This window comes from Monodon monoceros, unplaced genomic scaffold, assembly GCF_005190385.1.
Source record: "Monodon monoceros isolate NGI ecotype Baffin Bay Population unplaced genomic scaffold, NGI_Narwhal_1 Super_Scaffold_11, whole genome shotgun sequence".
Classification (NCBI taxonomy): Eukaryota; Metazoa; Chordata; class Mammalia; order Artiodactyla; family Monodontidae; genus Monodon; species Monodon monoceros.
In genome coordinates this window covers 107,908,285-107,980,373 of record NW_021703767.1, presented here as the reverse complement: position 1 = coordinate 107,980,373, position 72,089 = coordinate 107,908,285, and the positions used below count along the sequence as shown (strand labels likewise).

Here is a 72,089-nt window from a genome sequence, read left to right as displayed (position 1 = left end):
TTTCCACCTCATTTTTTTCATCCTGGGTGTGGAATTCCACTGACAGCCAGACAAAATGAGTGGAAGCACTGAAAGCACCTACTTTGTTATTCAAAGCTGTTCTTAATTATGCTATAAAATTTTGTAATTGGGAAAACAAGGTTCTTATATAGCACTGAATGAAAAAAACAAAATACAAAATTATATTTACCCTGTCCTCATGCCTGGATAAAAATGTGGATGCTTGTAGACCAGATCTGGAAGGGAATACAAAACTGAACCATGTGGTGTGTTAGGGATGTGGGTTCGTAAGTGATTGTATTGTACAAATTTGTTTTCCTTTGTGATTATAATTTTTCATTAATTTATGCAAAGCATATACAATATAATCAGAAAATGAAAATAAGCGGGAGAAGGAACTGGAACAGAAGAGAAGGGAGATAAGGAGAACTGCTGAGTAAAGTCTGGTAACTGCTGCATCTCTACAGACCCAAGAGGCCTGGTAAGTGAGCATGAAGCAGGAGGAGTGCAGGGCCGGCCACCACAAGATAGGGATCTGGGCCCTGCTGCGCGAGAAAGAAAAAAGCAGCCCCTGACAGCCGTGAGCTGGAGCTGGCCTGGCACTCACGGATAGGCTGTGGTGTTCTGTTGAATGTTAACTGTTTCATAAAACCAGTACCTCCCAAGGTCATTCTGTGTCTGAGATGGAGGGAGACAAAACCAGACCACTCTGTAATCATGTCTGAGCACAGACAAAAAAGAACATGGTGCAAAATGCAAGAATACCTAACATCCTCTCACGTGGCTCACACCAGTGACCGTTGCTTATCTACCAATTATAGCATTCTCCCCACCGTTCCTTCTGCCTGCTAGATACAAATTATCAAGATGTCCCAGTATACAATTGCCCCTGCTACCTGGGAACACTCAATCCAGAACAAAACCATGCTTATCGAATCTTCCCCCAAACATCTACCACAAGTCCAAAATCATATAATAAGCTTTTCCTAAGAAACTTAACCGAGAGGGCCCACGGCTTTCCGTGCAGATATTCCATCAAACCTAGCTTTTGGATTATAGATGTGTTCCTACATTTAACTTCCTCTGGGTTTTTGGGCAAGGAATTCAAACTTACCATAACTAACTTGCTTTTATTTATTCAATGGAGAAGGTAATCTCTGGAAGAAAAATTGAGAAATTGCATGTGAAAGTACGTTATAAACTATACAATGTTATATATACCCTTTACTTCCTTTGAAAACATGACATTCTCTCACTTCCATGGCTTTACATATGCTTCTCCCTCTGCCTCAAAAGACCTTCTCCCAGTTGCCTTCAAACTCTTAATTCATGGTTTGGCTCCAGGTGCTGAGGATATTGGTGTATTCATTTTCCATTGTTGCTATAACAATTTACTACAAATTTAGTGACTTTAAACAGCATAGATTAATTTTTGTTTTTTATAGTTCTGGAGGTCAGAAACCCAAAATGGGTTTCACTGAGCAAAAACGAAGTTACTGCAGGGCTGTGTTCTTGTTGAGGCCCTGGGGGAGAACCCATTCTCTTGCCTATTCTAGCTTCTAGAGGCCTGCATTCCTTGGCTTGTAGCCCCTTCCTCTACTTTCTACACCAGCAATAGCCAGTTGAATCTTTCTTACATCACAGGACTCTGACCTCTGCTTCTGTCATCACAACTCCTCTCCGATTTTCCTGCCTCCCTCTTTCACTTACAAGGAAATCAGTGATTACACTGGATTACATTAATCCAGAATAATTACACTGGATTACGTTAATCCACCCTTTCTGGGGGAAGCCTTATTCTGCCTACCTTAATCAGCAGTGAAGAAAACAAAGGTCCTACATTTCAGTAGTGAGAGACTGGCAATAAACAAATGAGAAACTTAATAGTGACAGTCTTTCTATGAAGAAAAACAAAGCAGGGCGAGGGGCTAGAAAGTTGCTGAGGGTATGCTAGTTTTTTATAGGGTGGGCAGACAACGCCTGTCTGATTGGGTGATGGGTGAGCCAGGACCTGAGTGAAGTGAGGGCAGGGAGCCACACATATCTTGGGAGGAACGGTTCCAGATGAGGAGGGAGGGGAGAGCTCCAGGAGGAAGGTCAGAGAAGTAGCCGAGGCCTGGTTAATGTAGGACCTTGTTGGCGTAGGCAAGTCAAATGCTCATTCCTGAGTGCTTTCCAGCAAGCTGACTAGAGGTCAGTCTTTCAGGATCAGTTTCCTTGATGCATTCTAATAGCAAAGCAAAACCTACCTGAAATCTGTCCCTCTGATTCCTAACCAGACTAAGCCCGCAGAAGCAGGGACTGCTGTGTTCACTGTTCCATCCCTAAAGAGCAGCATGGCGCCTAGGCAGTCAGTAAACGTCCATTATACAATGGGGGGCTACACTGGTTCAGTTTAGGCTAATCAAGCTTGAGGCAGAAGTGGAACTGCTCTGCCCAGGTTTGGATTTGAGATAGACATGTACCTCCTGGTGTTTGGGGGACCAACTTTGTCTGGGAAGGAGAAGGGCCATTTGAAACGGGTAGGGCTGGGAGATGCTGTGGCCAGAAGCAGTGCTAGGTACCTACCAGTGCCACTGGCACCCAGCATGGTGGCACAATAGCAGCGATATTGATTGAGAGAAGCAGCAAGACGAAGGCTGCAGCTGGGGAAAATGGGGCCCGCCTGGCCCTGGGGAGGCCATCCTGTCAGCCAGGTGGCAGAGTTGACAGCCAGAAGCATCATCCCTGACTCCAATGCTCAGAGTCAGAGGTGGCCACGGTTAGAGAGGGCCGAAGTAAGGAATGGTGAGATTCCCCCATTAGGGAAAGGAAGAGGCTGGGGTGGGATCCAGCATTCAGGCCTAGCAGGGGTCAGCCAAAAGCTATGGATTTTGTCATATTTTAGTTACATCCCAAGACTGCCATTTCTCAGGGTGGTGATGAGAGAGTCTACTATGTGAATCAGGCATCAGAATCACTCCTCAGTGGGGTCCTCCCTGTGACAGCTGCAGATTCCTCAGGCATTGCTGCTAGGAGAGGTAGCACCTGACTTCCTGTCTTCATTCATTCACTCACTCCTTGGCTGAACTTAGTGGTGTGTCTAAGCTGGCTCTCACCCACTTTATATTCAGTGATACCATGTTGGCAGCTTGAAACTGGCCATAGTGGGACTATTTACACCATGGGACTGGGCAAATACTATAAATCAGCCCCCTATCCCCACCCCCAAGAACTGGTTGTTAACCATTTACCAGCACACCACTGGGGGTAGTAGAGGTGTAAGGGTAGTAGAAATGCAATGCAGAATATAGACCCCAGAACCAGGCTGCCTCTGTTTGAATCCTGGTTTCACTACTGTTAGCTTTGGTATGTCAGGTGAGTTACTTAATCCTTCTGTGCCTCAATTTCTCCATCAGTTTAATAGGGATAGTAATGATATCTGCCTCAGGGGGAGTTTTGATGAGAAAATTAGTTAAGATGGGTAAAGTGTTTGGAACAGGGTGTAGCACGTGAAAAGCATAAATACCATTTTAGGTACTGTAGGCACTGATCTGCTGCTAATTGTCATGTCATATTTTCACCTTAGAGTGAACACTCAGAATCTCAGCCGCTGGAAGCCTAGTCCCCAGAATAGCTAGAGAGTAAGTGTTCTGCTGGAGTATGTATCTTTCTTCGTCTGGTCCTTCCATGACCTATTTCTCTGCACAACCCTGAGGACAGAGGACAGCGCATGTCGGGCGTTTTCAAGCCCTGTCACTGGTCTGTGCATCCTGTAATTGCCTTGGCACCCTGAGGCAGTGACTTGGCCTTCAGAACTCTTACAACAGAAAGGGCCAGATAGCTGCCAACGTCCACATGAACATTTGTCAAACGTTTGCTTCCTACTTTCCATACAACAGGCAAAGGTATACTTAGAGCTAGCTGTTCTAGCTGTTAGGAGGGGGTCTAAACGCTGTTCGAAAGGGCAAGTTCAGCGTCCAGATTAGCCCTTATCTAATTGTGGAACCCAGTTATTTTATTATTATAAAGTTACAGGGAGTGAATGATACACAGGGAAAAGCACTGTACTAAAAGTCAAGAGTTTAATACTTAAGTCCTTGTTATATCATTTCTAGTTCTTGACTAGAATTTAAATATTTGGTAGTTGAATTAACCCAGATTATCTTAAAGGGCTCTTTCTCCTAGGACATGTTTTTAAGAAAATTGTGAAAGTGAATATTCTAGTTTCCTCAGCCAGACCTACTCATTTGAATTCAAGGTACAGGGCAATTTATAACAAAAATAAATAGGAAATATTTCTTGTAAGAAAACCTTAGGTGGCAGTCCATTATCTATGCAGCCAGTAAAGTTGTGAAGATTTGAAATTATTGTGCAGGGGTAAAGGCTGGCTGGGCTTCTGAGTCTGTAGGGAAAGTACACGCTTGTTGGAAGCATTGGACTCAATGTTTTGGGCAAAGCCTTGTGACAGTGGTGAGAAGGTGGTTTGATAAAGGAACTGAGCTGAGACCTTCCTCCCATAAAGAAATTCTGAGAGGAAAGAGAAGTAACAACTTAATCTTTAAATACGATTCACCCAGTAAATGGATGCCAATAGGGGGGGTGAGTTGTTTTTTTTTTTTTTTTTTTTTTTTTGCGGTACACAGGCCTCTCACCGTTGTGGCCTCTCCCGTTGCGGAGCACAGGCTCCGGACGCGCAGGCTCAGCGGCCATGGCTCACAGGCCTAGCCCCTCCGCGGCATGTGGGATCTTCCCGGCACGAACCCATGTCCCCTGCATCGGCAGGCGAACTCTCAACCACTGCGCCACCAGGGAAGCCCGGGGGCGAGTTTTTATACAGAGATTGATTGTGATCCATGGTGAGGAGCCCTCGGAAGCCTGAAAGAGGAAGTGGGCAGGATTCTGTGTGGTTTTTATTTCCTCTTGTTAATGCAAACCGCTCCCTTCTCAGCTTTTCCTCTTTCACCTTGAAAGTCCCAATCATTGTTTCTGTATTCCTTCCCCTTTCCCTTCTCTCTCCAATCTGTCCCTCTCCTCTTTCTGCCTGAAGTGACTCATTTATGTTCATATTTTATAGTCTCTTTGAGTTATTTGGTGACCTGGAGTTAATAAAGATTGGTCTTTATACAGTTAGCATCCTTATTAGTTTGCTAGGGCTGCTGTAACAAAGTACCATAATTTGAGTGGCTTAAATGACAGAAGGTTATTGTCTCTCAGTTCTGGAGGCTGGAATTCCAAGATCAAGGTGCTGGTAGGGGGGATTCCTTCTGAGGACTGTTATAGAGAATCTGTTTCATGCCTTTTCCCTAGCTTCTGGTGTTATGTTAGCAATCTTTGGCATTCCTTAGCTTGTGGATACATCATCCTGATCTCTGCCTTCATGTTCACATGGCACTCTCCCTGTGTTTGTGTCTGTATCTGTGTCCAGATTTCCTCTTGTTGTAAAGATACCAACCATATTGGATTAGGGCTTACCCCTAAAATGACCTCATTTTAATTGGATTGCCTTTGTAAATACCCTCTTTCCAAAATCGGGTCACATTCTGAGAGTTAGGACTTTAACATCTTTGGGGGGGTGGGCAGGGGTGAGGTGGACAGAGTTCAACCCATAACAGCATCTAAGGGAACAGCAATCAGGTGTCTAAATGGTTCAGTAAAGTAATTAAAGATGTTATGGAGCATTTCCTATGGGCTGGGCACTTTATACATGTTACCTTACTTCTTAAAAGAGTGAGATACGTATTATTTTGATCCCCATTTTACAGATGAAGAAAGCGAGGCTTGGAATAAGTGACCTACCCACAGTCACATGGATAGTATGTAGCAACACTAGGTTTGAAGCTCAGGACTAACTCTAGCGTCTGAATTTGTAACCGCTATGCATTCTACCTCTGGGATAGACCACCTGGCCTAGAATAAAAGATTTTTCATAGAAAGAAAAGCTCTATGCTCTTTATTTCATTTTTATTAAGTAAAATCTACTCACCTTTTACTCCATTTCTGACAGGAGAATTGAGCCCTATAGGCCAGTTCCCCCTCTTATTGTTTAAGATATTATTCTGTTGAATTTTGGTAATTGCACAGTCATGTAACACCACCACAATCTAGATTAGAATAGATCCTTCACCCTAAGAAGGTTCATCCTGGCCCTTTACAAGTGATCCCCGTCCCTGTCCCCCACCCCCAGGACTAAGCATCCATTGATCTGTTCTGTGTCATTACAGTTTTGTATAGGCCCGGTTTTGGTTTATAAGCGCTAAGATCCTAAAAGAACCAAGTCTTCATTATTAACCAAAGAAGGCTGAACAAGGAAAGCAGAGAAGGTCCCTGCCTCCTGCAGTTACAGAGGGAGAGAAATAACTTTTTGTTAAACTTGTTAAAATAGTTTGATTTGTTAAGAGTTAATTTGATAGCATTCACAAGATTATTAGGTTTCCTACTCTGTTATTTTAAAATTCATCTATTTTGCAATTTGAATTGACCTTTGACCCATGTATAATTTTATAACATCATGCATTGGTCATTTGGAGAATATTGGCTTGCTGTTATACAGTTCTTCTGAATGTGGCACGTTGCCGTATACAATAAAAAAAATCATATTTGTTAATATCACCACTGATCTCATCAGAAAAGCCTTTGAGGGTTGGGAAGCTGTCAAGTTCGTGGTGGCCATCATAAGTTTCCAAAGATTTTAATGTCATCTTTAAAACTTGAATTTTATTATTAGCGACAAACACTGTAAGGTGTTTTCTTTGAAGTGACAGGCTCGCTTTGTTCATTTTTGAGAAAATGTCTACCAAACCCAAATATGAATAACCTAGTTTATCTGTGAGCTATCCTTTCAAGTAAAAATGGTGTTCCATGCAAAAAGCAGTTCAGCTTGCAAATGAAACAGCTGCACAAGTGCTTTCTCTGAGACAACTATCAGACGTGGGTGTGAGGCAGAAGGACTCTATGTGTATTCTCCATTTCATGCCACAAAATATGTAAGAGACATCTGCTCAAGTAAGATAAAATGTAATTGTTTTTACTGCTTCATCAAGGACATTCACAAGTGACCTGGCTCCTTCCCCTATGCCCCAGTCCCTGCAAGTGCGTGGAGGTGAAGAATGCAATAGCTACTAGCATAGTTGGTGCCACTGTCCTGATTCATGCTAAAAAGCCAACGTTTTACCCACTATTGCTTTTGCACCATCAGTGCAAATGTCAACACCCTTTAAAAATGCAAAAAATGTTAGTGTTATTGTGAAAGTAGTTTTGACCTCATGAAATTCTTGAAAGGATCTTGGTCCTCCCAGGGATCTGCAAACCACATTTTAAGAACTATTCTTCTAGCGGAGAAAGCAAAAACCAGAGTGAGCCTCTATCAAACAATATGTTTTCAAATCAGTAACACACAAATGATGGGCTACAGTTCTATGTAAGGTAGATATATTGAAATCTTCTGAACACACAAAATGGAAAAAGTCTACAAAAGTCACCTTATAGCCATGAAAATATCAACTGAAGTAGAATTTTTAAAGAAAAAATCAGAACTTCTTGCCTTATCAGTAGATTGCAACACATTCAGCAATCAAAATTACAGATGGCACATGACATGTCTTATATAGGACGTGTTTTAGAGTTAAGGCTCTCAAGACATGTTGAGTCTTAAACATGTAGTAAAAGACTAAGGAGCTGTCCTGTTTCATGAGGATATGTCAGAACTCAACTTCAGCCTGAATTTTCCTGGGTCCAGGCTACTGCCAACCAAAAATCAGGTTAGTATTTAAAATTTTTTTAAATTATTTAATATTTTATTTATATACAAATGTATACAACACAGATGTAAGTTATAAGGCGTAATAATGAAATGAACACTGATGAATTCACAACCTAATTTAAGAGTTAGAGCTTTGCCAATGCCATTTAACCCGTCGGTTCTCCTCCTCTTTTCTATCCCTTGCCTACCAGAGGTAGATGTTATCCTACATTTCATTTTTTTAAGTAAATAGTTTTATCACATATATCACTAAATCATATTTTATTTTTGTGCTTTATAAAGTTGTTTTTAAACTGCATGTAGTCTTTTAAAACATGGCTTTTTTTCAGTCAGCTTTATATTTCTAAGATTCATTCATGTTGCATGTAACTGTGATCCATTAATTTTTATCTCTGTATAGCTTTCCATCGTATGAATACACCATAATTTTCTCATCCATTCTCTTGTCAGTGGTCCTTTGGGTGTTCCAAGTGCTTTTCTATCTTGAACAATGCTTGTGTAAAAATAGTTGTACATGTCTCCTGGTTCATATGTGTAAGAGTTTCTCATGGGTGTATAACAAGGGGTGGGATTGCTGAGTTGTAAGAGTCACACATACTTACCTTTACATGATAATGTCAAATTATTTTCTAAAGTTTCTGTACCAGTTTATAGTTCCATATAGGGTTTAGGAGTGTGGGTATGTGTGAATATATATATATATATATATCTCCACTGATCTACTCCTTTCCAATACTTGCTATTGTCAGACAATGTAGTGAGTATACAATGGTGTCTTATTTATTTTCTATTTCCTTGAGAAGATTGAACATCTTTCTATATTTATATTTACCATTCTTGCTTCCTTGTCCTTGAAGTACCTGCTGATGTCTTTTGCACATTTTTCTATTGTATCCTTTTTTATTGATTTGTAGGAGTTCTTATGTTCTTGGTATTGATTCTTTGTTAGATATATGTGTTGCTAATATCTTCTCTCAGGTTGTGGCTTGTCTTTTCAGTTTCAAAGTTATCAATGTTTTGTTTTACGGGTAGCACTTTTTTGTATTGCTTACATCCCTATCCTGAAGTCATAGAGTGTTCTCCTGTTAATCCATCTGGCTGAGGCCTTTAATTCAGAGTTGAATTGAAACAACTATTGAGGAGTGTCTTAGTCTGCTGGGGCTGCCATAACAAAATACCACAGACTGGGTGGCTTAAACAACAGAAATTTATTTTCTTACAGTTCTGGAGGCTGGAATTCTCAGGTAGAGATGCCAGCAGGTTTGTTTTCTGATGAGGCCTCTTTTCCTGGCTTTCAGATGGCCATCTTCTTGCTGTGTCCTCACATGGTCTCTTCTCTGTGCATGATGATGTTTATAAGAACAGCATCAGTTCTGTCAGATTAGGGCCCTAACCTTATAGCATCACTTAACTTTTATTACATCCTTACAGGCCTTATCCCCAAATGCAGTCACATTGGGGGTTAGGGCTTCAACATATGAATTCTGGGGGGGATGTAATTCATAACAGAGGGTTTCTTAATCTTTTTCTTAACTTTAAAGGGAATACTTTTATCATTGAGAATTATGTTTGCTCTTGTTCTTCAGTCTTTATGTGTATTTTATCAAGGTAAGCAAGGTTCCTTTTTTTTTAAGAGGTTTGGTTTTTTTTTGGCCACACTGTGTGGCTTGTGGGATGTTCCCTGACCAGGGATTGAACTTGGGCCACCACAGTGAAAGCCTGGAATCCTAACCACTGGGCCACTAGGGAACTCAGCAAGGTTCCTTTGAGTCCTAGTTTGGTAAGAGGGTTTTGTTGTTGTTAAATCATGATTACATATTGAATCTTATAAAATGTTTTTTATGCATCTATTGAAATGATTATATGTATGGTTTTTCTTTTTTAATCTATTAACATGATAAATGCATTTACAGATTTTATACAGTTTAACTATCCTTGCATTTCTGGTATTAACCCAACTTGGTCAAGATGTACAGTTGACCCTTGAACAACATGGGTTTGAACTGCACAGGTCCACTTATAAACAGATTTTTTTCAGTAAATATATTAGAGTACTACACAATCCAAGGTTGGTTGAAATCACAGATGTATAATGGTAGATACATAGGGCTGACTATAAAGTTATACACAGAATTTTTATTTCTGAGGAGGCGGGCAACGTCCCAACCCCCAAATTGTTCAAAGGTCAACTATATTATCATTTTTATGGGTATGTTATGTTAATGCTTTGTTTAAGATTTTTGCATTTATGTTCATGAGTGGGTAATAATACTTTCCCATGTGCTACTTGTCTGATTTGATCTTGAGTTTATACTTACTTCATAGAATGGATTGGAGAAGTGCATCCTCTTTTTCTGTTCTCTAGAAGAGGCACTGTAGTGTAGTGGTAAAGGACATGGATTCCTCAGTTGCCAGACTATGTGTGGATGAGTTACGTAGCTGTCATTGCCAGGTACTGTGAGAATAACTTGGTGATGAGGCCAGTGGGACTGTTAATACCCAAACTCAAATTCCTTTTCAGAAATCCCCAAATGATAAGGTCTATTAAGTTAAAAGCTAGAAAAAATAATATGCTTATAAGCCTTAAAAAAAAAAAGCAGGTGCTACTTACTGTTGAGTGATGTCACTGGCTATCATCCTAAAGTCCTACATTTTCTCAGTGTTTCCACTTTAATCACAAGTTTAGAATATTATAAATGTTAGAAATGTCAGTGTCAAACTGTAGACATGATTCAGTATCCTTATAAAATGGCTATGGAATGTTAAAATACTTACTGTAGCAACTGGATGCCCACAGGGTACTCTTTCTTTCCAGGAAGCCAGGTGGAGTGTAAAGAAGAATTTTCAGAGATACAAATAAAAGAAAGAAACCCATAGATATTCACGTGGATTTCCCTTGTGTGTGCTCTGTATTTCTCTAGCTGTCTAAGAGAAACCAAACCTTTGTTTGTTGGCGAGACTGTCTTCAGAGCTTTAGGACAAAACAGATGCTAGGGAGAATATTGTAAGATAAGTTACTAGTGTTCTAGTGCTTTGTTTTCACTATGCCGCTGGTCCTCTATTTCAGCTCAGAAGGTGACAAATGCAACAGCAAGGGGAAACCTCACTTCTCTGCTGGCAGGAACAGATGTTGGAGTGTTCAGAGCTGTAATTGGCAGTTGTTTTTTCAGATTCTTCCATCTCATAATTTTGAATGCTGCTCAAAGGGAAGCTGCCCTATAAAGATGACATTTGGAAACTCAAGGATTCCAAATGGAGAGTTTTCTGTTTTTAAAATTTACATTATTTATATTTAAAGCCTCCAATAATAGAACTCTTGCCATACTTCAAGCACGGAGATTCTTTCCTCAGCTGTGCTCAGCCTACTACTAATAAGCCCATCGGAGGCATTCTTTATTCTGTTACAGTGGTTTTGATCTCTAGCATTTCTTTTGGATTCTCTTAGAATTTCCATCTCTCTGCTTACTTTACCCATCTGTTCTTGCATGTCGTCTGTTTTTCCCATTAAGGTCCTTAGCATATTCATCACAGACGTTTCAAATTCATGGTCTGGCAATTCTAACATCCCTGCCATATCTGAGTCTGGTTTTGATGCTCGCTCTGTCTCTTCAAACTGAGTTTTTTGCCTTTTGGTGCATCTTGTAATTTTGTTGAAAGCCAGACAGGATGCACTGAGTGAAAGGAACTCCAACAGATGAGGCTTTGGCGGTGTGCTGGTGAAGAACCTAGGGAAGTGCTCCTAGTCTGTGATTGACTAGGTCTCCGTCTGTTAGTGAGCCTGTGGCCCAGGCCTGTGACATTCACAAGTGCCGCTCAGCCCACCAACTCCCCACCCCCTTAGGTGGGATGGGATGGCTATCTGTGAGCTGGAGTTGCTATTTCCCTTCCCCCAGGCTAGTTAGCCTCTGATAAAACCCCAGTAGAGAATGGACTTGAGGATATGGGGAGGGGGAAGGGTAAGCTGGGACAAAGTGAGAGAGTGGCATGGACATATATACACTACCAAACGTAAAATAGATAGCTAGTGGGAAGCAGCTGGGAGTGGGAGATCAGCTGGGTGCTTTGTGACCACCTAGAGGGGTGGGATAGGGAGGGTGGGAGGGAGGGAGATGCAAGAGGGAGGGGATATGGGGATATATGTATACATATAGCTGATTCACTTTGTGATAGAGCAGAAACTAACATACCATTGTAAAGCAATTATACTCCAATAAAGATGTTAAAATAAAATAAAATAAATTAAAAAAAAAAACCTAGTAGATAAGGCTGTGGTAAAATTGTTTCTCTGGAGGGCTGGCCTTGTTGCAAAGAATAGAATGTTCGGCTGTATTTCCAAATGGTTGCATCTCTCTTCCCCCTGCTGGAATCATAAGAGGGTTTTCCTCTGATATGCGCTGTGAGAACCTGTTTTAGCGCCAGGAGGTGAAACTCACAAAAGCGTGGGGAACCCCCTCACCCCCTGGGGTTTTAACTCTCAGAGTTGTCCACACGGAGCCTCCAGCTGTGCATCAGTTACAGTTCCGGTTCTTCCCACCTTGGCACTGGTTCCTGCGGAGGTGTCTGCTCTCCTGCTTCTGCTCTGGTAAATTGTGATTCTCTGTATCTGCCTATCTCTACAATTTGGGGGGTAGCAGTTTACCCTGTGACCTCTCTTTTCTGATGGCTCTAAGAAAAATTGTTCAGTTTTCCATTTGTTCAGCGTTTTTTGTTTTAAAGTTTAACTGATTTTATTAAGATCAGTCTTTTTTAAAAAAATATTTAATCAATTAATTTATTTTTTATTTTATTTATTTTTGGCCACATTGGGTCTTAGTTGTGGCACGCAGGATCTTTCGTTGCAGCGTGCAGGCTTCTCTCTCTCTAGTTGTGGTGCAGGGGCACCAGAGCACGTGGGCTCTGTAGTTTGTGGCACAGCAGACTCTCTAGTTGAGGTGCGTGGGCTTAGTTGCCCCATGGCATGTGGCATGTGGGATCTTAGTTCCCCGACCAGGGATCGAACCTGTGTCCCCTGCATTGGAAGGCGGATTCTTTACCACTGGACCACCAAGGAAGTTTAGTTCAGCTTTTTATTTGTTAGCACAAAGTGATGACTTCTAAGCACCTTACATGCCACACTGGAAAGTAGAAGCTGGTACATGAGAGAACTCTTTAAAATTAAAACTTTTAATTTAACTTACTCCTAAATTCTCAAAGCGCTTTTCAGGGACATTAAGTGGTATGTTTAGTAGGCTGGGGAAAAGATTACTTGGTGTTAGGAGACAGAGGTAACATAATAGTAATTGTATTTATTAAAAGATAATTTCAAAACAACAAAACAAAAAATCACTGACTGTTTTTAAGACAATTAGTGAGAAAATATAAAGCATTCTGAATTGTTTGGAAGAAAAATGTCTAAAATGCAAGTATCATGAATTTGTTGTAGTAAATTTTATCTGTCACCTTAGGCTCAGTTATGCTGTGGCAGCAAGCAGCCCCAAGATCCCAGTGGCTTATGACAAAGACCTGTTTTTCACTCATGCTGCATTTCCATTGCTGAGGCTTTGCTCCATGTCATTTTTACTGTGTGACTGAGGTTGAAGGAGCAGGCTCTTCCTGTGACATGCTAGTCAAAGGGAAAGAGAGGATTTTGTTCAAAAGAGGCACACAGCACCTCTCTTCACACATCTTTGCCAAAGCAAGTCATGTGACTACTCCTGCATTCAAAAAGGTGGGCTCCAGGAAAGGGTACTACAAGTCACATGGCCACGTATGATATCAGCGCAGTGGAAGGTGTAATCTTCCTACAGAAAGGGTGTCAGATATTTTGAATATTAATGCAATTTACCCTAGTTTCTACCAAGTTCTTCTCTAGTTTATTGTGAGTTAGCCAACTAGAATTCCCTTATCCAAGTTGTTCCAGGACTGTGCTTTTTGCTACTGTGCAAAATTTCAATTGGCCATCTCCATAGCTACTTTGAAGTTGAGTTGTTTGGTTTTTTTTTTTTACATTCACTTGCTAGAGGATGAGGAGACAAAGGAATCCTCAGTTAAACACTTCTGTGAGGAGCTCCTGGGCATTGAGTGGGAGTGAAGACACAGCACTTGTTTTCAAGTGCTGTTATTTACAAAACAGTTCTCTCCAGCCAGTCCTTGGTGTAGGCACATATGTTCCTGGAATCTGCGTTGTGAGACAGATGGTAGAAAACTCCTCTTTTATGCCACATCAGAGTTTGGTTCTTGAGAAGCATGTGGCTACTCCTGTTGCCATCATGTTGCATTTGTGTACTGATAAGGAAATAAGTTGAGTGATGGTTGGTTATTTCTTCTATACAGAGATGGGGATAAAAACTACTAAATTGGGAGAATTAGGAACAGGTTAGGAATAGGTAAGCTCTGTTAAATAAATGGGTAGAGAAAATGCAAAGCAGCGAAAACAAAAATTGCTTGTTCTGACAATAACTAGAGTACAAAGCTACAAAGGTCAGGTCAAAGTATTAAAGAGAAAATCTGTGACTCAAAGGTCACAAACTGGCAGCTCACAAGGATGAGTCTGGGCTCCTATATATGTTTGGGGGAGGCCACAGTATGTTTTAAATATCAGGCAATATTACATAGAAAGAATACAGATTTATGGCATCTCTTGAAAGTGAAGATATTTTCCATTTTTGTTGATATTCCTGGATTTGGTAAAGTTGGCTAGAGCTGCATTGCTATCATCCCCTTGGGAGCTAGCATGAATCTCCAGTTCTCCACATGGAATCTAGGTGGATTAAAGACCTTAATATGAAAAGTAAAATTTTAAGGTGTAGGAAAGAAAATGCAAGAGAATATTTTTGTCATGTTGTTTGAGAACAGATTCCATAAATAAGACTCCAGATAGTCTACAGTATACATTAAAAATTATTTTTTATCAAAATTAAGAATTCCTATTCAACAATGGCCATCATAGACAAGCAACCTGTGGGAAAAGAGATTGGAAAAGCTATTTTCAATGTATAATACCAACAAAGAATTAATATCTAGAATATTCAAGGAATTCTTGAACATAATTTTAACTCATAGCAAGTAAAGTCAGAAAACAAAGACTGCTAATAAGTAATTAATAGAGAAGGAAACGTATAATCATTAAATATCTTAAGTGAATATAATCAGAAAAATGCAATTTAAAATAAAATAACTCTATTTTCCAACAATGCAGTTGGCAAGAATTATGAAATCAGGTATCATCAAATACTGACCAAAGATGTGGGGACATGAGAATCCTCCTATGTTGCTGGTGGAAATATAAACAGCTGTTCCAGTGAGCTATCATGGCAGTGCAGAGTGAAATTAAGGATATGTATATACTGTGCTTAGGAATTCCATGCCTAGAGAAACTTCAGCATCCAGAGAACCACTTGCATGGCTTTACAAAAAAGATGTCCTCAGAAAAACATATGAGAATGTTCATGGCAGTATTACGTGTTCTAACAAAGGTCAGAAATCACATAGGTGTCTATCTACGTCTAAATGTCTAAATGAAATGTGATACATGAATTTAATGGATACCATGCAACAGGCAAAGACTTGATATAAACAAGATTTACATATCATAATATAGGTATACATATATCTAAATAAATATGTATGAAAGATAGCTCGAAAGACCAAACTTTAAATGTACCAGAGTGGTTGTTTATACTACCTGGGAAGAGATTGGGACTGGGAATGGGAAATAAAGAGATTTAAAATAAAACAAACTGAAATAGAATATAATAGCCTTGTGGGTGCCACTGATGATAGCATACTGTGAATTGAGGAATATGCTCCATTCAATTCTGTAAAACCTGAAGTTATAAAAGACATCAACAAAAAAGAGTTACTATTCCTTTATGTTTCAGTCAAAGATAATTCTTTTATTATTTTTTTTGAATTTGTAAAGGTGGAATAAATTCTATGGTTTGCCCTGACTTGAGCAGCTCCACTGCCAAACATTAATCTAGTTGTTGCAGTTTCTTATTATCCAGGCATACATTTGTGATCTTCCTATTTTGCTGTTTTCTGTGTGTTTGTTCATTTACTTGCACTCAATAAAGCCCTCCATGGGACTTCCCTGGTGGCTCAGTGGTTAAGAATCTGCCTGCCAATGCAGGGGACCCAGGTTTGAGCCTTGGTCCGGGAAGATCCCACATGCCACAGAGCAGCTAAGCCTGTGCACAACTACTGAGCCTGTGCCCTAGAGCCCGCAAGACATAAGTACTGAGCCTGGGTGCCACAACTACTGAAGTCCTCAGGCCTAGAGCCCGTGCTCTGCAACAAAGAGAAGCCACTGCAATGAAGAGTAGCCCCTGCTCGCCGCAACTAGAAAAAGCCCCCGCGCAGCAACGAAGACCCCACGCAGCCAAAATTAAATAAATAATTTATATTAAAAAAAAAATAACAAAGTCCTCCTGTGTATAACTGCCAGGTGACCTACTCCACCTTTGCCTAAGCAGTGTTTTTCTAGAAACCAGAAGGAAAATTTCTGCAAATTAAAATACCTTAGTGCTGCTGGATTTGAAGTGGCAGATGGTGGTTGGATTTTACAAGTCCCCTTTGCCCTCTTCCTTCATTTTCTGCCTGCTTTTATATTAATCCTCCCTGTGTAGATCTGGCTAAGTGTATGAAGCACACCCCAAGGAACTCTGTTAATGATTAAGCCCAAAGCTAGGTCTCCAAAAAGTCATACGGCCTTTCATTTGCAGGGTCTGGGAAGCCCCTTCCGGCCTTTACCGTATTAAATTTTGCAGCAACTGTGATATTTAGAGAGAACACACATGCAGGATGGGGTTGGAGGGTATGCCCGTCTTCTCAGCACAGGGCCTCCCAGCAGGCTGGATTTATTGGATTTCTCACTTTCTTTCACCATTTGGATTTCCAAATACTTTTTATTAGTTCAGTCTTTAAAGTTGAGAAATTAAGCCAAATTGTAATGAAACACTGTAGCCTTAGTCCCCTGGGGCCTAAGAACAACTGATGAACTCTTCCAACTTGGCTGCACAGCAACTTCTGCTTAAGTCTCCTGTGCTTGCCTCCTCAACCAAAGGGACATCACACTTGCCGTGCCGGGATTTATGATTTATGAATCTTATACATCAGTTTTTTCAAAATCCTATGCTTCAAGTTAATGTTTCTAGTTTAGGAGTAACTGAAGTGATTTCACAGTGCTTACCAGAGCAAGATTTGTTCCTTATTTTTGAGTCCTTCATTCATTCAATGCGTATTTTCCGAGTATATGTGTAAAGTATATGGCTCTAACACTCACCAGGTAATGGTTAGGTTGTCCTTTTCCTTTGGTGATGAGCTGTTGTATTATTTTTTTTGGACTACTCTGATCATACTTCTGTGAGATGAATAAATGCTGGAAATTAAGTTTCCATTCTCTTGTTAATTTGCTACATGGGTCTTCAAATTATTAAATAAGGAGTTGAAGTTCTTGGAAGTAGAAGGAAGAAATGGGGTGCCTTACATCTCTGACTTAAATTCTCACTCAGCAGTAATCTTTACTGTTAGGTTTTAGTAAACATCAGCTACTTTTCACACTGTGCTGGAGTGAGACATAGTATGGTATGGTATAGTATTTTATAGTATAGTACATTACAGTACAGTATTGTGGGTAGACCTCAGATTCACATAATATCTCAAGCATCAACTTTGCTATTATCTAGTCTTGTGATCTTGGGTAAGTGTCTTAAATTTCTGTGCCTCACTTTACTTAAAATTATAGGAGTGTTTGTGCTTGGAGTTATTGAAAAAAATTAGGTGAGGAACTGTAGGCTCACAGCACATAGTAGATGCTCATTAAACGTCAGCCTCTCCTACAGCCATCTAAGAGGAACATAAAGGAGGTAGAAAGCCCAGGCCTTGTCCTCAGGGACTAAGAGTCTAGTCAGGAAGATGAGACGTAGACTCTATGTAAAACCACCAGGGAAAATGCCTCTCAGAAGAAACCTAAAGAGCTTAAGTTAATTAACTCTGTCCCCTCATTACCACCAATTCTGGAAATGAAAGACAGACTTTTCTCATCAAAGCATGTTTACACTTGATGTGTATAATTGTTGTCCAGAAAGCTTTCTATAAACTAACAACCCTTCTTCTTGGGGCAAATGAAGCACTTGGGATTTAAATTTGGCTCAAACACACACTCACACTCACACACTCACATGAACATTATAGTGACTTAGGGTTCCATCAGGACTTTCATCTGAAAGTTGTGCAAATGTTTCATCCATCTGGTGACTGCTCATAGAACATGTTATTTCTAGTGTTTGCAAATAATTATCTAAATAGATGTCTGCTTGAAAAGGTTCTATTCAATGCGTATATTCTGAAAAATAATTTCCTTTGCCATTTTATGTATTAAAAGAATTGAAAACCTTCCTTACATTTACATGTCCTCATGCTGTTTGAGGTGCAGGTCATGGCCGTAGAGTTTGAATGTGTCATTTGATAGTGCTAGGTCCATGTGTGTGTGTCTCTATCAGGGGCCTCTTTCTGAAGTGGTTGTTTAAAATCCTCAGTGGTCTTATGCCAGCAGGTCCCATGGGAAAAGCAAGGGCCTTGAAGCTAGTGAGACTTAGGTTCTATCCCACATCCCTTGGAATGAGGTATTCAAAATTTGCAGGGATGGTGGTAGCCACATTTGTATAGGAGGTATATGGAACCTTCTGGAATCAAGAATTGATGCGTTTCCTTTTCATGTTAACTGCTATTAAAAGATCTCTGATGATTAGAATCGTTCCAAGTGGTGAGCAGTGTAAAAAAGGCCACGCGGGATCTCCCCAAGGGGCACTTCCTAGGAAGGTGAACCCCAGCCCCATGCCAGTGCCTCAGTTATCTTGGGGAAGGAGATGGTTCTGGACATAGTTTGTGTCTGAAGTTGGAACTTGAATGCTTACTCTTTGGCAGTGAGCTTAGCAACACTTTGGAGGAACTCTTAATAACCTGCTGCATGCCTGCTGACTTTACATCTCACAAAGTTGCTGGTGTCACATGCAGGGGCAGTGTAGCTGCAGGTTCTTCAGTGATCAGTTTCTGGAGGTGACTGTGCTATTCTGAAGCCTCGAGGTGGCGCCTGTGAGCTTCAGTCATTAGTGAACTTGTAGGATGGGGGGTGTCGTGGAGGTACAAGGGTGGAGGGTTGGGAATAAAGTAACTCTGGGTGTGGTGACAGCCAGGGAAGGGGACTGACTGATTCCTGTAGGGTTAGGGACTGGGCGCACCAAATCACCCCTCCGCTTGGAGAAGTAACTAACGAATTAAGAGCAGAGCTGGGACTTGAATGCAGGTCTTGTTCGGCCTCCGGTCCTCATTGTCTCTCCAGTCTGGCCATCCTTAATGAAATGATGTAGGGATCTAGAGGAGACAGGAGTAGCTTATTTGGCTAAACCTTTTCCTTGATGCAGGAGTGCCCAGGGCTCAGGCGTCAGTGGCCACTATTCCTGAACCCATGCACAACTCAATTGGGGGTGCTTCTACATCCCCCAGTGCATTTTTTTTTTTTGCGGTACGCTGGCCTCTCATTCTTGTGGCCTCTCCCGTTGCGGAGCGCAGGCTCCGGACGCGCAGGCTCAGCGGCCATGGCTCACGGGCCCAGCCACTCTGCGGCATGTGGGATCCTCCCGGACCGGGGCACGAACCCGTGTTCCCTGCATCGGCAGGCGGACTCTCAACCACTGCGCCACCAGGGAAGCCCCCCCCCACCAGTGCATTTTTTTGACGGGGTAAATTTAAGCTTCTGGCTCTTTCCTTGACTACTTTTCCTGTGTTATTCTCAGGAGTGAAGAATTCAGAGCTCTACATAGCATTGTTCACAACTCCTTGAATGAACTTGCACAAGTCTCAACCTCAGTGAGTGTTGGGGACAAAAACACTTATCTTACTTGCTTTACATGTTTGATGCTAGATTAAAGAAAAAATGTGTATGAAGTGCATTGCAACAAGACTCTATTAGAAATGAAAGAATACAAAGCATGCAGCAAGAAGCATTTTTAAAGGTTCCTAGAAGATCAGAATGAAATTTAATATTCCCTTAAAGTAAATAAGTTTTTCCCTGTTGAAGCCCCTCAACAAAAGATCATTAGGAACACACTTATTACAGTAAAAAGAAATTCAGTTTATTTTTCTCGCTGTAACAAGACGGAAGCACTCCAAAGGAACCATGAGGCGTTGGGAGATGCTTCTTACAGGATATGGGTTTGTGCTGGATGATTCAAGGTGAGTTTAAGGGAGTGGAGGCCAATTCTGGATGACATATTTCAGGCGGCAGGAGCAATTTTGTGATTGTGTATCTTAACAATATTTATTGATCAGATAGGAGGACCACAGTGGGATGGGCCTGTCCTTGGTGAGGTAAAGGAGCAGCAGTCATTCCTGTTAGGCAGAAGAGAGGGATGCTTCACCGTTTTTGTGGTTGCAGAGTGGCCTTATTCTGTCTCATTCTAAATATTGCCATGGAGTGGCCTGGTTTAGACATTGTTTCTGTTCTGTGAGTATGGAGACATTGTTTCTGTTCTGTGAGTATGGTTTATATTCAACTGGGAACATCATGGCTTAGCTGCCAGCAGGACTGCTTTCTCACCTGGTTTTAGGTGTATTTATTTGTTCCCTTTTCTGGAAGGCAAAGAAGGAAGTCATATTCTAGAGGAGTGCCGAGGCTTAACACTAGGGTAGAGGGTCTCCAACTGGCTGTATAAAGAACAATTAAGTTACAGAACCAAAACGGGGAACAAAATCGCCACCAGAAACCAAGGAGCAGGGCATATCAAGGAGGGTGAATGGATGTGGGGTGGTCTTGAAGCAAGTCCAGAGGTGGAATGCAGCTTCTCCTTTAAGTATGTGTCCCCTCATGGCTACAAGTGAGGAGTTGGGCGGGATTCCTGTTTCCTGGCTTTAAATCCAGGGACCAGAATCCCTCCCCAACACCAAGGCAATGTTATCCGTTTTACCTCCCTCTTACCGTCTTGTGATCTCCTTTCTGTAAGGTCTGGGTTTATATATGTAATCTTCACTTCAGGTAAAAATGGGAGTGGTCAACTATTAACACTGGTTACTTCTGGGAAGTGATACCTAAGGGTTTAGGGAGAAGTCATCACTCTTTGCTTAATACACTCATATATTATTGAAATTTTATGAGTCAACTTATTTTTCAATTAAATTATTAAGAACAAAAATGAAACAATATAAGAAATGGCAGTGGTGGTGGAACATGTGTTTTGCCACTGGGGATGCTCCCTGAGGGATGATTTTAGAATTAATATTTCCCTTGTTTTGAAAGGAAATTCAAATTTCACTTTGTGAAGGGGATGGTATTGGTGTCTTGGACCTGTTCAAAAGATAATTTTGATTAAAAGCTAAAAAATCATGATTCTCATACAAATATAAAATGAAAGATATCAATGCTTTTAATTGATTCATTAATTAATGGGAGAATCAGTAAGATGTATAACCAGTTCAAGAGAATTCAAAGAGCAGACACATAGACAACTAGGAATGCTGAACTGAATTTACTTAATAAATGTAAAACCGGTTTCTTGGAGAGAGGGAAATCAATTTGCACCTCTACCTGAGATAATACATTTACAGTCTATGAATGAGAGACATTTGCCTGCTACCAGTAATCTACATTAACCGAAATAGTTCAGAGACAATGAAAGGCAGACACACCCATAATTATGCACTGGACAGGACACTACTCATCTTACTTGCCTGTTTTAAAGTTTTCACATTTTTTCTTGCCAGCTCAGAATAACATTTGTTAAAAGTCAGGTGTTTCTGCCCAAGACCTGTACTTATGATTATGTGTCTTAAAAGAGAAAAGGGAATTTGTCATAAGTTTATTTTGATATTTATATTTTGGGTGATAAATGACCAACCCAAAAGGACTGTAAAAAATAATTCAGTGATTTCAGGAACATGTTAATGACATAATTATCAGTGAATAGTTTTAAATTTGCTTTTATTTTCCATTTTATCTTCTGGGGTGGAGCAGAGAGCAAGTATCTATTATGATAAACAGGATCATTTTAAAATTTCTTTCTACCCTGTATATAAGATTATCCACATCTGTTTGCTTGGGTTTTTAAAGTTGGTTTCGTGCACACACACACACACACACATACACACACACACACACACACGTACATGGGCACAAACATGCCCCATTCCCCTAATGGAAGAAAGCTTTAAAAATCTGATTTAATTGCAACCAGGAGTGGGTTTAGCTGTGAATCTGATACCGACCAGGGTTCTTGGCTTTCCCCAATCAGTAGAAATTGATAAGAGGCCAGTTAAGAAATTCAGGCAAGGCTTTACTGGGGGAGGGGGCAAGCTGGTTCCTTATATGGGGTGAGGATAGGGGTGTGTCCGTGGGGTCTGGCCTGAGGGGTGTCTTAGGTGTTTTGCCCACCCCTTTGGTGGTGTTGAGTGCAGGGGGCATGCGCCGTACCCTGCTTTTGCTCCTGATGCCCTGTTTTTGCTCCTGGCTCTTCAGAAACGGTAGTTGGGTTTTTTGGTTTTTTTGTATCTTGTTGTCCTGGATTTGCCCCAACTGCACATGCACGCAGTTATTTTTAGTCCCTTATAGTTTCTTTGTTGCTCTAGGAGACATTTGTCCAGGTGCAAGCACTGCAGCCAAGGGGCCCAGGTCCCAGCCTGTCTCAGGAAGGGGAGTGGGACTGTTGAGGAGAAGTTAATAGGAAGGGAGCCATAAAAACATGCTTATGTTCAGCCGATCCCTTTGAACAAAATTAAGGGAGTTTATTTCTCTCACCTCCTTTTCCCATGCTTTCCTTGTCGTTTCTTTGCTATTTTTCATGTCACTGCAAGGTTGTGCTTATTGGGTGCTCTAATGTTTGTGTCTATAATGAAAATTAATGGAGTTTTATTTGGAAATGAAAATTAAGTTTGGGAAAGGATGAGGAAGAGAAGAGAGTTGGAAGAGAGATTTTGTAATTTTTAAAGGGAATAGCACTAGTTACTCTTCTCTCATACCAAACCAAACAAATTTATTACCAAAACAGGGAAAGGAAATTCAGAATTCCTCCTGATTATGGAAATAAGATGAAAATTTAAAATAAAGTAAGAGGGACATTTTGGAGGTAGTATCAGTCAGATTCTTCCCTGTATTTATTTGCTGCACTGGGACAGTATCCTTATGTCCCAGTGGTAGGGGGAGTTGCTATGACTCAAGGAGGGGCAGTAAAGTTTTTTCTGGTCCTCTCCTTTGTTTTGAAAGAATTACCCCCAAAATTTCAAAACATTTTTCTTAGCATATTGTTCATATTTCCTCAAATGTAGACTCTGCAAAACCAAAGAAGTAGACTGTGTTAATTATGAAGACAGATACCCTCCAGGGGAGCAGTTCTGCCTCTGGTTCTAAACGCTATAGCGTGTCCTTGCTTTAGGCTCCACACATTCTTAATTCCGTAGGGACTAGTCTGAGGTTTGCTTAGCAAGCCCTTTCTTCACAGATGGTGAAAATTAATCCTATAAATAAGACTCTGATAGTGTCTGGGGTGGTAGTAATTTATATTCATAAGAGCAGCTATATTCCAGGCAACCTAGAAATATCATTTGGATATTTAGTTAAGTTAAACACATATTTATTATTTAGACTGCTAGGTTTAGAGGAAAATGGAAAAATTATGCTTTCTGGTGTGGGTTGTTGAAATTACAAATCTGGCTTATTTTGAAGAGCTCTCTCAACCACAGTTTGGATGAATGAACCAATGAACAAACGACTATCATATCCCAATTTAAGTTATTATATGTATCTCACTAAATTAAAATATTTTTTGTTCCCCAGATCTCTCCATAATGGTAGTTTCTAAAGAATTGCATTTTGTTCAAGGCAGTTATATGATAACATTTTGTGATTAAATAAAGTTTAATTAGAGAGCATAACTGTGAGCCTAGGAAATGTATTAGCTTGTTTCACTGAACTGCATTTGAACAACGAGATAAATGATTTTAGCCAGGTTTCAAAATGCTTCTAGTGCATTCAGAAGTGACTTTGACAATTAAACCACAATAATCAGATATTACTGAACACTTAACAGTTGTACACAGAAAACTATTTACAGATAATAGCATTTATTAAAGTATAAAAAGAAACATTTTCAATGCTATAAAATATATAGTATTAAATAGATCGTTTAAAATGTGCAAACATCTTTTCTGGTTGGTTTTAATGTGCATGTGTGTGACAGAACCTACATTTTCACCTAAGATTTCGTTGGGTTGATTTGAACTACGCCCTTTCTCAGAAAGCCAGAATCTACCACTTTCCAAGGTCTTAATGAATTCTACCCAATGCAACATTACCATCTAAGGTTAGTCAGGCAGCTGAGCAATGACCTCCTGCAAGGAGATCTAAAACACAGAGGTAGAATTTTATGGATGTTGTAGGAAATGAAAACAATGGGTATTCTTTGTTTGTTTAGGGTCCCTTTTCTGCTGTTCACAATGTGAATAGTGTTTATGTTGAATTTCTTATATGAAATTTAATAACCTGAGTGAATAACTACCTTAATACCTAAGGGACAAAGAAACATTGTTAATTTCTGATGTTACCTAGGCACTTCATTGTGTGCCAGTGCCTGTGTTGTGCCACACCTGCTATTTCACAGTCATGCTTAATCCTCATAACAAGCTTAGTATTGTCTCTGTGTTTTACACATGAGAAGACAAATATAGAATAGTTAAGTGACTTGCCTAAGGTTATACATTTAGAGCCAGGCTTCTAAATCCTGGAGAAAGAGCTTCACACTTAACCATTGCTATTGTAAAGAAATAGATTTTTTTGACTTAAACAACAGACATTTATTTCTCACAGTTCCTGAGCCTGGAAGTCCAAGATCAGGGTACCACTGTGATTCGGTTCTGGTGAGGGCCCTTTTCTCACTGTGTCCTTACACAGTAGAAGAGGAGAGAGTACAAGTTCTCTGGTGTCTTTTCTTTAAAAGGCACTAATCCTATCATGAAGGCCCCAGCCTCATGACCTCATCTATCCCTAATTACCTCACAAAGGCCCCATCGCCATATATCATCACATTGGGCATCAGTCTTCAACATATGAATTGAGGGAGACACAATTCAGTGGATGGTAAGAGAAGGCTTCTCCAAGGAGGAGCCCTTGGAGCAGCTTCCTGGGTAAAATGAGGGAAAAGGGATAAGAAATGGCTATTTTAAAAATAATTCCTAATGTACTTGCCTCTTGGTAATTAATTTTTTTTCTGAGGTCCTTCTACCATCAGGGCCAGATCATAAGGCTTTTTATGCCAAGAAAGGGAAAAGATATTCACCTGTAAAAAGAAGCTCATGGGATTGGTAAGAAGGAGGCTATGACATAAGGAAAGTTGTTTCCAGAAGGGAAAGTAAGTAGGAAGTCCTTCTGGTACTAGGAGAAGAGGGGGGCTGAAAAAAAGAGGAGGGCCAGATAAGAGTTTCTTTGCTCTTCCTGTTCTTAGGGTTGAACATGGGTTGGGTATGGTTAAACATCTAAACAGGTTTGGGTCTGTCAGAGAGTGTCTAGATTGGAGAGACTGTAAGCTGTGGAGGGAAGCCTGGGTTTGTGATGGTACCTTGTTCAATGTGGCACCACTGCGTGGGCTCAATTCAGAAGTGAATGTTACAGAGAGATATTTCCATGGATGGGCCTAAAATAGTGTCTCTATTCCCTGTGGCCTGTACCATCACACACTGGAGAGTCACAAGTAGTTGCAGACTGTGTGAAGTGGAGAGGAATTTGGAAGCTGAGAGGACGAATAGATTAGAAGCAGCCTGGAGTCATGGAAAGGAGGTCACAGAGTACAGGGCCTTGTGAATGGAGGCATGACTAGAGGTCTACAACATTGTTGGTGGGTACCAATATGAAAGCCACAACAATGACAAGTGGGGTGAGGCCCACAAAGACCCAGAAGGTGACACATGGACCAGAGGCTCTTCCCCACCTTGTCATGAACTTCACTTCAATAAAGAGGGAAGAAGATTTGGTCAGGGAGACTCCTTAAGAGGAAAGGAACCACCATAATGAAGATTCTGAATCTGAAATACACTGGTTCTTTACCTTAACAGAGCATTAAATATGGAAAGAGATGCTATTACCTTTATTTGGCAGAATCAAGTGTTCCTCCCCAACATTATCCCAACTCTATCTCAATGGCCATCAGCAGAAATGGAGCCAGAGCAAGCTGGAGCACGATGGGAGCAGCTGTGGAAAATAAAGTTATATTTAGTGCACGTTTGAATTATCATAAATTCTGATTCTGCTATCTCATATTGATGTATGACATAAATATTAGAAGTCACTTCTGGCAAGTTGAGCAGTAACCTACTTCCCTTAAAAATAAACTGATCGGCATGACCCCTCAGGCACTAGAAATTCCTTGAGCCTTGAGCAGATGTCATGTCAGTCAGCAATCTCTGGTCACATTTTCATCCTCATTGGAAATCCCCAATGGAGTTGGGGAGCTACTGGTAATGCCTCCCACTTTTTTTTCTTAAAGACAGATAGGCAGTTGGGATATGTATAATCCCCTGGGCAGGTCACTGACTAGAAAATTCATTGACACTGCTAAGGATTTTGGGACCTTGAGAATATTGGTTAACTTTTCTGAGCTCCAGGTTCTTATGTACAAAATGGAAACAATAGTAAAACAGTATTTGTTGCATATAGTTTTTGCGAGGGTTGGCGAGCAATGAGACAAATATACTGTGGAATATAAAACTATTATTGCTATTGTTAACATTATTACCATTGCTATTACTGTTGTTATTACCTGGTATATTTTGAACTGATAGTCGGGAGATGCTGATGTGGATAAATACCTAAGCACATGCAAAGCTGGGTGTATGGTTTTATCAAATACTACCTCATTATTCTCCTAAAATTCAACATTTTATTGTGTATTATTTCATTTTAAATTTATTTTATTTAGTTTTGTTGATTCTCATCATCTAAATGACCATTTCTAGGCAGGCACTGTATCTTATGGCACATAAATACCCATTTCTGTAACAGAGGTTCTAATATGATATATCTAGTACATACAAAAGCTATATAAAATATGAACTGGAGGGCTTCCCTGGTGGCGCAGTGGTTGAGAGTCCGCCTGCCGATGCAGGGGAAACGGGTTCGTGCCCCGGTCCGGGAAGATCCCACGTGCCGCGGAGCGGCTGGGCCCGTGAGCCGTGGCCGCTGAGCCTGCGCGTCCGGAGCCTGCGCTCCGCAACGGGAGAGGCCACAGCAGTGAGAGGCCCGCGTACCGCAAAAAAAAAAAAAAAAAAAAAAAAAAAATATGAACTGGAGGTTAGAAGTACTCATTTTCAACCGATTTATAAGATAGAAAAGTTCTTGAAAACAATGCTGAACAAATAATATAGGAAAAGCTGGATGCATATAAATTAAAAATTAAGAAATCAAATCCAGTAAAGCTCTTAAAATTTCCAAATCCTTCCCTTTATTTTCTTGTTTCATTCATTGCTTAAGATTATTTTATTGCCTTTCTCCCTTATTATTACAAAAATAATGCAGCCTTAGGCTCATTGCAGATAAAAAAATTAGCATAAAGAATACCCATTATCTGTTCGTGTCTACCCAGGAACACCAAAAAACAAACAAACAAAAACCCCACAATAAAAACCCAGAACAAAAAAACAACAACAAAACAAAGAGTACTCATTATTCTATGCACTTTAATAACTGGATGGATAGCCTTCTAGAGCACCTTTAATTTATTAAAAAATTGATCAAATCACACTTAATCTTTTGAAAATTATCAGAAGTTATATAACCAGTTCCATCCTGTGGACATTTAGGTTGTTTCCAACTAACCCTTCTTATTGGATATCCAGGTTGTTTCCAACGTTCTTTCGTTGCATATTAGGTTATTTCCAACTCATTACTATTACCTATTGCTGCTGTAACAGATTACCACACATTTCGTGGCTTAAAACAACACAAATTTATTCTCTTACAGTTCTGGAGATCAGAAATCTGAAACCAGCCTCACTGGGCTAAAGTCAAGATGTCAGCAGGGCTGGTCTTTTTTGGAGGTTCTGAGTGAAGAATCTATTTCCTTGCATTTGTCAGCTTCCAGAGGCTGCCAGCATTCTAATCTCTGCTTCTGTCACTTTGCCTTCTCTTCAGCATATATCTCCCCCTATTTTCCCCTTATGAGGACACTTGTGATTACGTTATTGGGCCTGCCTGGATAATGCAGGATAATCTCCTCATCTCAAGATCCTTAACTTAATCACATCTGCAGAGTCCCGTTTGCTCTATAATGTAACCTATTTGCAGGTCCTAGGAATTAAGACATGCACATCTTGAGGGGCAATCATCCAGCCAATAACAAAATATATAAATAGTATAAGCTGGTAGAATAGTCTGGGGAAAATACTAGGAAAAAGAAACCCTGAAAATTTTATGAAAAGTGATAAAAATGTTTAGAGACATACAAACAGTTGTAAAATTGCCAAAATTCCCAATACTGCCTGAAATAGGGACCAGTGTCCATTGGTATCCATGTCAACCAAGATATTTCAACCAGTTTGAAGTCTTGATCAACCTGTTTTCTATCAAGTAACCTAAAGTCCACCATGTAAGTACAAGGAAAGATAAGTGAGGTAGACTGTGGGTCCTGTGTATCTCAGGATACAAGTCTCAGAGAAGTGAAAAATGAGCTGAGATCTGAAGGAATAGTCATGAATTAGGTGATGGGACATACGGGAAAAAGCTCCTAAAAACACAGGGAAGGAGGTGTGTATATGAGTGAAGAAAGACCTGGAGATAAAAGAGAACATTGTGCTTTTAGGGAACTGAAAGCAGGCTTATGTGGCTAGTGGTGTATTTTGAGTTGGCAGTGGGAGGGGATTGCTGCAAACGAGGAATCTGGTTAGTTAACTAGGGGCTGGATCAAGGTGGACCTCGTAAAGCCTGTTGTTTATGGATTTTTATCTTAAGCCAGATGCAGGGCCCTTGAAGATGAGCTGAGTCCCCAGATAACAATATCATTAATATGGCAACATTCCCCAACTTGATCTGCAGATTTAACACAATCCTTATCAAATTTCCACTTTTTTCCCCCAGAAACTGATGAGCTGACCCTAAAATTCATATGGAAATGGAAAGGACCCCAGAATTGTTAAGACAATCTTGAAAAAGAAAAAGTCGGGGGACTTACATTTCCTGATTTCTTACTACAGTAATGAAGATACTAGAATGATGAAGATAGTACAACATTGACATAAGGATAGACACATAGACCAATGGAATAAAAACCCTCACATTTATAGTCAGTTGACTTTTGACATGGGGTCATGATAATTCAATGGGGAAATAATAGTCTTTCCAACAAATGGTGGAGAAATAGTTATTTACAATGAAAAAAAATAACATGAACTTAGAACTTACCTTATACCATACACAAAAATCAACTGAAAATGCATCATAAACATACATGTAAGAGTTAACATTTGAAAGTATCTAGAAGAACACATAGCTTTCTTTGAGTCATTAGCTATTAGGGACATGCAAATCAAAACCACATTGAGATACCACTTTATTTCCACTAGAATGGCTATAATAAAAAAGGACTGGTAATAACAAGTAGTGGCAAGGATGTGGAGATATCCGAACCATCATACGTTACTAGAGGGAACGTAAAATGATACAACCACTTTAGAAGAGAGCTTGGCACTTTCTCAAAATGTTAAGTGTATAGTTACCATATCAGCAATTCCACTTCTAGATATCTACCCAAAAGAATTAAAAATATGTCCACACAAAGACTTGTACAAGAATGTTCATGGCAGTACTGCTCATAACAGCCAAAGAATGGCAACAACCCAAATTTCCATCAGCTGTTGAATGGACAAATAAAATGTGGTATATCCATACAACAAAATTTTATTTGGCAATAAAAAGTAAACAAAAGGAATAAAGCACTGATAACCTGCTAAAACATGGATGAACCTTGAAAACACTATGCTAACTGAAAGAAGTTAATAAAATGATCACATATGATTCTATTTATGTAAATGCCCAGAATAGAGACATCTTTAGCAGCAGAAATATAGATTAGTGGTTGTCTGGGGATAGGGGTGATGGTGGGGGAGACTGAGGAGTGACTACTGATGTGTATGAGTTTCTTTTTGCGGTGATGAAAATGTTCTAAAATTAGATTTTGCTGATGGTTGCACAACTCTGTAAGGATAATGAAACCCATTGAATTGTACATTATAAATGGGTGAATTTTATGATGTGTAAATTATATCTTAATAATGATATTTTAAAAATGAAATCTAATACAAAGTACAACATGAATAAACCTCCCGACATTATGCTTTGTCAAAGAAGCCAGACACAAAAGACCACATATTGTAAGATTCCATTTAAATGGAATGTCTAGAATAGGCAAATCTATAGAGACAGGAAGTAGATTTAAGTGGTTGCCTAGAGCTTGACGTGACGGAAGACTGGGATTTGAGGTTTCCTTTTTTTTTTTTTAATATATATTTATTTTATTATTTATTTGGCTGTGTTGGGGCTTCGTTGCTGCACACAGGCTTTCTCTAGTTGTGGCGAATGAGGGCTACTCTTGTGGTGCACAGGCTTCTCATTGCGGTGGCTTCTCTTGTTGCGGAGCACGGGCTCTAGGTGCGCCGGCTTCAGTAGTTGTGGCACGCTGGCTCAGTAGTTGTGGCTCGCGGGCTCTAGAGCACAGGCTCAGTAGTTGGGGAGCACGGGCTTAGTTACTCCGTGGCATGTGGGATCTTCCCGGACCAGGGCTCGAACCCGTGTCCCCTGCATTGGCAGGCGGATTCTTAACCATTGCACAACCAGGGAAGTCCTGGAATTGAGGATTCCTTTAGGATAATGGAAATGTTCCAAAATTAGATTGTAATGATGGCTGCTCAAGTCTGTACTACGGTAAAAACTATTGAATTGTGCATTCTACATAGATAAATTTTATGGTATATAAATTATATCTCAGTAAAGCTGTAAAAAAATTTTTTAGTGGCCTTAGAGTTGACATGGTCAGTTTCCTTCAGGGTGGGGATGGATTAGAAAGGGGCCAAAGTGGAGGGCAGGAAGGCATGCTAAATTTTTCAAATGAGAGTTAAAGCTGGTCAGGATTTTTCAGTTTCAGATTTTATTAAAAGTAGATGTTTGTTCTCTAGAAGACTGTGATGATAATGGTTTCCCAGCTCTAGTCAGTTGCTTACCATCTTCACCATTTTTGTTGCAGCCACAGCTCACTATAGCTATGTAACAGGTGATGCATCCTGGGAGAAAGCATGCATTGTTTCTGAATGTTAATAGTTTGCTGCTTATTGAGTCAGCTGATTCAGAGGCAGGACATTAATCAGGCTGTCAGAGTTATTTCCCTGAAAATAGAAGGAGCAGAAGAGATAGTAACCTGTGGCTTTCTTAAATCAGCAAGGCAGCCGTTTAAAACTTTGTATGCCTGTGGTGTCTGAGTGTCTCTCTCCTTGGCTATAATTGAAGGCTTTCTCTATTGAGACACACAGGAGACACTTCTGCAACAAGTGGTAAATACTGACGTGTTAAAAAAAAAAAAAGCAAAAGCCTGCTTCTTATACATCTCCAGGCCTCTCATCAATAACTTGCACCTCATATAACAATACACTTATGAAAACTGATTTATTTTTAGTCTTCTTTCAGGTAAGCCATAATGTCATAATATCACAAAATTCAATAAGGTAATAATTTTTAACTGTTGGAAACATACATTTAAAAAACTAGTATGGGGCTTCCCTGGTGGCGCAGTGGTTGAGAGTCCGCCTGCCGACGCAGGGGACACGGCTTCGTGCCCCGGTCCGGGAAGATCCCACATGCCGCGGAGCGGCTGGGCCCGTGAGCCATGGCCGCTGAGCCTGCACGTCCGGAGCCTGTGCTCCGCAACGGGAGAGGCCACAATAGTGAGAGGCCCGCGTACCGCAAAAAAAACCCACAAAAAGACCCAACTAGTATGTGTATCGTAAAGACAGCAATTTAAACACATGTAACTGAGTGTTGGTTCATTCCTTGACTGTTTAGAAGGACAGCTCTGCATGGGAAATAAGAAAATGGAGTAGATTAGTGTATCTATTCATCTGCTGTGGCATGAGTATTACTCAGGATTCTAAATGATTATAAAGGTAAGGGAATGACAGAGAGGAATATAAAAGCCAAGTGATATCTAACAAGCTGAGCCTGACTACGAGACTGAAATCCACAGTGAATTCACTGTGGTTGCTGTAGTGCTGGGGCTTTGCTGAAACTTGCAGCAGTGTTCCCCTGCAGTTGATATGGAGTTTGAGCTTTTCCTGGAAACCATGTAAACAGCTTTTAAATACTTTTATAGGCTTTGTTATTAAGATGGTTCTCATAACCTTTAGGGGCTCAGGTGTTTTCCTTTGCTTGAAGGCAGAGGCAAGCCTGGGCAGAATGTGTTATTGTTCTTGGAAGGGAACCTGACCTTCGCCAGGGCCCTGGGAGAACAGCAAGGATCAAACAAGTCTGCGAGAGGGTGGTGAAAACATGCAGCGCACAGACTCAGACCTAAGAGTCTGGGTATGACACGTGGGACTAAATACCTGTGACCATTTGCAGCAACATTCTAATGTCTTTTGCTTTGATCAGGGGTTCTTGAAATCAGAGCCCCATGGAAATAAAAATTAGGTTCAAAGTATTATTGAGTAAACAATCTCACCTTGATAGTTAACAAAACAACTTGCTACTGCTTCCTCTGACAGCATATTATTAGGCTATCACTGAACAGAGCCTTGAAAGGCTCACCCCCAAACCAGAACATCACTGATTCCTTTAGCACCATAGACCCTGGGAAAGGCCGGTTAGTCCAGAGAGATGGAGAGGGCTGGGCCGCGAAGAAGCTGGACCTAGGGCCCACCCTCCAGGACTTGGTCTGTGTCTTGTCTCTCTACTACAAGGCCTCAGAAAGGACATAGGCTTTGGTATCTGCATGTTTGCACGTACTAGCCATGTGAACTCATTTGTAAAGTGAACAGAAGAAAACCAGTCCCATAGGGTGTCATGAGGGCAAGGTGAGGTGTTGAACATCCATCACTGTGCATTTAATAAAAATGCTCTGCCTAAGAGCACAGATGACGTTTTTCCTCTTCTCTGCCTCATCTTTGATGAATTCTACTACATTTGGAGGATGTAGTCATGTGGCCCCAGCAATATATACTATCATCCTGGGAATTTTTGGATACCAGATGCAGCTACACAAATCAGAAGCCTCATCAACACTGAATCCAGCTCCTGACCTAGAGGAAGAATAATGCATGTGGAAACAATTTGTACAGTATAAAATGCTATAAAGATGCTAATTTTGTTATTTGTATAAATTAATCAATTTTAATGATTTTTATGGTGCCTAGTGCAGCTTTTGCCCAGAGGATTAAGACAAAACAACTTTGGTAATAAACATATCTTTGTGCAAGGGTAGCCCTTGGCAACAAGAAGGGTAATTGCTTAGAAACAGCTGCCTTCTGGTGAAAAGGAAGAGCAAACATGAGTGAGGAATAGATCCAGATAGTTCTGAGAAAGCCCTGGACTAAACCTTTTCAGCTCAAGAGAGGGGTTCTCAGGCTATTGGTGAGGAATGGTCTGTCACCCAGAATGCCATTTTGTTTAGATGAAGCCAGACTCTGGAGCCTATCTGGGAAGAGATTTTCCTGGTAATCCATCTTTTTCTTTAAATCATTTCAGTATCTTTTTTTTTTTTTTTTTGTGGTACGCGGGCCTCTCACTGTTGTGGCCTCTCCCGTTGTGGAGCACAGGCTCCAGACGCGCAGGCCCAGTGGCCATGGCTCACGGGCATAGCCGCTCCGCGGCAAGTGGGATCTTCCCGGACCGGGGCACGAACCCGTGTCCCCTACATCTGCAGGCGGACTCTCAACCACTGTGCCACCAGGGAAGCCCCAGTATCATTTTTAAAGACTGAGGGTGGAATCTGTGGACCATGCACATATTAGAAAACTAAGACTAGTCAAATATTCGACAGACAGATGTCAATCAGGGGCCAAGGGCATGCCATCCACTAGCTCGCTTGTGAAGGTCTAGTCAGCTATGGGGGACTGTGGTGTGGGCCTGCAATTCCACCAGCGAAGTGGTAATGGGAGGCACTCTTTTGGGACTCCCCAGAGTCAGGTAGAGATTATACTTAACCAACAAATATGTGCTGGAAATTCTTCAGTGGAGAAGTAAAGGAAATGACTTTTGTGTGGAAGTGTTGGTGGGACCCAGGTGACTGATAATGATGATGATATTAGGGGAGTAACTGTGTGTGTTCGTGTGTAGAGGGGATTGCAGTGGAATGTGCATGTGTGGAGGAGTTGTAAAACAGAGGGGGGGATTTTTCTTACAGTAGTATTTTTTCTGTTTATAAAAGAAGTACAAGAATATTGTAGAACATGTGGGAAAATATGGAAAAGTATAACGAAGAAAATTTAAATCACCCATAATCTACCACCAAAAACTAAAAGTACTGCATGGGTGTCAGTCTGGGCTGGCAATGAACATGGAAGCATGAAAAACATTGGTTCATTAAAACAGTAGGAAAAGGGATTTTTTTTCTCCTTTTTTCTTTTTATTTCAGTTTGCAGTGGTTTCTTCTAGTGCTTTTAATGGAAATATGTGTAGGAAAGAGAGCTGTAATATATTGGTAAAGTTTAGAAATTTAGATTGTATACACTGGTTTGTTAGCTCTTATCTTTGTGTTAAGCACATTGAAAAATTTTTTTTAAATTTATTTATTTATTTGGCTGCATCGGTTCTTAGTTGCGGCATGTGGGATCTTTCCTTGCAGCACACAGGCTTCTCTCTAGTTGTGGCGCGTGGGCTGTAGAGTGTGCGGGCTTAGTTGCCCCGCGGAATGTGGCATCTTAGTTCCCTGAGCAGGGATCGAACCCGTGTCCCCTGCATTGGAAGGCAAATTCTTAACCACTGGACCACCAGGGAAGTCCCAAGCATATTGAAATTTTATGTTGTGAATAAATATTTTTCTAAAACATGATTCAAATGGCTCCTTTGTTTTCTGTCACATGAATAGATTGTAATTGATTTTAGAAACTCCCTACTGTGTACATTTAGTTCGTCCAATTTTTTCACTTTTGTAAATAAAACTGTACTCAATATTCTTATGCATTATGTTTATGTGGATCTCTATTGCTTCCTTGGGATAAATACTTTGAAGTAAAATCACATGATCAAAGGGTATACACATTTTTCATGTTCCTGATACATATTGCTGGACTGCATTCTGAAAATACTCTATGAATTTATACTCCCAGGGGGGATATTTGAGAAGGGCCAAAGAAGGTGACTGGGAATCTATGATGAATTGACCTGGAGAGAGAGATTGGAAGACGTCTCTGAGAGGGGCCAAGCAAGAAGGCACAAGAGGGGATTCTGAGGAAGGAGCCCAGAAATTCTCAGGGATTTGTGCCTGAACCAGTGACAAGGTCAGCAACGTGAGCTGAGGGTGACACTTCACCTTGAAGAGGAGATGAAAGAAGATGATGTATATGAAAAATATTCCTTGAACTCTTACGGGCTTTACAGAATTTTTCTGGGGCAGCTTATTATCATCCTAGTCACTAATTAAGAAACTTGAGGCATAGAAATTAAGTGGCTTTCCCACCATCACACTAATACAAGTGGCAGAACACAGATTCAAAATGATGTCTTCTAGTCCAAATCTCCCATGGTTTTCCATTCAACTTTTTCTATACCCCTAAGGAAAGAGCTTGACCTGAAGTCTTCTGTTTTTATACTTCGTGATGAATCAGAATGCCCTTCTTCACTTTTGGGGCAAGTGCAGCTCCCACAGGGCTGGCTGAAGTGAGAATGAATGAGGCTGATAAACAAGAAAGGGAAAATTTCTACAAAGTGAAAGACTCTAAACTCAGAATCTGCTATTCTGTCATTATATATTACTGCTAAGCCTAAAAGAGATTTTTATGAGGCTCTTTTCAAAAGGATTGCTCAGCTCCTAGTGCAGATGCATAAATTGCAGGTGAGTGTGAGGCTCTGTGATTGATTGAGGCATGACAATTAGGTAGCAAGTAGTGGCAAGCTGAGTCCCCTGTGATGGGGCGTGCACATACTCAGTGGAACGCTCTGTCAAGGTACCTCGTTAAAACTTTTAACACTGGTCATTTCTCCCAAACTCTCCTTATTAAAATGGCTAGCAGAAAGAAATGCTTGGTTCTAGGACTGCTTGCCTTTTTATGGGCTGAATTGGGCATTGAAGGCAAAGAAGAGGAAGAAGAACAGACCTGTCAGCTGCTGGGCTACTTTGACTTGAATGGGTATGTAGGTGCCAGAAACCCTTCACTTGTTATTGGAGGACTGTTTCCTATTCATTCCAGGACCACCACAGCAAACGAGTCTATTTTGGAGCCAGTATCAGCAAAATGTGAAGGGTAAGCCATTCTTTTTTTTTCTTTTTACATCAGTTTTAGGAGGTGGGGGTAAATGAGTGGTGGGTGTGGGAATCAGAGTCTGGAACTGGAGCCATGATGCCAGCCCTGACTTTGACACTATTTATTTGACTCAGGATAGGTACTTGCTGTCTCTGTGCCTCAATTTCTCCGAGGTAGACATTCTAGGATTGCTTAGAAACAAGAAAGAAAAAAGACAGGTTTTATATGATATAGAACATTGCTCCTCAGAGGGTGGTCTGTGGACCACCAGCATCAGCATCATCTAAGAGCTTTTTAGAAATGTAGAATCTCAGGCTGCATCCCACATCTGCTGAATCAGAATCTGCATTCTGACAAGACCTCCTGATGATTCATGTACACATTAAGGTTTGAGAAGCATGATGTAGAGTTGTGCAGTGTTGCAGCTTTACTTTGACTTGTCATTAGACTAAAGTCTCCCCAGGTGAAAATACACAGTGCTGGAATGCTGATTTATTTATGAGCTAGTGTTCATAGCAAGATTCCTCCAGTTGGAAGGCTTCTACCCTACTCCCCTCATCCCAAAAATTGTCATGTCAAGAAGTGGGATCCATGACTGATAATCTGAATTTGCAAGGAATCCGTTGTAAGAAAAGCAAACATGGGTTATATTTCTGGGTGTGAAACACACACACACTTTTGATATGAAAAGAATGCCAGAAATTAAAGGAAAATTACTGTCCACACTGTTCTACTACCATAACAAAGCAGCTCTTTCCTTTCATTTCCATATATTCTTTCTCAGCCCTTTATATAAATGCAACTGTAATTTTTTCATAATGTGGCAATAGCATGGACACAGTTTTATATTGGGCATTTTACATCATATCTTAATCACTTCCATGATGCTGCGTGGTAATTATAATTACAAACGCATGCTGTAAAAATTTTGGCAACTTCTTATACAACTAAATCTTTACTGATCATAACTCCTTCCCTTTGGTCATATTTCATGCTACATATTTGAAATAGCACTAAAGGGGTGGATAAACTGTTGGCAAAAAGAAAGGATTGTAGTCAGGCTGTACTTAACTCTTTCCTGGACCTTCTAATTCTTTTCCATTCTCACAGTAAAGCAAAGGGAAGTGGGAAAGAAGCACTTTTGCTCATGGCTACATTATTTAGAGTCAATTCATTATTTATCAGAGAAGTTTTCACTGATTCAATCTTTAATAACATGAAATGAAAACCAGAGTTTGTCACAGTATAGTACACTCGTATTTCATCAGTGGAATCACTTAACTTGTTCTTCACCCTTCATTGGAGCTTCTGAAGGTTATCTTCCTAGCAAAGTAAAATAGAAAGGCCAATATACATATTTTTAGTAAAAATCCACCCTCTCATTAAAAAATAGTTTGGTATATCCACTGTGATTGACACAGTGGTGAGAAGTAAGTATGTCCCATTTAAAAAATAATTCACTGTATCAGGGATATTTTGGGTTTAAAAAAAATTTATTTTGGGCTGCGTTGGGTCTTCGTTGCTGCGCATAGGCTTTCTCTAGTTGCAGCGAGTGGGGGCTACTCTTCGTTGTGGAGCGCGGGTTCTAGGCACGCGGGCTTCAGTAGTTGTGGCAAGTGGGCTCAGTAGTTGTGGCACACGGGCTTAGTTGCTCCACAGCACGTGGAATCTTCCTGGACCAGGGCTCGAACCCATGTCCCCTGCATTAGCAGGCAGATTCTTAACCACTGCGCCACCAGGGAAGTCCCCAGGGATATTTTGATTTCCATCTCTAGTCCTCTGTTCTTATTTAATTTTCAGAGTAGTCTGATAGTTGCTTTATATGTTCAGTCCAGGGATCTTAATTGTAATCAGTGGGAGAGAGCGGGTGGTGTGTGCTTGCTCCATCTTGACTTTCACTCAAAGCCTGAGGATCCTTGAAAAGGTTACTTCGGCATCTTCTGACTGCCAGTGTTGCTGCTGAGAAGTCTGATGACATTCTGATTCTTCATGTTTTGTATGAAACTTGTTTCACATGATCCAGGGCATCTAAAAAGCCAGTTCCTTGTCCTGAATGTGGATCAGTAATGTAAGGCATCATTGCGGGGATTCTGCTTGTCTCCCGGCTTGTTGACTGAAACCCAAATTGCTCATCTTCACACCATACAAGCCTAAAACTTTCCCAGCACTTAAATCCATCCTACACATATCTATTGGATATTAATAACATTCCATATTTACATTTTTAGATATATCTTCTTCAAAATTAGAGCTATATAATGACTTTTCACCAATAACCATCAACAGTTTCTATCTATCTGTACCCAATTCCAATGTTCTCCTAGCCTCCCTCCCAATGGGAGAGCCCTCATGGGAGGCCTGGATAGGTGGTACTCAGGAGCTGGGCGTAATCGGATAACAATTTCATTTTGATGTCATTAACGTTTACCTATAACTGATCTAGATATGCAAGTTGGAGTTTGGAGAAGTCTCATTCTGAAACCCACAATTTTAACAGGATACTAGTTTTGGTTGGCCATCAGCCAAAGTGAACAGAAGAGGAAGACTTTTATTTTGAAAATGTTGTTCGGAGCAGAGAAGACAGTGAAATGGAGGGAAGAAGGGAGTATTTTAATTCTTGTTTTGGTTGATCTAAACAAAGTTAGGATTTAGAGAAATTTTCTGCGGAACAAAAGGTATGCATTGTATAATGGTACTGTGAGTATCATAATGGAAATCAACAAATGAAAGAAAAATCATCCCAAATCCCACCCTTTCAGTACCCATTTAAAATTTTTACCTGTTGATAGTTATCCAAGTGTTCACATAATTTATGTGTAGTTTTAATTATAGTATAGAAACAACGTTGCATACAGACTGTTTTACCTAATATTATATGCATGCTGCAGTGTAATTTCTCTAATTATACTTTTTTAATGATGGAAAATGTTCCTATCAAGTCAATGTACCATAATGAGCATGTAAATGCTTTCCAATTTTTCAATATTATAAATAATTCTAAAATGAACAGTTTGGAACGTACCTAGTTTTTTCTTTTGGGAAGAACAATACCTTCAGATAAATTCTCTGGGGTGTAATTATTGATTCAAAGCAGGTGAACATTTTCTAGCTCTTGAAATGTATTACTCTCTCACCTTAAAAAAGATATTGCTATATTTATTTCAAAAATGTGTATGCCAATTTGTATGGCCATCCGTGTAAATTTAGAGGCCAGTTGTCTTAGGACGATAAAGCCCTTCATGTTCAGACTCCTGATTCTCCAGTCTCCTCTTCCCATGCCATACCTATTCCTACCCTGTTCTCCAAGTGTCCTGATCTTCCCATTCCTAGAATGTTAGGTTCTTTTGTTGTCATGCCTTCACACATACCGTGCCCTGTACTTGCAGCATTCGTCCCCTGTTTTTATGTTACCCTTCAAGACTTAGCTTGGCTGTTAGGTCCCCCAGGACAAGGTTCCCCACCCCTTTAACTGCTGGTCCCTATGTCTACCCCTATCGCTGTGTTTATCGTTTTGTGCATGGCTATTTTTCTGTTTCTTTGCCTAGACACTGCAGTGCCTATCTTTTTCACTGTTGCATTTATAATGTCTCGCACCAGTGCAACTCAGTAACTACGTCTTGAATAAAAGGCAAAGCTAAACTAAACTAAAAAACCCAGTTAAAGAGACACGGAGGAAAAATCTAATCTGCCAACAGAGCTATGTGCTATTAGATATTTAATTCAAAAATATTTATTGAGGGCTTACCTGGTGGCGCAGTGGTTGAGAGTCCGCCTGCCGATGCAGGGGACACGGGTTTGTGCCCTGGTCCGGGAAGATCCCACATGCCACGGAGCGGCTGGGCCCGTGAGCCATGGCCACTGAGCCTGCGTGTCCGGAGCCTGTGCTTCGCAGTGGGAGAGGCCACAACAGTGAGAGGCTCGCGTACCGCAAAAAAAAAAAAAAAAAAAAAATTCAGTAGAAGATAGGTAGTTAGATACTAGAGCTACAGAGGACATTAAGAGAAAACATCCTTGAGGTCGTTGCTTTCAAATAGGTTAAAGTTTGGTTAAAACTGGGAAGAAAGAAAGAGAGTTGGAAATAGAATATTTATTTTTAATGGAGAAGAAATTGAAAAAAAATGTGCTGATGGACTAAAGGGAAGTACTTTTCCTTTTTGTGCCTAGGGAATGGAAAGGAGGAGGCATCTCATTCATGGTTAAATGTAAGAGTGATAGGAAAGAGATGTTTCTTAATTGAAAAAGCTCAACACTAACAATCAAATCATGGCAGGAAAAATTATCTATTGGAGTCATAACATATATCGTATATATAAATATTTTGTACTGCTTTTATATAGTCCTGTCATAAGTATTTTCATGTATTTACAAAACTTTTATTATTATAATTAACATATAGAAGAAACCAGGAGAAACCTATAGGAAGGTAAGGAAGAGGGAAAGGAGACTTATAGGGTACCGGGGACTTCCAATGAATGGGGAAAAATGTATTGAGGAATTATTGCGTGTTCTGCGTGGTGGAGAGAATTGCGAATATAAGAATATTTTTGTGAAAAGAGGTAATCAGCTGTCCAAAAAGATGCTTCCCAGCCCAAACCAATCAATAATGAATATGATTCATACTTGAACCCTTTAAATTGCAGTATCTTTTTAGGAAATATTAACATGCTCACACAAGGCAGGTGCCCCCTGACGTTTTGGCAAAATGCCCTCATCACCAATCCCAGCTAAAAGCTGCTTTCGCCTTCACAGATCCACCCACTGACTAAGGCCTTACAAAACCTTTTTCCTTTTCAGGTTCAACTTCCGGTGATTCCGCTGGATGAAAACCATGATCCACACCATCAGGGAGATTAATGAAAGGAAGAATATTTTGCCCAACATCATTTTGGGCTATCAGATCTTTGATACCTGTTTCACCATCTCCAAATCCATGGAAGCGGCATTGGTATTCCTCACAGGGCAGGAAGAAAACAAGCCCAGTTTTAGAAGCAGCACCGGGGCAGTGCTGGCAGGACTTGTTGGAGCAGGTGGATCATCCTTCTCAGTTGCTGCTTCAAGAATTCTAGGGTTGTATTACCTACCTCAGGTATTTCAGAATATTGTCCTGGGCACTAACTTATAAAGAGACACAAGGTATGTGAAAATTGCTGCAAAGAGTACGCTAGGTGCTCAGGTGAGGCTGGGATAAGTTACACAGACAAACAGGATGGTGGTAATGCTGACGCCCCTAATTACTCTGTTCAGTCTGGCCTCAGCAAGTGTGACTAGTGATTTCAGACTGTTCTACATCCCTTAGGATCCTGCCTTAGTTTTGAGCTTGAGACTGTGACCTAGTGATTTGTATGTTGACATCTCAGTAGGCAATACACTCGAAAACACTGGGTGAAGTACAGAGTAGGTGATTGAGAAATACTTGCTGATTGATTGATAGATGGTATAAGGAACTCATTTTGTTTCTGGCCTGTATTAATACTTATTAATCATGACCCTTTTTGTTCATACGCTAACATACTGAAATGAGCTGGGATGCTAATTTACAGATTATTTTAAATTCAGGGACAGTGACACATTTCAACCTAAGAACAGATGATATTAGGAAGAATGGATGAGGATACGGGGAGGGGGAAGGGTAAGCTGGGATGAAGTGAGAGAGTGGTATGGACATATATACACTACCAAACGTAAAATAGATAGCTAGTGGGAAGCAGCCGCATGGCACAGGGAGGTCAGCTCGGTGCTTTGTGACCACCTAGAGGGGTGGGATAGGGAGGGTGGGAGGGAGATGCAAGAGGGAGAGGATATGGGGATATATGTATATGTATAGCTGATTCACTTTGTTATACAGCAGAAACTAACACACCATTGTAAAGCAATTATACTCCAATAAATATGTTAAAAGAAAAAGAAAAGAAAAGAAAATATAAGTAAAGCTCTATATTTATTTCCAGGGGTGGTTCACAAAAATATCGTCAGGACTTATTAATGTGAAGGATGATTAAGCTTATTTGTGTTACTGAAGTAATGGGAGAAGTTAAAATGATTGTTAAAAAGTGGCATTTACAAAGTGTGTCTTTATAAAGCTGCAAATACAAATGTAGGGGGGACAGGGTAATACTGAGGAACAGAACCAAGAGGAGGGGTCAGGTGACACAGCCGACACCTTCAATGTGGGCTTCATGCAGCTTAGACAAACTGCTGCTGCTGTGAGCTCTGCTTTCCACCAAATACCGACTGTGGTCCAGGCACCTGCTAGAAACCTCTAGATAGATCTTCTCATTTAAGTCTTGTAGTAAATCTGCAAAGAGGGTAAAAGAAATCTTACATACAACAGACACTTTCACGTGTGTTGTCTCATTTAATATGCTGAGCAACCTTAAAATGTAGATGTCATAACCCTGATTTCACTCATGGGGAAACTGATTTCAGCAGGTTTTAGTATCCACAATCTTACACTGATTATGTAGCCGGAATTAGAAATCGGGTGTCTCTGCTTCGTAAATGAGATTCTTTCCTACATGTGGCTTCCATGATGTTGGTGCTTGGGAGGTTCCAAAGAAGAATGTAAACTTTAGCCAGTGGAGTAAGGATAGGACAAAGGATAAAAAGAAAAATAGGAATAATCTGTCACTTATGAAAGAATTGGCAATCATGGAGCTATGTAATTATAATATAGGAGGTCTTATTGGAAGTGATGCAGTAATAACATGGGATGGCAATGGGATGGGATAGGAGAGAATGTGACATATCTTCTCAATTGCAGAGTCGCTGAGGCTGAGAGTAAGGTACAGCAGAAATGTATGTAAGATTGTCAGAAATTCACGTTACTGGCCATTCTACTTTCATTTTTAAGTTCTCACTGATAGAAAATACGCACAAGGACCACTGGCAAGATGAGAAAAATACCTCTTCGTTTATCTAGCAAGTGCCTATAAAATGATGACCTCTAGTAACTCTGTTGGAGAATAAGACTTAAACCTGAGGTGGAAGTGGAGTTTCCTACCGTCTTTCTCAGTCTAAGTCTTAGGACTTAAATACCCAGAAGGCCCGGCAGAGAGAAACAAGGAAAGAGAAGAGGAGAAAAAGAGAGAAAGCAGTGGTGATGGAGAGAGAGAGAGAGAGAGAGAGAGAGAGAGAGAGAGAAAGAAAAGAAAAGAAAAGAAAAAGAGGAACTGGGCCTGGCAAATAGATTGTGAGTCTGCTTACTCCATCATCTGTATGGGTGACGAGTTAGATCAGAGAAAGAGCCTGGATGGCTTGAATCACACACCTAGTCTCAAGAAAACATAGATGAAAGAACTGGTCACCTCCCTTTCCGAGTATGTGACCCTGAGTATGAAAAGTGGTGCATTGAATGTCATCACCTTAATAATTAGCTCCTCCAGCTACCTTGGGGTGGGGTGAGGTGGGAAAAGGGTGGATAGGGAGGCCCAAAGTGCTCCCCCTAACAGTCCCCACCACCCACGGAGCAGGGAGAGGAGTAGAAGTCCTTTTGTCTCTGGAAGGGTGTGAGAATAAAGGGAGAACTGTTAAGTTCCCTCCTTCTCCAATACAGATACTCAAAGGTTGTGTAATTTGAGGTTTGGCTATTGCTTTCTAATAACTGCATGAATATTTTCAGTTGCAGGTGGGTTACGCCTCTACCTCCTCACTTCTTAGTGACACATTTCCATCTTATCTTCACACAGTAGCCAGTGATAAGATCCAGCCGGAGGCCATGGTACAACTTACCCACATTTTGGTTGGGTCTGGATAGGCACATAGCAGCTGACGATGATTGTGGAAATTACGGAGTAAAGGTTTTTAAGGAAAAAATGGAGAGTGTCACCCTCTGTGTTGCATTCTCCGAAACCGTTCCCAAAGTCCATTCTAATGAGAAAGTGCAAAAAGCTATTGATGCTATAACGAACTCCACTGCCAGAGTCATTGTGCTCCATGCATCTGATATTGACCTAAGTCCTTTCATGCTGGAAATGGTTTACCATAACATAACTGACAGAACATGGATAGCGAGTGAAGCCTGGATCGCCTTTGCTCTCATTGCAAAGCCTGAATATTTCTCGTATTTTGGTGGAAGTATTGGATTTTCAATACCAAGAGCTGATATACTGGGATTAAAAGAACTTCTTTATGATGTAAATCCTGGCAAGGATCCAAATGATGTACTGACCATTGAATTTTGGCAAACTGCTTTTAACTGTACTTGGCCCAATAGTAGTGTTCCATACAACACTGACCATAGAGTGAATATGACTGGTAAAGAGGACAGATGACACGCCATGTCTCATAAATTCTATACTGGAAAGGAGAAGTTGGAAGATCTTAAAAATACCTATCTGGATGTGTCTCAGCTAAAAATTACACACAATGTCAACCAAGTTGTGTATTCTATGGCATATGCCCTGGATCGTCTAAGTAGATGTGAGGAAGGACATTGGCCATATATTCCAGGAAACACCTGTGCATATATACTGATTTTGAGCCTTGGCAGGTAAGTTGTGGTTTGTTTTACTTCATGATATAGTTTGACATAAAAAGCATTCATACAATTAAAACCATTGATCTGTTTTTGTACTTCATAGACATGATTTTATCACTTGCCCCCTAAAAGAATGGCTTGCTTATGTTACCTAAATGGGCATTTTAGAGTTTCCATTTGTTAACAGAGTTATTATTAGGTTTGCTGTGAATGATGGAAAAACGCCCCCATACAGTGCTTTAAACAAGATAGGTTTTTTCCTTCACATAAATGAAGTTTGGAGGTTAGCATTCTGGGACTGAAAGAGTGGCTTAGGGATTGAGTTTCCTTCTACCTTGTCATTTCATCACTCTGAATCTGTGCGTTCACCTCATAATTCCATATGGCTACTTGGGCTTCAACCATCATGTCCACACTCTAACCAGCAGGAAGGAGAAAGGACAAAGATGTGTATATGGCTCCATTTAAGGACATTTCCTGGAAATTACGTACAATTCTCTTTACATCCCATTAGCCGGGATCTAGTTATATGGTCACACGTAGCTGCAAGGGAAACTGGAAGATGTAGTCTTTGTGCAGTGTCAGAGGGGCCATGCTAGGGTGTGAAGGCCAGGAGGTGAAGATTGTTAGGACCACCTTGGAGATTGGCTCTCACATCTCCTGTCTCAGGTCTGACGTCCCAGCAATTCATGTTGGGACACACAAACCCTAATGGTCTCACCAAGATGCACACCTAATCAGAGGGCTCCTCTGCTTACATCCTTCAGCACCTCCCCTCTCCTATAAAGGATAAAGCATGAGCATCCCTGGTCTGACACTGTCAGCCCTCTACGATCTATGCCATCAGCATCTCTGACTCCATTGCTCTTTCCATGACCCTCACCACTTTATTTTCCAGCAACACCAAATTGCTTGTCCCAACAGGGTCCACAGTGGCTGGAACCACTGCATCTTCACTTTTATTTTTATTTTCAAATTGATCCCACGATGCACTTAGTTTGGTATCTCTTTAGCCTCCACCAATCTGTGGCAGTTCTTCATTCTTTCCTTTTTTTTTTAATGAACGTGATACTTTTCATAAGTACTGGACAGCTATTTATGTTTTTCAATTTATGTTTGTCTAATTTTTTTCCTCATGATTACATTTAGGTTATGCATTTATGGCTATAATACTGTAAAGGTGATATGTATCCTTTTCTATGTCTCATCAGGAGGTACATGATGTCACTATGTCTCATTAATGGTGACATTAACTTTGATTACTTAGTGACAGTGATGTCACCATGTTTTTCCATTATAAAGTTACTATGTTTCCCTTTGTAATTAATAATTGCATTGTGAGGCAATATTTTGAAGCTCTGAAAATATTGTTTTATGTAATGCTTTGATCCACAAAGTTTAGCATCCTTTGATGATGATTATTGCCTGAAACAACTATTACTGTGTTATTTTTAAAATGGTGTTTTTTTTTTTCTATTTCCCTCATTCCTTTTACATTTATTAAATGGAATTATACTTTTCCCTCACTAATTTATTTGCATCACATGGACTCATGGATATACTGTTCTATGAGTATAATAATTCATAGCTATCATTACGCATTTTGTTGCTCAAAATTCTCCAGGTTGGACAATTTGTATTGTATTGTGTTGTATTTCTCTGCCCCAGTCTTGAAGTAACCATTTCCCCAGAGTCCTATTTCCATTTACTGGAGAATGGAATTTAGAAAGCAAGATCTGAGTACTAAGTTGTTCATCGGTACTAGGGAAATTGTGGTAAATTCAAAATGAGAAATTAAGTTATGCTATAGGTGAGTTCTTTCATTTTAAAAGAAATCCTCTGAGTACTTTTTTAACAAAAAGGATCTTTTTATATGGTAAACAACAATCTCTAACTTGTTATTTGAAGATTTCAATATTACAATTTAAATTTGCTCAAAAAGCAACAAATATGTGTTAGGATTGCAGAGAAAAGAGTTTTTAGGGAGGGTCAAGGGACCACATAGTGTTAGGGTGAATGGTGGTGGTGTAGTCCAAGGGAGAATTCATGCTCTTTGACACACTCCCGGAATGATGTAAGTAAAAACTGAAAAGTAAGACCTCACAGTAGAGAGAGTTAATAGGCACATTTAAAGATGCTTCATAAATGCATCAAAAAGTAAAAAATTGTGATTTATTTAAAACCAAAATGATAATGCACTCCATAATCATTTTTCTCAGCTTATCTCATTAGCAGACTTGGTCGGAACATATATATATATATATATATGTAAAACCGTTTTACTCTTGTGGTTTATTTGGACATTTCTAAATTCTTTTTCATGCCTCGTGGTAGGGAACTGTCCTACCATCCAATGGTGATAAACAGATGGAATTATGGAAAGGCTGTAAGGTTGCAGCCTTTGAAAATTTCCTTGCTTGAGTCTTCTGAAGACTGAGAAAGAAAAATATGCCTCTCCCCAGTGGACTTGGCAGTAAAAGTCACCCTGTTGTGAACTCTGATGTAGATTTCATGTTGACTGAGAATAGCATACAGTAAAAGAGGGAGAGATAAAAGGGCAAGTGACCTGGAGTAGCCCTACTGGTAGATGGTGATTATTATAATACTTACCTTTGTATACTGACTTACTAAAAGCTTCTAGCTATATTACCTTAATCTCTACGACAGAGGTAGGGCAGGGATGATTTCCCTTCTTTTACAGACTGGGAAACTAATGCTTAGTTAGGATATATGACTTGCCTAAGGTTATGTCATTTGACAGAGCCAAAATATGACTCCAAATCATCATACACCATAATTCAGGCTCTTTCTGCTATGTTGTTTCTCTGGTTTGTGGAGGGTTAGGGATTGGACTGGGCCCTCTGGTTGGGAGACATAAGTCTAGCATGTGGTGCTGACAAAGACCACGGGCACAGGATATATCTCAGTGCAGACTGGTTACCTTCATACTAAAGAACGTATGCTCTTACCCCAGCTAAGGTTGACTGGGTAAAGCAAGAGTACTAGAGGTATTATTTTGTTAGGGGGTTCCTATTTATGTCTATGAAGTTATTCTGTAGGTGTACAATCAGCTCCATCCACTTTTGTACTCTTAGCAATGGCCTCTTTGGTACACCCTTGTCTCACATATTATTCCCGTGGCTTAGAATCTCTTTGATTCCAGTATTTGTCAGGCAACTTGCTACTATTTTTTTTCTTTTTCTGAGCTGCACTCTAATCCTAGGTTTATCAACACAATTCTTTTCTCTACACAACAAAGTAAACACAATATTATCTAAAATGCCACAAAGTTACAAAACTCAAAACAGAAAATGTATAGTACTGACTGTACAATAAAAGCCAAAAAAGCAATGTACACATTGCCAAGGTAATTTGCAGGACCACCATGAATACCAACACAACGTGGGGGTGGGGTGCTTCTGTGGTGACCCGACAGAGCTGGCTCTCAACTTACGAGTTTCAGAGAGAAAGGGAGATGTGTGTGTGCACGCACATGAGTACACGTGAAAAGAACCATTTGGGGTATTAGGCCCTAGAGGTCAGAAGAGGACTCAAGCAGAGGAGCAGGGTCAGGCTAACTGGAACGGCAGCTGCATAAAATCACACCCTTTCCTGTGGGACCCTGCAGGCCAACAGGATAGAGCACGAGCAGGCCACCAGATCGGCCCCAGGTCACCTGTGGAATGGGAAAACATGCTCCCAGGCTGGGGCTGTACCACCTCCTGGAGCCCCCTGCTCATCCCTGCTGGCTTTGTCACTAACTGACTCTCAGGAACTGTGGAAGTTTTCTAGCCAGAAAACTGGAGGGCATCTTTATAAGCACGACCCCAAACCAACAACACTCCTGCAGCTGGAACTCTGCCGCCAGGGGAAATGTAGCAGGTACTGCCTTCACCTTCGAAGCCTGCCTCTGAGTGAGGGATTTCTTTCCTACCGATCCTCCTTCGTCTAGAAAAGTGACAAAAGTGAGTTGGATGGGAGTCCAAGTCACAGGGCAGAGCTTCAGTGGCCCTGCGTATCGGGAGGAGTTGAAGCTGGAGCGGCTCCTGCGGCGGCGGCGGCAGGGGGACGGCGCCAAGGGGAACGCGACCTTCCTCATCTGTGGGGGTGACCTGCGCCACATGGGAGGCGGTGGCGGCATTCTCCTGGGAGGGCTGAATCGCCGGGGGGCGGGGGAGGTGGCTGAGGCCAGGGGTCCAGCAGAGCGGTGGCAGTGATCTCCTGGCCATCAATGTGTCCTCCGTCCATGTGCTTCAGCGCCTTCTCGGGCTCATCTGGATTCTCAAACTACACATATATGTAGCCTTTAGACAGATGCCGGTGCATCCTTTCTACAGGCACGTCAATCATTTTAATTTTCCCATAGGTGGAGAATATCTCCATGATATGATCCTTGGTCACATTCCTGGTGAGCCTTCCAATGTGCACTGTGGTGGGTTTAGGCGAAGGGCTCCGCCTTTTCCTTTCCTTTTCATCTCTTTTGGGTGGTTTGGATTTGGAGCGGGAACGCCGCCTGTTGTCCTGCCTGTGCCGACAAGGACTGGGAGAGCCAGGCGAGCTGCCGGAGCTGGAGCTGCGGGATGTGCTGGAACTTCCTGAGCGGCTCGATGCTGAAGATGAGCTGGAGCCGCGGCTGGAGCCCGTGCTGGTGCTCGAGCCCGAGCTGCAGTTCGAGCTGGACCGAGACCTGGTGCTGCTGCTACCACTGGAAGCGCTGCGCCTCTTTCGAGTTTTATCCCTGTCACGATCCTTCTCGCTCGACTCCTTGGTGGCCCCCATATCTTTAGAGCGATTCTTGGACCTCTCATCAGAGCCGTCTTTGCGCTTGGTAGGAGAAGGAGCCCCAGTGCTGGACTTTTGTATTATTTTCTTTGACTCCTAGCAAGCTCTTCTTTTTCACTCCTGATAAATCCATTTTCCCCTTCTGAGCTGTTCAAAGCAGCAATGGCGGCCTCACTTATCTGAACTCTCCCTTCTAACTTGAGTCTGAGAAACGATCATTAATGGATAGCAATTTACGCCAAAGTGCAGCATCTTCCAGCCGCCGTGACCTCCTCCCCGTCTCCTCAGCCTCTGAGGCCGGCGCCGCTCTGGCGTCAGGATTAGGGAGCGGGAAGGCCTAAGTTTTTTTAAAACCCAGCTCAGATGGCTACTTCCTGGGGAAACCTCCTTCAGTTTTCCTAAGGCAGTTAGTTAGCCACTCCCTCATCTGTGCCCTCTCAACACTCTTTCCACATCAGCAACACAGAGTACATTGAATTTACCATTAGTACCTGTTTATTTGTCTAGCCCTTCTACTGGACTGTGAACTTTGGAAGGGTGGGGAATGGGTCTTGATCTTCCCGTCTCTAGCACCTGACATGCAGGGAAGGGAATGATGGTAGTAGGGTAGACTGGTACCTGTTAGTGAAGAAATCTAAGAGGGAATATCCTCTCTTCCCTAGGTTTGTAGGTATTAGGAAATATTAGGCATCACTTTACCTTGGTATAGATCAGTACTGTCTAATAGAAATTTAAAAGCCACACAGGTAATTAAAACTTTTATAGTAGCCAAATTAAAAAATAAAAAGGAACAGATGAAGTTAAATTTAATATATTTTATTTAACCCCAAATAATACTTTAACATTTGGTCATAATCAGGATAACTTAATATAAAAATAATTACATGAAATTATTAAGGAGAGAGTTTACATTTTTTTGAACTAACTTTTGCAACCCAGTGTGTATTTTACCCTTATAGCCCATCGCAATTTGGCCAGCCACTTTTCAAATTTCAATTGTCATATGTGGCTAGGAGCTGTTGTATTAGACAGCAAAGGTATAGAGGAATAGGAAAAAATTCAGTCCCATGAATTAGATAGGAGTTTTGAGATTATTTTCTTTATAAACCCTGTTTTCTAGGCAATCAAATTTTTAAAAATTGTTTTTTTCCCTGTTGTTTTTCCCCCTTTTTTTCTAGTTAATGTGTTATTTGAAGACACTTAAGTTTACAACCCATAATGGAATGAGAATAGAAGTTGATGATAATGGAGATGTGGCTGGATACTATGATATTCTAAATTGGCAATTAGATGATAATGGAGAGATAGCCTTTGTGAAGGTTGGAGAATATATATTCACAAACTCTAAATTTGAACTCGTGATGATTAAGAATGTGACAATATTTTGGAACAACGAATCATCAGAGGTTAGTTACTCTGACATCTTATTTTGTTTATATATATAGAGAATTGCATTTTTATACTCTTTTAGGTGCTATGGAATATCAGAAACCTAGAGCTGGCTATTCCAAGTTAATTTTCCCGAATAAAATACATATCTTTTCTATATATAGGTTCAGATCTTTTGTTTTTGGAACTTTTTTTATTATAGTTTTAAATATTAGTTCTATGATTTTGTTTTCCTTCTTCAAGTACTCCAAAATGTTTGACTTCCTTTGTCTCTTCCTTTTATTCACTTTCTTTCTGATAATTTTTGCTTTATTCTTTATCTCATCCTTATTCTCTTTATTGTTTTCCTGCCTTTATTGAATGCCCCTTATTAACTTTTTACTCAAGTATATATATTTTGAACACCTTGTGACTTTTATCTTAATTTTTGAAATAGTTTCTTTCCTGAGATAAATGAATTTTCATTTCTTCCAGTCTTATATCCATTGATGTTTTAAATTTTAAAATATCTGGTTTGAGATATTTTTGACATCTACAAGTGCTTTTCTGAGAATACTTAATTGAAGTGCTAGGATATCTATTTAAAGTGTTACAGTATTCTTCTGCTTAATGGTTGTGTATGTACGTTTTAGAGGGGAATTTTAACTTACTGGAATATTTTTTTAAAAATTTTATTGAAGTATTGTTGATTTACAATGTTGTGTTAATTTCTGCTGTACAGCAAAGTGATTCAGTTATATATATATATACTTTTCTTTTCCATTATGGTTTATCACAGGATATTGAATATAGTTCCGTGTGCTACACAGTAGGCCCTTGTTGTTTATCCATCCTATATACAATAGTTAGCATCTGCTAATCCCAAACTCCCAATCCTTCCCTCCCCCACCCCCCTCCCTCTTGGCAACCACAAGTCTGTACTCTGTATCTGTGAGTCTGTTTCTGTTTCATAGATATGTTCATTTGTATCGTATTTCAGATTCCACATATAAGTGATATCATATGGTATTTGTCTTTCTCTTTCTGCAATGAACATTGGGGTGAAAGTATCTTTTTGAATTATGGTTTTCTCTGGATATATGCCCAGGAGTGGGATTGCAGGATCATGTGGTAGCTCTATTTTAAGCTTTCTAAAAAAAAAAATTTATTGGAGTATAGTTGCTTTACAATGTTGTGTTAGTTTCAGGTGTACAGCAGAGTAAATCAGTTATACATATACATATATCCACTCTTTTAGGTTCCTTTCCCATATAGGCCATTACAGAGTATTGAGTAGAGTTACCTGTGCTATACAGTAGGTCCTTATTAGTTATCTATTTTATATGTAGTAGTATGTATATGTCAATCCCAACCTCCCAATTGAGCCCTCCCCCGCCATTACCCCCTGGTAACCATAAGTTTGTTTTCTACATCTGTAATTCTATCTCTGTTTCGTAGATAAGTTAATTTGTAGCCTTTTTTAGATTCCCCATATAAGTGATATCATATGATATTTGCCTTTCTCTGTTTGACTTACTTTGCTCAGTATGACAATCTCTAGGTCCATCCATGGTGCTGCAAATGCATTATTATTATTATTATTTAAGGCTGAGTAGTATTCCATTGTATTTATGTACCATATCTTTTTTTTTTTTAACATCTTTATCGGAGTATAATTGCTTTACAATGGTGTGTTAGTTTCTGCTTTATAACAAAGTGAATCAGTTATATATATACATATGTTCCCATATCTCTTCCCTCTTGCATCTCCCTCCCTCCTACCCTCCCTATCCCACCCCTCCAGGCGGTCACAAAGCACCGAGCTGATATCCCTGTGCTATGCGGCTGCTTCCCACTAGCTATCTACTTTACGTTTGGTAGTGTATATATGTCCATGCCTCTCTCTCACTTTGTCACAGCTTACCCTTCCCCCTCCCCATATCCTCAAGTCCATTCTCTAGTAGGTCTGTGTCTTTATTCCTGTCTTACCCCTAGGTTCTTCATGACATTTTTTCTTCTTAAATTGCATATATATGTGTTAGCATATGGTATTTCTCTCTCTCTTTTTAACTTACTTCAGTCTGTATGACAGACTCTAGGTATATCCAACTCATTACAAATAGCTCAATTTCATTTCTTTTTATGGCTGAGTAATATTCCATTGTATATATGTGCCACATCTTCTTTATCCATTCATCCGATGATGGACACTTAGGTTGTTTCCATCTCCGGGCTATTGTAAATAGAGCTGCAGTGAACATTTTGGCACATGACTCTTTTTGAATTATGGTTTTCTCAGGGTATATGCCCAGTAGTGGGATTGCTGGGTCATATAGTAGTTCTATTTGTAGTTTTTTAAGGAACCTCCATACTGTTCTCTACGGTGGCTGTATCAATTTACATTCCCACCAACACTGCAAGAGGGTTCCATTTTCTCCACACCCTCTCCAGCATTTATTGTTTCTAGATTTTTTGATGCTGGCCATTCTGACTGGTGTAAGATAATATCTCATTGTAGTTTTGATTTGCATTTCTCTAATGATTAGTGATGTTGAGCATTCTTTCATGTGTTTGTTGGCAGTCTGTATATCTTCTTTGGAGAAATGTCTATTTAGGTCTTCTGCCCATTTTTGGATTGGGTTGTTTGTTTTTTTGTTATTAAGCTGCATGAGCTGCTTCTATATTTTGGAGATTAATCCTTTCTCAGTTGCTTCATTTGCAAATATTCTCTCCCATTCTGAGGGTTGTCTTTTGGTCTTGTTTATGGTTTCCTTTGCTGTGCAAAAGCGTTGAAGTTTCATTAGGTCCCATTTGTTTATTTTTGTTTTTATTTCCATTTTTCTAGGAGGTGGGTCAAAAAGGATCTTGCTGTGATTTATGTCACAGAGTGTCCTGCCTATATTTTCCTCTAAGAGTTTGACAGTTTCTGGCCTTACATTTAGGTCTTTAATCCATTGTGAGCTTATTTTTGTATATGGTGTTAGGGAGTGATCTAATCTCATACTTTTACATGTACCTGTCCAGTTTTCACAGCACCACTTATTGAAGAGGCTGTCCTTTCTCCACTGTATATTCCTGCCTCCTTTATCAAAAATAGGAGACCATATGTGCGTGGGTTTATCTCTGGGCTTTCTATCCTGTTCCACTGATCTATCTTTCTGTTTTTGTGCCAGGACCATACTGTATGGATTACTGTAGCTTTGTAGTATAGTCTGAAGTCAGGGAGCCTGATTCCTCCAGCTCTGTTTTTCGTTCTCAAGATTGCTTTGGCTATTGGGGGTCTTTTGTGTTTCCATACAAATTGTGAAATTTTTTGTTCTAGTTCTGTGAAAAATGCCAGTGGTAGTTTGATAGGGATTGCATTGAATCTGTAGATTGCTTTGGGTAGTAAAGTCATTTTCACAATGTTGATTCTTCCAATCCAAGAACATGGTATATCTCTCCATCTATTTGTATCATCTTTAATTTCTTTCATCAGTGTCTTATAATTTTCTGCATACAGGTCTTTTGTCTCCTTAGGTAGGTTTATTCCTAGATATTTTATTCTTTTTGTTGCAATGGTAAATGGGAGTGTTTTCTTGATTTCACTTTCAGATTTTTCATCATTAGTGTATTGGAATGCCAGAGATTTATGTGCATTAATTTTGTATCCTGCTACTTTACCAAATTCACTGATTAGCCCTAGTAGTTTTCTGGTAGCATCTTTAGGATTCTCTATGTATAGTATCATGTCATCTGCAAACAGTGACAGCTTTACTTCTTCTTTTCTGATTTGGATTCCTTTTATTTCCTTTTCTTCTCTGATTGCTGGGGCTAAAACTTCCAAAACTATGTTGAATAAGAGCGGTGAGAGTGGTCAACCTTGTCTTGTTCCTGATCTTAGTGGAAATGCTTTCAGTTTTTCACCATTGAGGACGATGTTGGCTGTGGGTTTGTCATATATGGCCTTTATTATGTTGGGGAAAGTTCCCTCTATGCCTATTTTCTGCAGGGTTTTTATCATACATGGGTGTTTGATTTTGTCGAAAGCTTTCTCTGCATCTATTGAGATGATCATATGGTTTTTCTCCTTCAATTTGTTAATATGGTGTATCACGTTGATTGATTTGTGTATATTGAAGAATCCTTGCATTCCTGGAATAAACCCCACTTGATCATGGTGTATGATCCATTTAATGTGCTGTTGGATTCTGTTTGCTAGTATTTTGTTGAGGATTTTTGCATCTATGTTCTTCAGTGATATTGGCCTGTAGTTTTCTTTCTTTGTGACATCTTTGTCTGGTTTTGGTATCAGGGTGATGGTGGCCTCGTAGAATGAGTTTGGGAGTGTTCCTCCCTCTGCTATATATTGGAAGAGTTTGAGAAGGATAGGTGTTAGCTCTTCTCTAAATGTTTGATAGAATTCGCCTGTGAAGCCATCTGGTCCTGAGCTTTTGTTTGTTGGAAGATTTTTAATCACAGTTTCAATTGCAGTGCTTGTGATTGGTCTGTTCATATTTCCTATTTCTTCCTGGTTCAGTCTCGGAAGGTTGTGCCTTTCTAAGAATGTGTCCATTTCTTCCAGGTTGTCCATTTTATTGGCATATAGTTGCTTGTAGTAATCTCTCATGATCTACTGTATTTCTGCAGTGTCAGTTGTTACTTCTCCTCTTTCATTTCTAATTCTATTGATTTGAGTCTTCTCCCTTTTTTTCTTGATGAGTCTGGCTAATGGTTTATCAATTTTGTTTATCTTCTCAAATAACCACCTTTTAGTTTTATTGATCTTTACTATCATTTCCTTCATTTCTTTTTCATTTATTTCTGATCTGATTTTTATGATTTCTTTCCTTCTGCCAACTTTGGGGTTTTTTTGTTCTTCTTTCTCTAATTGATTTAGGTGCAAGGTTAGGTTGTTTATTCGAGATGTTTCCTGTTTCTTAAGGTAGGATTGCATTGCTATAAACTTCCCTCTTAGAACTGCTTTTGCTGCATCCCATAGATTTTGGGTCGTCGTGTCTCCACTGTCATTTGTTTCTGGGTATTTTTTGATTTCCTCTTTGATTTCTTCAGTGATCACTTCGTTATTAAGTAGTGTATTGTTTAGCCTCCACGTGTTTGTATTTTTTACAGATCTTTTCCTGTAATTGATATCTAGTCTCATAGTGCTGTGGTCGGAAAAGACACTTGATACAGTTTCAATTTTCTTAAATTTACCAGGGCTTGATTTGTGACCCAAGATATGATCTATCCTGAAGAATGTTCCATGAGCACTTGAGAAAAATGTGTATTCTGTTGTTTTTGGATGGAATGTCCTATAAATATCAATTAAGTCCATCTGTTTAATGTATCATTTAAAGCTTGTGTTTCCTTATTTATTTTCATTTTGGATGATCTGTCCATTGGTGAAAGTGGGGTGTTAAAAGTCCCCTATTATGAATGTGTTACTGTCGATTTCCCCTTTTATGGCTGTTAGTATTTGCCTTATGTATTGAGGTGCTCCTATGTTGGGTGCATAAATATTTACAATTGTTATATCTTCTTCTTGGATTGATCCCTTGATCATTATGTAGTGTCCTTCTTTGTCTCTTCTGATAGTCCTTATTTTAAAGTCTATTTTGTCTGATATGAGAATTGCTACTCCAGCTTTCTTTTGGTTTCCATTTGCATGAAATATCCTTTTCTATCCCCTTACTTTCAGTCTGTATTTGTCTCTAGGTCTGAAGTGGGTCTCATGTAGACAGCAAATATATGGGCCTTGTTTTTGTATCCATTCAGCCAATCTGTGTCTTTTGGTGGGAGCATTTAGTGCATTTGCATTTAAGGTAATTATCGATATGTATGTTCCTATTCCCATTTTCTTAATTGTTTTGGGTTCGTTATTGTAGGTCTTTTCCTTCTCTTGTGTTTCTTGCCTAGAGAAGTTCCTTTAGCAGTTGTTGTAGAGCTGGTTTGGTGGTGCTCAACTCTCTCAGCTTTTGCTTGTCTGTAAAGGTTTTAATTTGTCCATCAAATCTGAATGAGATCCTTGCTGGGTAGAGTAATCTTGGTTGCAGGTTTTTCTCCTTCATCACTTTAAATATGTCCTGCCACTCCCTTCTGGCTTGCAGAGTTTCTGCTGAAAGATCAGCTGTTAACCTTAAAGGGATTCCCTTGTGTGTTATTTGTTGTTTTTCCCTTGCTGCTTTTAATATGTTTTCTTTGTATTTAACCTTTGACAGTTTGATTAATATATGTCTTTGTGTGTTTCTCCTTGGATTTATCCTGTATGGGACTCTCCGTGCTTCCTGGACTTGATTAACTACTTCCTTTCCCGTATTAGGGAAGTTTTCAACTATAATCTCTTGAAATATTTTCTCAGTCCCTTTCTTTCTCTCTTCTTCTTCTGGAACTCCTATAATTCGAATGTTGGTGCATTTAATGTTGTCCCAGAGGTCTCTGAGACTGTCCTCAGTTCTTTTCATTCTTTTTTCTTTATTCTGCTCTGCAGTAGTTATTTCCACTATTTTATCTTCCAGGTCACTTATCTGTTCTTCTGCCTCAGTTATTCTGCTATTGATCCCATCTAGAGTATTTTTCATTTCATTTATTGTGTTGTTTTTCGTTGTTTGTTTCATCTTTAGTTCTTCTAGGTCCTTGTTAAATGTTTCTTGCATTTTGTCTATTCTGTTTCCAAGATTTTGGATCATGTTTGCTATCATTATTCTGAATTCTTTTTCAGGTAGACTGCCTATTTCCTCTTCATTTATTAGGTCTGGTGGGTTTTTATCTTGCTCCTTCATCTGCTGTGCGTTTTTCTGTCTTCTCATTTTGCTTCTCTTACTGTGTTTGGGGTCTCCTTTTTGCAGGCTGCGGGTTCATAGTTCCCGTTGTTTTTGGTGTCTGTCCCCAGTGGCTAAGGTTGGTTCAGTGGGTTATGTAGGCTTCCTGGTGGAGGGGACTAGTGCCTGTGTTCTGGTGGATGAGGCTGTATCTTGCCTTTCTGGTGGGCAGGTCCACGTCTGGTGGTGTGTTTTGGGGTGTCTGTGGACTTATTATAATTTTAGGCAGCCTCTCCGCTAATGGGTGGGGTTGTGTTCCTGTCTTGCCAGTTGTTTGGCTTAGGATGTTCAGCACTGTAGCTTGCTGGTCGTTGAGTGAAGCTGGGTGCTGGTGTTGAGATGGAGATCTCTGGGAGATTTTCACCTTTTGATATCATGTGGAGCTGGGAGGTCTCTTGTGGACCAGTGTTCTGAAGTTGGCTCTCCCACCTCAGAGGCACAGCACTGACTCCTGGCTGCAGCACCAAGAGCCTTTCATCCACACGGCTCAGAATAAAAGGGAGAAAAAGTAGAAAGAAAGAAGTAGTAGAAGTAGAAAGAAAGAAAGAAAGAAAGGTGGGAGGGAGGGAGGGAGGAAGGAAGGAGGGAAGGAACAAAAAAAAGAAAGAAAGAAGATAAAGTAAAATAAAATAAAGTAAGATAAAATATAATAGTTATTAAAATAAAAAATAATTAAGAGAAAAAACAAAACAAACAAAAAAACGGATGGATAGAACCCTACGACAAATGGTGGAAGCAAAGCTATACTGACAAAATCTCACACAGAAGCATACACATACACACTCACAAAAAGAGGAAAAGGGGAAGAAATCATAAATCTTGCTCTCAAAGTCCACCGCCTCAATTTGGGATGATTCGTTGTCTATTCATGTATTCCACAGATGCAGGGTACATCAGGTTGATTGTGGAGCTTTTATCTGCTGTTTCTGAGGCTGCTGGGAGAGATTTCCCTTTCTCTTCTTTGTTCTCACAGCTCCCAGGGGCTCAGCTTTGGATTTGGCCCCTCCTCTGCGTGTAGGTGGCCGGAGGGCGTCTGTACTTCGCTCAGACAGGATGGGGTTAAAGGAGCAGGTGATTCGGCGCCTCTGGCTCACTCAGGCCGGGGGGAGGGAGGGGCACGGAGTGCTGGGCGAGCTTGCGGCGGCAGAGGCCGGCGTGACGTTGCACCAGCCTGAGGCGCACTGTATGTTCTCCCGGGGGAGTCGTCCCTGTATCCCGGGACCCTGGCAGTGGCGGGCTGCACAGGCTCCCCGGAACGGGGGTGTGGACAGTGACCTGTGCTCGCACACAGGCTTCTTGGTGGCGGCAGCAGCAGCCTTAGCTTCTCATGCGCGTCTCTGGGGTCCACGCTTTTTGCCGCGGCTCGTGCCCGTCTCTGGAGCTCCTTAAAGCAGCGTTCTTAATCCCCTCTCCTCTCGCACCAGGAAACAAAGAGGGAAGAAAAAGTCTCTTGCCTCTTCGGCAGGTCCAGACTTCTCCCCAGACTCCCTCCCGCCTAGCCGTGGCGCACTAACCCCCTGCAGGCTGTGTTCACGCCGCCAACCCCAGTCCTCTCCCTCCGCTCCGACCGAAGCCCGAGCCTCAGCTCCCAGCCCCGCCCGCCCCGGCGGGTGAGCAGACAAGCCTCTCGGGCTGGTGAGTGCCGGTCGCCACCGATCCTCTGTGCGGGAATCTCTCCGCTTTGCCCTCCGCACCCCTGTTGCTGTGCTCTCGCCCGCGGCTCCGAAGCTTTCCCCCTCCACCACCCAGAGTCTCCGCCCGCGAAGGGGCTTCCTAGTGTGTGGAAACCTCTTATCCTTCACAGCTCCCTCCCGCTGGTGCAGGTACCGTCCCTATCCTTTTGTCTCTGTTTATTCTTTTTTCTTTTGCCCTACCCAGATACGTGGGGAGTTTCTTGCCTTTTGGGAGGTCTGAGGTCTTCTGCCAGCGTTCAGTAGGTGTTCTGTAGGAGTTGTTCCACGTGTAGATGTATTTCTGGTGTATCTGTGGGGAGGAAGGTGATCTCCGTGTCTTACTCTTCCGCCATCTTCCCCACATCTTCTTTATCTATTCATCTGTCAATGGACTTTTAGGTTGCTTCCATTTGCTGGCTATTGCAAATAGAGCTGCAATGAACATTGGGGTGCATGGGCCTTTTTGAATTATGGTTTTCTCTGGGTATATGCCCAGTAGTGGGATTGCTGAATCATATGGTAATTCTATTTTTAGTTATTTCAGGAACCTCCATACTGTTCTCCATAGTGGCTGTATCAATTTACATTCCCACCAACAGTGTAGGAGGGTTCCCTTTTCTCCACATCCTCTTCTGCTGGAATTTTTCGATTTTCATTTTTTGTTTTCCTCCTGTAGTAAACTTATATGGAGGCACAATTCTATCTTTAGTTGTTTCTATGGACAAGGATGTGGGTTTTAGGTGGATCACAAGTCTCTATTTCAAGACTGCCTTCTTCTGTTAGTAGAGTGCAGAGCAATTTATTTAAGAGATGACTTTTGTGTGGAAAGGGAAGGCTTATCTTGTCTTTTGATTTTATGGTTCACTCTTGTTTCTATGGAGTTCTTAATTTTCCTTTCTTACTTTTTACCCTTTCTATCACTTCTCCCTCTGTATACTTTCTGGTCTCACTGCAGGGGTGAAACCATCGCTTTGAGTCCCACCTTCAAGACCTTGCCCTATAGCCTGACATTTTCTTTCTAAGAATGTTTTGTCTACTCTCCAATAACCTTAGCTTGTCTGCTCCCCCTTACTCTTTTCTGCACAGTTTCCCCAGAGTTCCATCATTTCCCATACACCTAGGGATGAGGAGGGAGCTATAGAGGTGGCCTTGCTGGAATTTAATGGCTATTTATCTAGTTATAATTACTTTGAAATTTATAATATTTTCAGGCTCTTTATGATGCTGAAGTTGTGGTCCTGTGTGGTTTTATTTACTCTTTTTTTCTTTTAAATCTGTATGGTGTTTTTCAGAGACTGTGTGGAAAGATTCACAGTTTAGTAGTTACCATTACCCTGGGACAACCCAGAAGTCCTTCCCTTCCCTCTCTGACCATAGTTCTGGAGGAACTTTATTTCTTCTTCCTTATTTTTTTCTTATTTATTCCCAGGGTCAAAGAATGCGAAGTAGGATTTACAAGTTCATAATATAACTTGATGTAAGGAACATTAGCTTCCAATATAGTATATATATATATATATATATACACATATGGGTGCATAGACATGTCAATAAGTTTTAATATATCATTCAAAAAATCCTTTATTGAGAAATTATAGGAGAAAAGGGTGAGTTTCATAACTTTCAAAATTCTTTAAAAAAATTGTTTTCAAAATCGTTCTGGAAAGCAGTGGATATGAGGTTTGAAGATTTGGTTGTAAAGTACTTACTCCAGATAAAAAGCTGTTATTTTCGTTATTACTGTTATTAATACCGAATTATTATTCATTATTCATTATTATTACAATTTTAATTCCTCCACTTCCTATAGCAACAGGTGGGCTTTGCTCTGCAGAACTGCAGGTCTGAACATTTTAGAAGAGAAGCTAGAGACAGGGTGCCCTGGTTACACAATGTAAAGATAACACCTAGAGAAGCACTGGGGAAACCTCATCACTTACCAGACTGCTGAACTTTTTACCCTTAATGAAATATTAGTTCTAGGAGAGAAGAACTGTAGGGCTTTTGATATTCCAGTTTAGTGTTTATCAGTAGTGTTACAGTAAACCGATAGGGTGGTGGAAGAACATTGGCAATTTAATCTTCCATGTGAATCTTCTGGAGGAAGCAGCAGGAGTGAGAGAGAGCTATAAGTGGGTGTCAGGACAGCCAGCAGTTTTTCTTTGCTTCTTCAAGACATTTTTTGGGGGAGGATGTCTTTCCTCATCTTGTTTCTTATTCATGTATCTTCCCTCTTCTTGTGTGGCCCTTTTGACCTGGGATCTGAGATCCCCAAATAGTCTTCTGAATCATACTGGGAAAGGACATAAGAATACAAGAAAATTAAGATTTCCAAGCTCCTATGCTGTGCCAGATAGCAAGGGAACCTTTTTATCTCTTTTTTTAGTCCTTGGTTTTCCATGGGTATCAATAAACATATACAGACCCATGTATACTCATAGATACATACACACATACATACATGCATACACGCTAGTTCCTCCCTTTCTTAACCCGACCCTAAGCAGCTCTTGAATACATTTTGGCAGGATAAAAATCAAAACTTAGTGTTTGCCACTGTAGGGGCCATAGTTCTTCTGCATTTTATTTCTTTGGCTTAGAGCTGCTCTGTCCAATACAGTTGTCCCTAGCCACATGTAGCTTTTAAAATTAAAATTAACTAAAATAAAAAATTTGCTTCCTTAGTCACATTAGCTACATTCCAAGTACTCAACCGCCACGTGTGGCTAGGGGCTACCATACTGGACAATACAGATATATAACACTTCCATCATTGCAGAAAGACAGAGCTGCCCTAGGCCTAGCATATAAACCACGTTCTGTGGCCCAGAGCCCTCTCCCTGAATGGGGCCTGAGACTCTTCCCTTTTGTATTCCTGGTGCTAGCCATAGAGCAGGTGCTCAGTATAATGTTTTGCATGAAACAAGAGAAGATGCTATTGCTTGTATAAGCAAAGTTCATAGAATGCTCATTCTACTAAAAATTGATAGAAAAGTAGTAAAATGTACTAGTAGATTTCTATTTTAATAATGTTTCATTAGAGCATAGTAATTTTATTTTTCTCATCTTTATTAAAATTAGGGTTATTTTTGTTTTTTTAAATAAATTTTATTTTATTTTTTCCCCCCGGCCATGCTGTGCGGCTTGTGGGATTTTAGTTCCCTGACCAGGGATTGAACCCGTGCCATCCTCAGTGAACGTTCAGAGTCCTAACTACTGGACCACTAGGGTATTCCCAAGGTTATATTTGTATAATGAAATTGGTTCAAATGTAATTCAGTACAAATTCACTAAGCATGTGCTATGAGTCGACCTCTGTGTTAAGCACTGCAAAAAGACCACTGCCCTTGCAGCACTTAAAATCTAATCATTAATTAATTGAACAGATATTTATTGAACACAATATTATATGTGCTAGACACTGTTCTAGGAGCTGGGGATGTGTTAATGTACAAAACAGAACAAATCCCTGCCTAATGGGACTAACATTTCAGTGGGAAGAGACAGGCAATATACAAGATAAATAAATAAGTTATATAGTATTTTAATGGATGATAATGTTAGGGAGAGAAAAATAGCAGGGATTGAGATAGAGGGTGCTGGCGGGAGTGTTGTAATCTCACATAGTGTGGTCAGGGAAGGCCTCACTGGGGTGACATTTGAACGAAAACTGAAAAGACAGTGAATCCATGCATTATCTAGGGGGAGAGCATTCCAAGCAGAGGAAACAGCAACTTTTAAAGCCTGAGGTAGGGGTACTTTTGGCATTTTAGAAGAACAGGAAAGAGTTCAGTGTGGCTGGAAAGAGTGAGAGAGAGAGGGTAGTGTGAGAGAAGGTAAGAGGGGTGAGAGAGGGTCAGATCACATAGAGCCTTGTGGGCTGTTGAAGGACTTTGGCTTTTACTCTGAGTGAAATGGGGAGCCACGGAAGAGTTTTGACAGAGGAGAGTCATGATCCAACTTAGAGTTTACAGAATTATTCTATCTGCCATGTTGCAAATAGACTGAAGGGGACAAGAGTAAAATCCACTGGATTTGCTGATGGACTGGCCTTGGAAGTGTCCTGCACCAACAATTAGTAGATGGTATAAGGCATGATTTAACTCATGATAATAAACTGAATCTGGAGGTTGGTAAGCAGATGGGCCTGAGTGAAGGTATGTGTAGGCAAGTAATAGAAGATATGGTTGGAGATGATGGGTGAGACTGGTGGTGTCAGTGACAGAAATAGGGAATTCAGGAGGGGGAATAGGGTAAATGGGGGTAGTTTTGGACATGTTGAATTTGAGGTGATGGTGGAATCTCAGAGTAGGGACATGTTGGGAGTTTAGGATATGGAATTAGAGGTCAGGTGGGAAAAGTTGGTGCTACAGTCAAGCTTTGGATGTTCTTAGGTAGAGGTGCTGGTTGAAGACAAGAGAATGAATGAGCTGCTTTATATTGAGAGATAAAAGCAGAGGATCAAGGACTAGAGCCAAAAAAACAACAAACAAACAAACAACACCCACAGTGATAAGGTAGGTAGAGGAAGTAGAACCAACAGAAGAAATAAAAGGACCCAGTGGAAGCCAAGGGAACCTGCATCTCAAGGAGGAGTTGATCAAGAGTGCCAGATGTCCAAGAGAGAGAAAGGAGAACGGTACTAGAGGAAGAGCTGTCAGACTTGGCAAGAAACATTTTAGTGAGGTGAGTGGGCTGGAAGCTAGATCATGAGGGTTGAGAAGGGAAGGGATACTGAGAAACAGAACAAAAAGACATCAGCTTACTGTGATGATTTTCAAAGAAAGTTATATGGAGAGCCCTTTTCAGAACACTGGGTCAGGAGAGAGGAAATACAGTCATTCTGTGGTGATACACACACACACACACACACGCACGCACGCACGCACGCATGCACACGCACACAACCCTTTTAAGAAGCCTGTCTATTGTGTTTAGCAATACATACTTAAGTAATCTTACATACCATAACTGAGCTCATAGATTTCTGATATTTTCCATTGTTATCTAATTCAGATTTATCTTGGGAAACTCAACATAGGAAAATTCTGATTTCCAAAATGAATCTTTTCACTTTCCAAAATGAATCTCTGCTTAATGGAGAAATACAGCTTCTCTCCTTTTTAAATAGGAAGCTCCTCATTTACATTTAGATATAAACCGATTTACAAACATTGCATTCATGGTGGGTTTCAATGTGCACAACCATGTAGAATGTAAAGGGAGACCTATGTTTACCACTGGGTTTTCTAAGCTCTTTTTGTGAGAAAATATTCCAGTGCTGTGCCTTGTCCACTTTTCCTTTTTGCCATACAATTTTCCACATGGAATAGACCTTTCATTGTTATTTTCTACTGATTCTGTATGACACATCTTCAGACTGTGTTGGGATGACTTTGCTGAGAAGAAGTCTTTCTCAGGCACTCAAGATGATTCTTGGGATCCCCCCTCAACGAGAAACAGACTTGACAAATTATCCTCTCCTCAGAGCCCCATGGACATGGAGCCTGGTCTGAGTCTTCAAGGTTAGAAAGAGTTAGGTTTGGGATTAGCTTTGATAATTTCTAGAATCAACCACAGGACTTTTCTAGAATCCCATTTCTAGAATCAAGTATAGGACTTTTAGCAAAATTCCTCTAGGCTTTCCATGTTATTATTCTCTTTGTCTGTTATTCTTGCCCAGCTATCCTGGGTTTCCCAAGATATTGCAAAACTTCCACAGAAATCCAGGTGGAAACTTTCTTAGCCTGGCAAGGTAGAGACAAAGGGCTTTGTTACATGCATTGTATTTATCTTTGCTAGCTTCCCCATTCAGTGTGTACTGACCTGTGTCAGCCTGGGACCGGGAAGGGAATTCGTCATGGGGAACCAATATGTTGCTTTGACTGCATCCTGTGTGTTGATGGGCATGCGTCACGGGAACCAGGTAGAGATGGTCATTTTTTTCACTGGTATTAAAATGGAAGGATATTAAACATGTTTGGGCAGAGAGGGCCTTGGGAGCCTTCTTTATAAATAGATGTGAACAACTTATGACAAAAATTATAATCCATCAAACTATTGGATGTTCTGTGCAGTGCAAAAAATTATAACATTACTTTTTTTAATATAAATTTATTTGTATTTATTTATTTTGGGGTCTTCATTGCTATGCGTGGTCTTTCTCTAGTTGCAGCAAGCGGGGCTACTCTTCATTGTGGTGCACAGGCTTCTCATTGTGGTGGCTTCTCTTGTTGTGGAGTATGGGCTCTAGGTGCGCGGTCTTCAGTAGTTGTGGCATGTGGGCTCAGTAGTTGTGCCTCGCGGGCTCTAGAGCGCAGGCTCAGTAGTTGTGGCGCACAGGATTAGTTGCTCCATGGCATGTGGGATCTTCCTGGACCAGGGCAGTTTTAGTTCCAAAGCTGCTACATTTGGGAAAAAGACCAACATCCATGAATTTAAGAGGGGAAAAAATTTTTTAAATGATATGTGAAATATGAATACATGGGTTCGCAAAAAAAAAGTGTTTAGAATTATTTCAATTTCTGAAATAGATTAAATATTAGTTATGGAAAAATGTGAATGAATAGTAAATAAGTGAATTATAATTCTATGTTTTACAGAATTATCTCTAATTTAGAAATATAAGATTTAGAAGTACATCCCTAAAGGCAAAGACCATAATTACTCAAAGTCTGTAGGACAAGTGAATTCTATATCTACTGCTCTATGAATTTTTCACTACAACCTGTTGAATTGCTGTTCTTGACCAGAATTTTAGTTGGGCTTGGTATGCTTAGCCCTATGGAGCATGTTGCAGCAAGTTTATTTTTATCTCTACCTTCTGTTCAAGATAACAAATTGTATGTCTCTTGCCAAAAGGCCCTCTATAGCAATTTAGTTAAAAGAGGATTTTAAAAATGTAAAATTTTCCACAAATGGAAAACAAGCACAAGGTAATCTGAACAACTCTTTGGACCCCATGTGGCCCAGTCTCTGCACAGAAACAACAAGAGGAGTCCAATCCAGCAGTCAGACGTGATTGAAAGGGAATTCCAGTCTTTACCTGCATCTCTCATAGAACAGTGAAGAGATCCATTTCATAATCTACCACAAATTCATCTCAGATTTTTTCTTATGTTGCAATATTCTCCTTTAGAGCCTCTGCCCAGCTAAATGCCTCAAAAGTTTTTTCAACCTTAGTCAATGTGGTTGTTGTTTTTGTTTCCTTTCTTCTAATTCTCAACCTTTCTTTACCTCTTCTCTCAAATCTGCATCTGGAGGGTGAGGAGAGGAAAGCTGAGTGGGCAAAGACAAAATTCTCTTCAGTAGGTGGAGGAGAAGCTGAATGAAAGATTGAAAACCCTCGTATTTTAATCAACCGTATCCCTGTCACAGTACTCTTAATTGTTTCACCTTAGTAGCTTTAATGTTCTCATATATTTGTGGATTGTTCTTGGGCTTATGAGGGTACGCACCTCCCTTCTCAATAAGATAATTGGAAGAAAAAGAAAAGGCATCTTACTGAAAAAGGCCCATGCAGGAAGAGCTGAAACCAAGATGGGAGACTGAATTTCCAAAATTGAAATCAATTCTCAATCTGTAATGTTAGCTGCACACTCTAAAGACCATTTTATCACTGCTTTTTTTTTTTTTAGATATTATATATTCTCTGTAGAAAATTTCAGTGAGTCTTGCATTAGGCTTTTGGCTCCTCTGGGCTATTCGCAGCTGAAGGGGACAAGTGGATTTCTTTGCAGTCAGTCCTCTGTTCTTTGTTCATTAGGTCAAAGGGAGTGTGAACAATGTGGTGAAGACTATTGGTCCAAATGCACAAAAGAGCGAGTGTGTGCTGAAAGAGGTGGAATTCCTTGCTTATGATGAGGTCCTGGGATTCACTCTTGTCATTCTCTCCATCTTTGGGGCATTTGTGGTTTCGGCAGTCACAGTTGTGTATGTGATATACAGACACACTCCGCTCGTGACTGCCAATGACCGGGAGCCGAGCTTTCTCAGTCAGATTTCTCTTGTCATCACGTTGCTGTCTTCCATATTCTTCATTGGCAAGCCATACATCTGGTCCTGTATGGCCCGTCAGGTCACTCTGGCACTGGGCTTTTACTTTGCCTGTCTTGCATTCTTGGAAAGACTATTTCACTGTTTTTAGCCTACAGAATTTCCAAATCCAAAACCCGACTTATATCCATTCACTCTCTTTATTGGAAAATCATTGTGCTAATCTCTGTTCTAGTCGAAATTGGCATATGTACAGCCTACTTAGTATTAGAACCCCCAAGGGTGTACAAGAACATGGAATCTCAAAATATAAAGATTATTCTGGAATGTTATGAAGGTTCTGTAGAATTTTTGTGCTCTATATTTGGGATGGATGTCTTCTTGGCCTTGCTGTGCTTTCTTACAACCCTTGCGGCTCGCCAGTTGCTGGATAATTACTATGAAGGAAAATGCGTCACCTTTGGGATGCTGGTCTTTTTTATTGTCTGCATCTCTTTTGTCCCTGCTTACTTGAGCACCAAAGGCAAGTTTAAAGTGGCCATGGAAATATTTGCAATCTTGGCATCCAGCTATGGTTTATTGGGTTGTATATTTGCTGCCAAGTGCTTCATTATTTTGCTGAGGCCAAAGAGGAACACGGATGAAATTGTTGGTGGAAGAGTTCCCACTGTAGATAAGAACATCCAACTGACTTCAGCCTCTGTGAGCAGTGAGCTCAACAATACCAAGGTGTCAACTGTTCAGATGAGTAGAGTCATGGGTTGCATGTGTCCCTCAGAGCTGCAATGGCGGTATGGTTCAACATTCCCTTTCAGGTGGTTCCCACAGCAGCTGCCTGATGTTCTGGGGTAATTCTGAGGATTTGGGTTCTGGTAGTTTAGTCAAAGCATGGCATATGAAGTCTCATACCATTTATCAAGAATTTGAATAACTGTTACTATTTTTTTAACATCTTTATTGGAGTATAGTTGCTTTACAATGGTGTGCTAGTTTCTGCTGTATAACAAAGTGAATCAGCTATACATATACATATATCCTCATATCTCCTACCTCTTGCGTCTCCCTCCCACCCTCCCTATCCCACGCCTCTAGGTGGTCACAAAGTACCGAGCTGATTTCCCTGTGCTATGCAGCTGCTTCCCACTAGCTATCTGTTTTACATTTGGTAGTGTATATATGTCCATGCCACTCTCTCACTTTGTCCCAGCTTACCCTTCCCCCTCCCAGTGTCCTCAAGTCCATTCTCTACGTCTGTGTCTTTAGTATTGAAATTGTAAACCACTTCATTAAAACCTTTCATAATACTTTGGTATAAGGAGTGCATGGCAGGGAATATAATAGGCACAAGTAACCTAACATGGTGGATACAAATATTTGGGTCTTGAATATGCTTTTTCCCCCTATATCATGGGTGTCTGATCTAGAAATTTACATTAGACAAAGTCACCTTGTGGGGACCGAAACAGACATCTTGTTCTACATCCTGTTAATACCTCTACAGAATAGACAGCTTTGCACTGACTGAGGTAAGAATTACATACAGCTCATAAACCTTCCCTTGGAGCAGAGCATTTGGTAAGAGAATTTTTGTGTCAAAGGACTCTGCATCATACAGAGAATATTGAAGGAACTGAGATGTGAACAAAACTCAGTTCTTTCTTGAATTCATAATGAAAATCGACAAGTTTCTCCCAGAGGGAAGGCAAGGCCTACCTGCTCCAGATTTTCCTGGAGAGTAAGTAGTAAAGTATTTGAGTTTCAAAACAGTCTTCTTAAAAAATAAAAATGAAGGGAATTAAGTGTCAGCAAAGCAGTTATTAAGTTGATTATATAGTGAATATCCAGCTGGCAAAAAAAAGCAAATGTTTACCTACAGCAAGTATTAGAGTGAAAGATTTTTCAAGATAAATTAAGTGATAAATATTTGCCCTCTGGTTATCCAGAGTTAACTGGACTGTTATCAAAATGTTTTCAATCTTCTTTCAGCTATGAAAGTTTTAAAATGACCTATATATATTTATGTGCATATGAATTAAGTGTGTAGAAAAACAGAACTTGTAGAAATGCTGATCAGCAATGGGTTTGGGAAACTAGAGAAAATAAATGTTATTAAAAACAAAATATCAACTGAACTTGCCTGTTTAATGTTTACTGGTATAACCTTACAATGTTAAGATGCAAATTTTATCTAAAGTGGTCTGAAGATATCACTTGATGATTTGGTACACATGCATTGTTATAAAAACTGGCTTATGGCAGATAAGTTGAACAATATGTGATTGTCAAAGGATGATGGTCTAATTTTTATTATTGATTTATTCTTTGTAATTAGTTACCTATCAAGTATTAAAATATTTCTCATAACATTCCAAGATAATATCTCTTTGGATGAATGGTGTCATTTAAAAATTATTTCTTGTGAAAAAAATGACTGTATTCTCTATTAGCACCCGTTGCCTCAGAAGAGAATCTCATATAGAAGTCACTAGTGATACTCCCTGCTGTGGGTGAGCATTTTCTGGTAACCACATGCTGGGCCTTGGGGAGCAGCTCAAAATTAATTTCAGAGTGTTGCATCAAAATAATGTGGTTATCGGCTTAGGGAGTAACATAAAGACTAATTGCTTGAAAGAAAAAAGTTGCAAATCAACACTTTACTCAAGGCTGACCTAGACACATGCAGGTCTGAGCTCTTTTGTTTTTTTGTTTTTGTTTTTTTTGTGTGTGGTACGCGGGCCTCTCACTGTTGTGGCCTCTCCTGTCGCGGAGCACAGGCTCTGGACGCGCAGGCTCAGCGGCCATGGCTCACGGGCCCAGCCGCTCCGCAGCATGTGGGATCTTCCCGGACCGGGGCACGAACCTGTGTCCCCTGCATCGGCAGGCGGACTCTCAACCACTGCGCCACCAGGGAAGCCCCCTGAGCTCTTTTGAAAAATGTTTATCAGGGCTGCTCAAGTCCACAGTATAATATTAATTCCTTTGGGTTAAGCAAAGAAAATTCTTGATGAAAAGTAAACATATTATTGAAAAAGGAAAAATATTCCAACTGCCAGATTAATTGTCTTAAAACACAGCTCTGATCTTATTACTTCCTGGCTTGTCAGCTCCCAGTGGCTCTCCACTCTCTACTGCGTGAATCCAGCTGCCTTAGCTTGGCGTTCAAGACACTACAAACTGTTTTCCATCTTCTATTTCAACATTTGTCACCTGCCACCTTCCTGCCCACATTCTTATAACACAATCCAACTGGACTCCTGCAATTGCTAGAACCTACCTTCTGTTTTCCTGTTATCATGTTGCTCACACAATCCCCCTTGTCCTCTAATGCTTTAATAGTACTTCAGTCATCCGTCCATCCGTCTGTCCATCCATCCATCCATCCATCACTGAAAGCTTGGTGTGCATCAGATTCAGAGTTAGACACTGAAAATGTACAAAGACAAGGCATTGTTCCCCACTTCCAGGTACTTACCATCATTTGGGATGATAGATAATAAATTAACAATTATCCAGTCATTTGATAAAGCTTTGATTGTGGGAGCATAGAGGAAAGGCTGGGTGAGTCACGTCAAGAAAGTCTTCCTGGGTGAGGTGACATGTGAATGAATTCCTGAAGGACAAGAAGGAATTAGCCATATGAGAGAAAGATAAACTAATGTATGCATTCTACCTAGCCTAGTGCTTGGAGCATGGTACATGCCAGCTTTCTTTTCCTTTTCTCTAAAGGACTTTAGAGAAACTAAACTAGGACTTTATCTGTGCCTCTTTTATGTCACTAGCCATTTTCTGCCTTATGCTATGGTTATCTGCTTCTCTGTCATATCTCTATTGCAATGTTATAATTTATTTTGTGAAGAGACCTTGCCATATATATATATATATATATATATATATATATATATATATATATACATATGTATGTATATATATATATATGTCATTCTATCTATCTATCTATCTATCATCTATTTCTCTTTGTAGACTTAACATCTAGAATATACCTTGTACTTAATTGGTGTCCAATGATTTTATTTTTAAAAAATGAATGAATGGATGAATAAAGTTATCAAGATAGCTAACCACTCACCTCACAAGGCCCAGGGGCAATGTTTCAATGTCAGTTAAGGAAGCCTGGAGCACAGAGAGGTGGAAGAGGTAGAAAGAGCCTATTGGGGGAAACACAGTGCACTTCCAAGACAGCAGGGACCAGTTTGAGAGCAAGAGGCACTTCAGTTTGGGAAGGGAGAGGGAACACAGGACTGAAAGGAAAGGTGAGTAGAATGGGAGTGGGCAGTCCTGAAAAGAATTTTTCTATGGTATTCATTTGACTATTGTCCCATGGTATTTTCTCCTTCTTATAGTCTTATTTTTGAAGAATAAATGCAGTGTTTTATCCTCCCTCACAATTTCTTCCCTTTTGAGCTGTCATTATAAAAAGCAGCAGTTTGGAACATCTGAAGGCAGAGTAATTATTTATAACCTCAAGGTAGAATTATTTACAAAATACGTAAAAAATCTCTGTGAAATAGACTTGCTTACATTTTTAGAGGATTGTTATATATTTCCCCTGATAGTTTTGGAAAAACACTTTGGATATAAAAGGCATAATGTGAAAATACAAATAGCCCATATATATTAGTTAGGGTAGGTTAACTTCTGGAACAAACAACCCCTAAATCTTAGAGGTTTAACAGATTAACACACACTAAGACTAATGTATGGGTTCTTTGTCAGACTGCACTCCTGGATGGCTCCCTTCCAAGCAGTGATTCAGGGATGCTGCTGGATAATCTGTATTT

The 72,089-nt window shown here is 40.3% G+C and overlaps 1 protein-coding gene and 1 pseudogene across 1 annotated transcript; one reads left to right on the top strand and one right to left on the bottom strand.

Moving 5' to 3' along the window:
- Window positions 1-35,954: 35,954 nt before the first annotated feature.
- LOC114890338 (vomeronasal type-2 receptor 1-like) lies at window positions 35,955-68,142 on the top strand. The gene is given in 11 exon segments (XM_029213742.1): window positions 35,955-36,196; window positions 40,991-41,282; window positions 43,821-43,920; window positions 43,923-43,949; window positions 43,952-44,662; window positions 44,665-44,684; window positions 50,633-50,860; window positions 65,098-65,221; window positions 67,061-67,101; window positions 67,103-67,391; window positions 67,394-68,142. Coding segments are annotated over 11 exon segments (2,823 nt in total).
- On the bottom strand, window positions 48,430-49,587 carry LOC114890738 (annotated as a pseudogene).
- Window positions 68,143-72,089: the final 3,947 nt, after the last annotated feature.